Raw genomic sequence first — 61,189 nt, forward strand, 5'->3', positions numbered from 1 at the left:
TACATGAACCAAGATGACAAAAAGTGAAACTGGTGAATACCAAAGTTTACTGCCCAAAGACCAATAGCCAAGAAAGGCAACCCAGACGCATTTATTAAACAGATGTCAATACCAAAGTACATCATAAAAGATCTCTATCAGTTGTCGATACCAATATAAGGGGTGTCAATGGATTGGATCCGGGTAGACTGGAGGTCTCAATCCAAACCCAGTTAAGATCCGAATCCCTTGATAATATCAGTAAACACCAAGGCGATAATCAAATTTATAGACGTTAGAAAAGCACCACCATGTAGGAACCAAGAAAACAAATTCAAGAAATAAGTTTCCTTCATATATAATGCTTCGGTTACCAACACTAATAACCCAAGTCTTCGTGGGTCTCAGTCTAAACCATGAGTCTCAATGGAAAGACGCATCTAACTAGCAGGAAACAAAACTTCCTGTGGTTATTGACTCTATGGTGTGCCTTCCTCAACAAGACTCATAAAACTTATAACACAAAAAAAGAAAGCAGGAACAGAGAAAGAGAGAAATTCAACCTGCAAACCTGCGCGAGACGAGCGAGAAACGGGCTTCTTCTTCTCCTTATCCTTGTTTGCGGCAGAGTTCTTGCCCGTCAAAAGCCCTTTCGCTCCTTTCCCAGACATTTTTCCCTAAACCTTCAGAGAAACACAACAATAAGAAAAAAAAAGTCACATTTCTAGCCTCAAAAAGAGAGAGAGAGCGAGATTCTCTTCCCCTCCCCACCCCAAAACCAAATGCCCCAGGACGGGAAGCAGGAAAACCCCAGAACCCAAAAGCCCTAAACTCCACCACCACGAGCGAAAAGGACCATTTGTTTCCTCCAATGGAGAAATGAACGACTCCAAAGCACCACGAAGAAGCCCACGAACAGAAGGGAGAAGGAAGACCTAACTAAACCCCGAAAAACTGCAGAGAAATCCTCAACGGAGGATCATCCAATCGAAGACGAGAAGAAAACCAGAGAGAGAGGGGGGGGAGACTTACCCTACGGATCTCCGAAAAGGGACAGAGGCGAGATCTCGGAAGAGAGAGAGAGAGGGAATTGAGGGGTTGGGGTATTTACTGTAAGGAGGCTGGGGGGCTCATAAGTAGACCGACTGGCTTCCTCTCTTGTTATTTTACCGTTTTACCCCAGAATTGGCGGGCTTGCTCATTCTCTTGTACCAAGTTGTGGAAAATTGGTCGTGAATCGGCTTTTCAAAATTCATAAAATCGGTGGAAACATATCTGATCGTTTTTTGAATCGGTCCGTTTAAAAAGCTGATTTTTTTTGTTTCTTATAAATATCTTTTGAAACATATGTTACGATTCATTCGGAATTTCGGAGTTGAGTAAAAATCAGCTAATTTTTTAGGGCACCTTTGAAAGCGAGAAAGATAGGAAAAGTGATGCAAAATGAAAAATCTGTATGGATTTTCCAACCCTTTAAAACGAGAGACTTTTTAGATGAAAGAGTTTTACACTCTTCACCACTCATCTCACCTCTGAGGTGTCCAGTCACCCATTTCTGACCTCTCTATTCCACTTCACTTTCTCTCATTGCTCGCATCTTTGATGGCCGTTTGGCCAGCTACATTGAAGGCTGTGGTGGTGGGTTTGTGGAGCAGGGGAAAGTGAAGGAAAAAAATAAAAAAGTCACCACCATTCCCTTCTTTCTCTCTCATTTTTTTCACATTTTCTCATGCTACACAAACAAGCAAAAAAATTCTTTTGAAAAACTTCTCATAAGCAAAAACTTGTTTTCTTATGAGAGTTTTTATCACTTCCAAGCGTGTCATTAAGCCCTGGCAATTGGAATGGGAGTTTATGCATGTCATATATATATATATGATCACATTACCTTGGCAGCCCGTGTTTCAATCATCCAATCTTGATATGAAATGATTTGCTTTGATGAATCTTTTTCATTTGTACCATGTGAGATAATGATAAAGACAAGAAAGAGTTCATGAATAAGATTAAAAATCAAGTAGGTTAGGTGGGTCCAACTAAGTAGCCATAGCACATATTATATGTGAACTCCAATATATGCTACTAGGATGGGAGTTTATGCATTAGGTTGAGGAAGTGAGATTGTCTCCTCCCAGACTTTACAAACAAATCCTTAAGATTTTCTCATCCTCGCTCGAGTCTAAATAATGAAGCAATATATATAGATGAACCAACCACAAATAAATAAAAAGAAAATGCAAAAAGAAAAAAAATCTCAAATTATACATTGTGCGCATCTTTCTGTTATCCTAATGTATAGTTTTGCTAAGAAATACAATAGATATACTCAGAGTTCACTTAGATTACACTGAAAAATGAACTAATTACAAATATCACATATACTTCTCCTACCTCAATAGGTATACGCTGTGTACACAGTTACTAAGAAATACAAGGACACAACGGGTACATCTAGAATATATTAACAATACAAAAAAAGAAATAATTATAAATGAAAGACTTATAATTATATTTTCGAATAAAAGATCACACAAATATATTCCATGACAAAATACAAGTATAATTTAACCAAGTCCAAACATTTTAAGATTTTAAAATAAACATCCAAGTAGCCACAAACTTAAATGCTTAAACATGAGCTCACCAAAAAAACACAAAAAAAATAATAAACCATAAATGATTTAAATTATTTAAAAATCTATAAGATAATCAAAAAATAAAACCACAAGTGCATAAACACAATGCCACTAAAGAGCTATAAATAGTGCACAACCACAAATAAAAGGGGTACTATGGGCTAAATAAAACAAGCCACTAAGGGCTAACACATCACACTCACAAATAGGAGCAACCCCAAAATGTGTTTGAAAGTTGCTTATAATCGATGGAGAAATTTGAAAAAGATTGGAGTAAATTTGGCAAAAATGTATGTTCTTAACGATGAAGAGTCGTCCATTGACAAGTCTAACCCAATAAATGACACAAGCATACCTCTTTTTTAACACTCTAAGAGTTGAACCCCAACTCTCTTGAGTAGTAGAGTGGAACCCTGAAGAGCATCTGAGTTGACCCTTAAAGAACTTAATGAAAACATGACTTTTGTGCAAACAGGAGTCAACTCTCAAGGAATAAGAGTTGACTTATTTAATGCAAGAGTCAACTATCAATGTAATGCCTCGAGATTTTCAACCCTTGAAAAATAACATGAAAATTAAAACTTTTCTTTTATCTTTAAAATTGTCAGCGAAAACCTTAAAAACTTGGGTTAAAAACATTGAGCGGGTTACGTTGCACACAAAGATGATTATACTAAATTTAAATGCAGATAATATGACTCATTTAAAATACTTCAATTACAAAAGAATAAAGTATTACAAAATCAATATAATAGTAACATTATCTGAATTCAGTGCCTAAGAAAGAAAAATATTTGTTTGTCGGTGTTGTCGCAGTATCTAGCATCCACTCCGCAACTATTTATCACCTATAACACATAAAAAGGGTTAGACTTATGATAGTTTGGTAAGTCTACATCAATTTAAGGTAATTTAGAATATAGAAACATATATGTGAATCATGTATGTGAAACAAGGCATGAAAATTATTGCAACACGAAGACATCCCTAGAGTTCACCCATCCCAATACTACTCTTATTCAAACACACTTAACTTCAGAGTTTTGATGGGATTCAATGCATCATGTAAGTAAAATGAGGCATGTAACACATGCAAAAGTAGGGTTTTACATGTAAAACAATGCATGTGAATAAAATGTAATGTGCAATGAACAAAAGCAATATTAAAATATAGTTTTTACGTCACACGATACATGTAAATATAATATTAGTTTATATGTAACGAAACATATGCAAGATTATCAAAACATAACTAATCGTACACGAGCACACACCCGACAAGAATATATTTTTAACATAAAAAATTCTAAGCATTTGGTATAGGGACCTACATCGAAAAATCATGTGATGGGGTGAATGAGTGTAGCGTGACTAAACCGAATTGAGGAAGCTAAGGTCACAACCTAGCTCAAACTGGTTAAACAATGAATTGGGTAGCAAGGGAAACCAAGTTAGCAAGGGGAACCAGTTGAGTCAAGGGAATCGGGTGGCTAAGGGGTGAGTCGGGTCGGTTACGGGCTAGCAAAAAATGATGGTGTTGGTGGGGGAACGGCTGCAGGGAGAAGGGAGAGAGGAATAGGAGAGGGGCGAGAGAGGAGCTAAGGGAAGGGAGGTGCTTTATAAAGATGGAGAGGGGTAAAATGGAAAGAGAGGGGAGAACAGGGTATTGCCAAGCAAAACAAGTGTAAAAATCTTTTTTTACACTCGGTAAAACAATGGGAGAAACATATAGGCTGGTTTGGGAGGGGCTTTATGGGTCTTGATTGGATCCTAACTTAATCCAATCCAGATCTAATATGATTTGGATCTAGTTCCTCTAACTAGATCCCATTCTAGTTAGGGAAACTAGGTCCTCTATATATTTATTACTTTCTAAAAACCTTAAAAATGAATATTATAAGAAAGATAAAACGAACATTAAAATTAACATATATATCCATGAGGGGTTGATTGTTGGTCAACACGAGTATGGACGACCATGTCCCTCAGGTCACAGCGATCCCAAATTTTGTTAAAATTACCATAATGCCCCTGAGTCTTGCAAGGTGCATTCTGAACTCATATTAACTTTGATTTTGATGAAATCACTAACGTTCTTTAAGAAATTTTGATGAAGATGCAACCATGCACTAAAAAATCATAAAATAAGTTATTGAAAATGTTTGTTATATTGATATTATAATCAATCAAAAATACCAAAAAATATTGATTATTACATTCAAATAAGAAGAGTTGGCCCTTATAAAGGAAGAGTCGACTCTCGAGGAAGAAGATTCGACTCCAGGGAGTGAAGAGTTGGCTCCAAACTATAATGAGAGGAATCTAACATACTTCTAGTCATTGCAAAAAGGTGTTTTACGTCTCCAATGTCTATCTAATGGGTATTTTTCATCCTTAACTATAAATTGAAGATGGTGAACTGCATTAGAACGGTTAAAATTACATCAATCCTAAGTACATCAAAGATTCAAGCTTTCAACTGCTTCAAGGCTCTCCAACAACAAACTACTTTGATATTCTCTTTGTATGTTGGAAATATTTTAGAGATTTTATTTTGGGTTTCACTCGCTCTTTCTATCATTATATTGTGCTCTTATATTGTGAGAAGAGTCATTTATATCAATCAGTTTCTGTATTTGTAGCTCTAGGCTTGAGCTACGTTGAGCAAAAAAAGCTTACATGTTTGTTTTACAATAAGTGTTCAAACTTTTATACATTTAGTGTTGTGCTTTATCACATTCTCCCTACCTCCCATTATATGTTTTTGTGTGAAGTGAAAATGTTAATCACCCAAATTCTATATACACTTTATACTATATATGTAAATTTAGTGAAATATTTGCAAAGTTATGATAGGTTTTAGTTACAGGTAGTTTACAAAATTGGTTATGTGAACTTCATATGATATATGTGAAATTAGTAAAATATTTGTGAAATTACGAAAGGTTTTAGTTACATAAAGTTCTCTAATTTAGTTATGTGAACTTTGTACTATATATGTATATTTAGTAAAATATTTACGAAGTTACATGTTTTAGTTACAAAAAGTTTGCAGATTTGGTTGTGCAAACTTCGTACTATAAATGTGAATTTAGTAAAATATTTGTAAAGTTTCAACGGGTTTTAGTTATAGAAAGTTTGCATATTTGATTTTGTGAATTTCATACGATATATGCAATTTTAGTTAAATATTTATAAAGTTTTGACATGTCTTTGTTACAGAAAGTTTACAAATTTGGTCATGCAGATTTTATGAGATACGCAAAAAAATGTGTGTCTATCCCTTTTAGTGAGACTTTGTGATACCCAAAGATTGTACCGATATATCGAACAAACTTTAGAAGGTTCCCTTGTACAAAGGGTAAAATGGTTTTAAAAAAGACGGGCATTTGTGATATTAGACATGGCGTAGATTTCAAAAATTATGGGGCATTTCGTAAAACATGTCATTTTTATATACAGTATGACCACTTTTCATGTGATACACTCAGTAATCTATTATTATTATTGATGTATATGGTTAATTCATCTTTCACTTGGCCTAAATAAAAAAGGAAAAATAAAGGTTAATTTTTTTGTTTGAGATCTAGTCTAGGTTGAAATGCCCAAACTAGTTTTCTCAGTCCAGTGCACTTTGGTACCAAACTGATTGGTTTTGTTAGATCCATTAAAGTGATCCATGTCCAATCTTGTTAGTTTTTGCTCTAGCATGTTATCACTCAATGGGACCCAACTGCTACATAAAAGGATACTTGGAATGGGTTTTGTAACAAAGGAAAAGAACAAACCAGATTTCCAATGCATCCACCACAAAACATACTCTAGGGCGTAAACCATTCAAATTCAGGTCCAATGTAGCTAATACAATATCTGACTAATTGGATGTTGACTAAATGCATTCTAATTCAGGTTTGGATTTGGACAGTGAAAACCTCATATCAAATACTTTTTTTTACATATAAAAGGATTTGAAGATCCATCAAAACTGTTTCATTGGATTCAATAGCAAAAATCAAAACCATATTAGTATCCAACTACAATATGATATGGTTTTTGCTTACAAAATATGACTAAACGAAAATGGATTACATCACCAACAGGGGCTTTGCTTGTCTGGTAGGAGCAACTAGTGCATGTCGCCATGTGTTGGGACATTGCAAGTTTAAAACACAATGGTATAGTTGTATAACTAGTAGGGGTCTACCTAACCCCAACTTGCCTTTAAAAAAAAAACATATTACATCAAATATTACATAAAATGTAATCTATTGATATCCCATCCCTAATCTAAAGTATGTTATATTGTTTGACTCACACCTAAATTTTTCAAATAGGAAGCTCAAATTCTTCAGGCCCTTGATTTAAGAGCACCATTGTAATGACCCCAAACTCATCCTAAAAAATATACAATTTTTTAAAAATGAATACATGTTTTTAAATTAATGCAAAAAGACAAACCCATGGATCTGGGGTACATCACAAATTTATATCCACCAACCAAACACCCATAAATCATGAATTAATTTAAATTACAATTTGTTTTAAATCATAATCAAATTAATAAACTCAAACTGTAAGTTCATAAGTTTAAAAAGAGTAATCTATTCCCAATATAGTTAGAATCTCAACTACCAAATCATAAACGTTATGCCTCCAGCCATCCAGTTTCGCCATCACATTACTCAACTAAGCCTAAACATCATCTGAAAAATCTTTTAAAAACATGGGTGAGAACTAAAAGTTCTTAATACAGAATCTCACATAATCCAACAACAAGAAAAGAAGCATACATCATAGCAAGCATGCGATTTAAGAACGCCTTAAAGCACAATTTACCATTAAATTAAGCTTGCAATATAAAGTGATTTAATACAGGTAATCAAAATCACATACTACATAAACCAATGCCTACATGAACCGATGCATATTGTATGAATGAATTTTTATCTCTTTATTAACTATTGCTTTTAAATGCAATTCAATTAAGTTCTCATCTTGAACAAAGACCATAGATACTACAAACGAGTTGAATCTCAAGGTTCAAGGCACTCCCCAGCTGTATTTTAATTATGCAGTTGTATGTTATTAATTGGGTCACACACATGCCCTTTGATCGACGTCAGACATCCCTACCCTAGGCTGGAACATTGGGCATCCTCACCCAATGTCAGAACGACAAAGACATCCTCACCCTAGCCAACCATCGTTAGAGTATCTTCACCAAGAACGACCACCATCAGAGCATCCTCACCCTAGACAATACTACTTGATATACCAAGATGTTGTAGCTCACGGTCTCATATGACTACCATCTAGCTTCCTCGAAATCAATAGAAGGCAACCAAAATATTACATTGTTCAAGTTTCTTATAAGTCTTTAAAGTATCAAAAGTTTTTTCTATAAGAACATACTGAATCCCAATATCCAATAACATGCACCTCCCCATGCATCAGTTCAAGCATACCTATCATCATGCATTATCAATTCAAACATCATCATGCATTACCAATTCAAACATATATATCTTCATGCATTATCAATACAAACATGCATATCCTCATGCATTATCAATTTAAACATGCACATCATCATGCATCAACCGATTGGATCATCACCCTGCTCGGTCATAACAATATAATAGTGTTTCACATATAAAATTAAATCATAAGCATTATAAATCAACATATCAAAACATTTCACAATTATTATCTCAATAATAAGGCACAAACACATAGCCTCAAAAGGCCCACAAGTGATTCAACCATAGTCGTTGCAGAATTTATGTCATTTAAACAAAACACACACTCAAACAACATATAATTCACACCAATACAATATACGAATGCACATTCACATCAAATCCACATAAATGAAACACATATTCACATCTCTGGCTAAACCCAGGTTCATAACATAGTCAACCAAAACAAGATTATTAATTAACAAAAAATAGAAGTTTGTCTACAACCCGTAATTCAAGTTATATAATCATACTCAAAAAATTATCAAATTTACATTTAAAGTCTCAAATTTTCCCCATTTAAGAAAAACATAGATTCATTTGACAAGATCCCATATTTAAATCGTGTTGACAAAAATATAAATTTATATAATTTAAATCCCAGATTTAAATTGTTTAACAAAAATCCAGATTTGTTCAATTTAGACCTCAAATTTAAATTAAACTTGAACTTAATTAAATTCATATTTCACCAATTAAATAAAAGCTCAAATTTTTATTTAATCTAAAACCAGATTTAATTAATAAAAAAAACTCAAATTTTGTTAAATCTAAATCTGAATTTAATTAAACAAGATAAACTCAAATTTAATTAAATCTAATACCAGATTTTATAACTAATTAAAAACTCAAATTTTCTTAAATATAACTCCAGATTTCATAACTAGATAAAAACTCATATTTTTATTATGAAAGGGTCTCTAAATTGTATAGGTTAAAACAATCCCCCACCCCCTTTTTTTATCGGTCCAAACCCAATATGAACCACTCCCAAATTGGTTCTTACTTCAGTCCAAAAAAAATTGAATCCTAAATTATTATCAGTTATTCCTAGTAATAATGTTACAATGTTTTGCACTTGCATAAGAGAGCCGGCAACTAAAGTAAAGTTGACGGTGATTGATCCATTTTAACAAGCTCTTAAATTTCCATTAGGGTCTCACCATTAGAAAAAAATGCTTTTAACTTGATTTTTTTATTTTATTTAAAATGAATCACAAACTGCATGCATCAATGATTCACATACAACCATCCACTTCAAGATAATAGAAACCAGGATTGAAATACAGCTAAGCTACAAATTACAAGATCAAGTGATTTTGTTGCTCCACTATTTCACCCAAGGATTGAAGCAATCAAAATATATGTTGACATCTATGAGAAACTCAAGTAGATTTTGCGAATAGGATTGGACTAAAAGAATCAGAGATTTTGGTAACAAATAGTCAAATCCCATCACTTCATCAAGGGCATTCCAACTTCTTATAGAAAAACAACTGAGTAGCCTGGTTGCCTGAGAATGCTATACTATATTAGATGATCCAGATTCCAAGACAAAAACAAAAATGTGATTAAAAAGAAAGAGTGCAAATTACTGAGGAAGATCATGGAAACAATACTATGAACCTCAAAAGTTGAAGATATAGATGAGTGAATAGAAAATAAATAGGCAACAAAAGTTACAGGATCCATATTAATAATCATCACACAAACATAAAGCTTAATATTCTGGTTGGTAAGAAGAACATGCTATAGAGGTTGAGCTGCCTCAAGATTTGAGTCATGCTTCCAAGTTTATTCTCTTCGAACACTGGTGATTGTCATGATGTCATGAAATTCAACCAGAAAAAGAAAACAAAATCCATTATAGCATGCCATGCAACCTAAACACATAACCTAACCGATTTTAATCTACCCAAGCATGCAACCAAAAACATAGATCCTAAAAGAAAACAAATTATTATTATTTTTTTTCTTAAACTTATGCTTGAATCGACCATGCTCCCTTCCAAGCATATCGAATCTATTGGTCATACATGACCATAGTGGTCATGTTTCACATAGGGTTTCGTGCATTGAGGAGAGAGGTGAGCCCATACTCTCTCTAACACTTGAAAGCGCCTGGTAGAGGGCTTTATCCAAATAAAGCACATTTGAAGGTGCTTTGTTTGGATAAGCTTAAGTGAGAAACTATTTACATCAGTAAGTCCCATATCAGCTGGGTAACGACTACCCAGAAGGGTGAAAAATCATCAGCTTGTATCTCTCTCTTATAAGGGAGAAGGCTTACTCAGAAAGATATACGTAAATCTGAGAGAGCAGACCCCCTCCTGAAGAAGGCTTGTTACAACATTACCTCACTGCTATTTTTCTCTTCATCTGCATGCATTAGGTACTCTAATCCCTTCAATGGTATCAGAGCTTGGTTCTTGTTGCATGCAGAGATTCATCCAGATCGCTTCTGTTGAAACTCAAGTTCGTCGATCACCGCTCGGGGCTATTATTTGTCATTCATCGTTCACGCGAACGCACCAAAAATCAAAACAGGAAAGCGAAAGGAACAATTAGTACCTCTTCTTTGTAAAGGGGCATTTTTTGTTTATAAATCATATTAGAGAGTTCACTAGATTTTGGTGACCTCTGTCACTATATCTAAAAAAAAAGACCTTTAATCAAGTTTGCATCTAAAAAAAAGGCTTTGAATAGAGTCTGCCTATAATATAAAAAAATAGGATTTTTTTTAACCCTTCCTTTTTTTTTTGATTTGGGGAAAACCTCTCTTTGTTTTGAGACTGTATTTTTTTAATAAATAAAAAAAAAATACACAAACCCAAAATTAGGGTTTGCATCCATCCTCAGAAGATCGCCTATTTTTTCAGTGACCCCTAAACCAAAAGAAAAAAAATTAACTATTGCTAAGGAAAAAGAAGAAGGAAAACACAGAGGTTCACAAGTCATCGATGACCCCTGTTATTAAAAAAAAAATCTCATCTCGGCACTAGCCTAAGCGTCGGTGGTCAATCAACGATGCTACTTGATGGGTTTATCAACATTTTTTTTGTCAAAAGGTTTTGCAGAGGGTCAACTGTATTCGACGACCTCTCTCTCTTCACAGAAAAAAGAAAATACAAAACCGAAAAGAAAAAAAATCTCTTTTCAAACAAGGAAAGTTTTTTTTAGAGGGTCTCCAGTATCCAACGACCCCTCTTCACTGAAAAAGAGTTTTGCAGAAGGTCACCGACATCTGGCGACCTCGCTAAAAAATATATATAGATTACCTACATTTGTTCCAGTCATTGGCTCATCAACCACCGCCACCATCATCTTTGGTTTTTTGAAGACCCAACCGGCAAGCCAATCGGGCTGGTTGATCGAAACCCTCATCGTTGTTTAAAAGAAAAATCTCAGAGCTTCATCGAACCTGAAACTTTCTCTCGAAGCTTCTGTTTTTCTCAAAAATTCATATATTTTATATGGTAGCAGGTTATATTACTTAACTTCCCTTGATCTTTTTTGGTAATACCGGTCAAATCCCTGCCAAGGTAATATTATATATCTGCCCTTGATCTTTTTTTATAATACCAGCCAAATCCCTGCTTGGTCAATTTATATTTTAGCCCTTGTTCTTTTACATTATTGCCTATTCTATCTTGTCGTAATAAAGGTACTATTCTGCCCCTATTAACTTTTATATTTGACGTCTGTATCTCTGCTTTATATAAGAGGTCCTTAATGTTTTGATATTTTCCAAAAAGAGACCTGAACTCTGACATATATCCAAAACATGCTTATATTTCTGATTTTTTGCACAAAACCCCCTAGATTTTTTTAAGGTCCTATTTTGAAGGTTCTATTTTTTTTCTGCAGTACTCACCTATAACTTTTCTAAAATTACATAAAAGTGCTTAGAGTTTGCAGTTTGGTTCATTGTTTTTTATTTTAGTTGAAATTAGAAGAAATTGAATTTCTTCCATTTTTTTGTATTTTCATTACAAAATAAGTTTGATGTCATGAATTTGCTGATTGTGAACATGATATTTTATGAGTTCATGGCTAATATTATTTTATTTATCTACTTGTTGAATGTTGGACATATCTTTATCATGCTTTGCCATCATAAAATACTTAAATTAAAAAAAATGACTAGTAGAGTTTGTGCAACCGAACTGGCCAAAACTGATAAACTAAATGGAATCAATTTTCATATTTGGAAGAGGAGGATTCCACTCGTTTTGACCTTAGAAGGCATCGAGAATGCCCTCACTACTGAAATGAGAGACCTGGTAACAAAGCTATCGAAGCAGACAAAATAATTGTTCTCAAATATAAAAGAGATAACATGTTGGCTAGAACCATTATGCTCACCTACATGGATGACGATCTAATTAGGGTGCTCGAAGATTACCCTACAACAAAGTCGATGTTTGATGCTATCTCAAAGAAATATGATATCACCTCTGAAACCCATATTAAATTGCTTTTGGAGCAATATAATTTGTATAGAATGCAAGACAATGACAATGTAGTTTACCACGTGAACAAAATGCTAATAATGGCAACAAATTTGGCAATAGTTGAGAATGTGATTCCTGATCATATGCAGATATCCACCATTCTGCATCGACTCCTATCTTGATGGAAGATAATGCAAACTACTCTTAAATTAAACTTGAACCTGAAAGAGCTTTTTGCTCAACTTAAATTTGGGTAGCAACATATGCAGCAAGACAAGAAAAACAAATTACGCTTCACAAAAGATGCTCCAAACCACAACCATAGCTCTTCTAGACACCCATATTTTAAGAGATTTTTTTTAAAGATAATGGCAAATTTGATAAGAGAAAAGGTCTAATATTTTGCAAGCCACAGACAACTGCCTCCTAGGTAAAGTGCTTCAAGTGTGGAAAACTTGAACATTTCCAGAAAAATTATTGGAGTTGGACGAATAACAACAATAGCAGAAACAAAAAAAAATGGCAAGTAAAAGGAGAGAAGTGATATAATCTGTGTGATATTAGAATGCTCTTATATAGACCAGGCTCTTTCTGGATGGCAGGTCGACTCTTGAGTGACACGTCATATAGCCATGAACAAGAAAGGAATGGTGGACATGATCGAGTATAAATCTAGTGAACATCGGTTGTATATGGGAACAACACTTACTCTGATGCTATGGGTGTTGAAACTTATAGCATTGAAACTTCTAGAAACAATGTTTTGTTGACAAATGTCTTATTTGTACCACTCATGAGACGTAATCTAGTGTTTGTTCCGACCTTGGTTGAAAAGAGTTTTAAAGTTAGATTTTTACCTGGGAAGGTTACTATGAGAAAACTTGGTCGAGTCCTGTTTGATGAGGTCTTTGATAAACAACATGGTCTGATCAAAATTTATGACTCTAACATGATTAAAATTCCTTTGATTTATGCTTATATTGACAATGTCTTTAATGTGGATGTAAATGTTTGGCACCAAAGACTTGGACATATTAATTTAAAGAAAATGAAGAAATTTATTTAATTAAATCTAATACTTGACTTTAATGAATCTTCGTTTCACAGATATGAACCCTATATTTATGAAAAAAATGACAAAAAGACCTTTTCCACATAATGTAATTAAAGCATCTGAATTATTAGAAATCATGCACACTGATATTTGGGGTTCCTTCAAGACTCAAACTTATAAAAAAATACAATATTTTATATATTTTATTGATAACTTTTCAAGATATAGTTATGTATATCTTGTAACTTATAAGTATGAAGCATTAGACAAATTTAAAGAATATTGTCAAGAAGTTGAAAACCAACTTGGTAGAAAGATTAAAGTTTTAAGATCCAATCAAGGAGGTGAATATACATTAAATGATTTTTTTAAATATTGTAAGGCTAATGGTATCTTACCTTAAACTTCAACTTCAGGCACTCCTCAACAAAATGGTGTGGCTAAAAGATTCAATAAGACCCTTCTCGACATGGTTATATGCATGTTATTTGATGCTTTATTACCCAAAGTATTCTTGAGAGAAGCAATACATACAACAATATATGTTTTAAATAGAGTTCATTGTAAAGCTATTGTCTCTACACCTTATGAATCATGGACAAGAAGAAAACCTAACCTAAGTCACCATAGTAGATGAGATTCAGTAGCTCATATAAAGGTTATAGAGCGATCAGGACAAAAACTCGATATCAAATCTATAAGGTGTATTTATATTGGATATCCCAAAGGATTCAAATGTTATAGATTTTACCACCCTAATAAGGGTTTAATCGAAAGTATAGATGCTATATTTTTGAAAGGTCAAAATATATAAGAAATTATTTCTGAAATAAATGGAGATAATCTTCTTGATCTGTATTATGACTCTAATGACTCACAAGAACATTTAAGTAATAATAAACCACTTGTAAGTTCTCTATCTTCTTCTTATCAGTCTCAGGTTGGCCACAAAAGGTCTAGAGTTTCCTCATCTTACTTGAATGACTATTATGTCTACTTGTTGGAGGAACTGTGTTATGCTTTAAACATGGATGACATAGAAGATAACCTGTCATATGATGAGATAATAAAATCACGTGAGTCAATAGATTAGGTAAAAGTCATAGATGAGAAAATTAAGTCCATTGAGAAAAATCAAGTTGAAAAATTGACTGATTTACTTGAGAAAAAAAATCTATTAGATGTAAATAAAATTTAAATAAGAAATTCAAGTCTGATGGTAGTATTGATAAATTTAAAGCGAGGTTAGTAGTTAAAGAATTTTTTTAGAAAGAAGTGTTAGATTATGTTGACACATATTCACCTATTGTAAAATTTGCCTCAATAAGGATAATTCTTGCATTTGTAGCTCACTATGACCTAGATTTACATTAAATGAATGTTAAAATCGCTTTTCTTAATGGTGAGGTCAAGAAAACCATTTTTATAGAAGAACCTGAATGCTATATAATAAAAGGCAAAGCAGATAAAGTATATAGGTTGAAAAAAATCTTATACAGACTCAAGCAATCACTACGTCAATGGTACTTAAAGTTTCATAAGTCAATTATGCCATTAGGGTTTGTGACAAATAAATTTGACCACTATGTTTATGTATAAAAAAGTAAGTATTTTTTATATTCTCTCATTATATGTGGATGACATTATTTTGACTGGAAACGACAACGATATGATTGTCAAAACCAAGTCATAGTTAAATTCTCAATTCGAGATGAAATACATGGGAGAGACATCCTGTGTTCTTGGAATTAAAATCACTCTAGATAGAAATTCTAAACTTTTAAGCTTGAGTCAAGAAAGATATATAAATCATATACTAAAGAAATTTAAAATGAGTGATTGCAAGCGTGTTAGAATATATGTGATAAAATGTATCAAATTGAGTAAGAATAATAGTCCTGGTGATGGACAAGAAAGACTAAATGTCCCTTATGCATAAATTGTTGGAAGCTTGATGTATGTTATGCTATGCACAAGGTCTTATATAAGTTTTATTGTTGGCCTCGTTAGTCTTTACTAAAGTAATCCTAGTTGGCTTCACTAGCAAACAGTAAAAAGAATATTTTGATATTTAAAAGGAACTATAAACTTAAAATTATGTTTTCAAAATGATGGTTTAGAATTAAATCCACTTTTGTCATTTTTTTCTCGGAGAAGAAGCAATTTCCTAGTCATGAAAGAAACAAGACTGCGTCAGGAAGTATAATATATTGCATGCAATGCAGCTGCCACATTTGTCATTTGAATAAGCTATTTAATTAATGATTTGAAGCAGGATATAACCAACAAGTCAATTTAAATTTATTGTGAGAACCATGTTGTCATCTCTCTTATGAAGAGTGGAGCAAACAATTATAAAAGTAAACATATAATGGTAAAATATCATTATATGATTGAAAGGAATGAAATCAAAGTCAGTTATTTACCTACATCTGATATGATTGTTGATTCCTTAACAAAGGGTATATAAAAGGAAATGTTCTCGAAACCTGTATCCTATATGAGATTAAAATATGTCTGATAAGACATATAGCTGAATGAGTAGCTAAAGTATATAACTCATTCTAGGAATATTGATGAAAGTGAAATACTCGAATAGTGGGAGGTAAAATCCTACATCGCGATTAGTTTCACATGGCCAAGTGGGAGATGTTGGTCATACATGACCATAGTAGCCATGTTTCACGCAGGGTTTCATGCATTGAGGAGAAATGTGAGCCCACTCTCTCTCCAACACTTGAAACCATCTGGTAGAGGGCCTTATCCAAATGAAGTACATTTGAACATGCTCCATTTGGATAAGCTTAAGTAAGAAATGGTTTACCAATTTTCTCTCTCCCATATCAGTTATGTAACGGCTACCTAGGAGGCTGAAAAACCACCACCTTCTATCTCTCCCTTATAAGGGAGAGGACTTACTCAAAAAGACATACCCGAATTTGAGAGCAGACCCCCTCTTGAAGAAAAGCCTATTACAACCTTACCTCATTGCTATTTTTTCCTTCGTCTGCACGCATCAGGTACTCCAATCTCTTCAGAATCATGCGAGGGGCCCGTAACTTTGTTGTTGAACGATGGGTAACACTTATTCCTTTCTCCCAAGCTCTGCTCCTTTCTTCAAAAACACAACCATCTTTCCTTTAACATGTTTTTTTCTCTCACTCTTGGTCTTACCTTTCCAAAAATCTGAACAGGGGAGTAGGAGACTCAACCCCTATTTATAACTAAAGGAGTTGAGTTTTCCCACCTCTAATCAAACTCCTAGGTAGCACCCCTCGAAAATTTCTAAAATAAAACAGGACTCTGAGCTAGCTTGTAAAATTAGTATCCTTCTAAAAGTAGTAACCTCTAAGGGTTAGGTTTATTTCTTAAAACACAAAATATGGATTATGGATCCTCTCCTTAGTCCACTATCTAACCTAAGGTCCAATGTGATATTCTAACCCATTTAATTAATTAAACACTATTTATTACTTAATTATTAAAGAATATATATATATATATATAATATTAAATTAGATTAGATGACTTTCTAATTTCTGAAAAATACCAAGTATTACAACCACCCTCTGCTGATTCGAAAACCAAGGGCACCTAATTAGAGGAAGTCCACCCACAAGGGCTCCATGGACCGCCTAGGTGGGTCGGCATAAGGCATTCAATCAGAAGTATTTAGGCTCTGTTTGAGACCCGTTTTTAGAGCGGCAACAGGGGGATTCACAGAATCCCTGTCATCTCCGTCGCTTGGTATCAAGGGGGGATGGATACCAGGGTGGAGTTGGGAGGGGCAATGTTGTCAGTATCGGAATCAAAACTGTATTGTTTGGCCAACGATTCAGGTGAATCGGCCGATTCTCAAGTGAATCGTTTTGAATCGGCCAAAAAATACTTTAAATATATTACGTGTTAAAGCCATTAAAGCAATATTAAAAAAATTAATTGAAAGCTATTTTTTTACATTTATTAAAAAATAGCTGATTCCCATCTCGTATCAATTTTCTGACGATACAATAAGTATCGGCCAGCCGATTCAGGCCGATGCGCACCGATACTGACAACACTGGGAGGAACGACAGCATCAAGAAACGACCGATTTCAAACACATCCTGGTGAGGATGTTGTTGCCAAATCAACATCGCCCTTCCCAACAACGTCTCCCAAACATAGCCTTAAAGAATTTAATAGCTCAGACGCTTGTCTCTCGACACAGGGTCGAAGCAGGATATATTTTTCACAAAAGGAATATAAATTTTTTCACAAACTCCATGACATAAAAATCCAGCTTAAGACATACCAACGGGGGCTCAGCTTGTCTGGTAGGAGCAGTGAGTGCACGTCACCTTGTGTTGGGACATCGCAAGTTCAAATCTCAATGGTATCGTTGTATAACTAGTAGGGGTCTGCCTAACCCAGCTTATGCAAATGATTTGGCAAGTACTTAGATAGTTTGAGACCCTCGTCAATTTACCACAACAAAGACAGGACACAATTTTCGCGTGAATCTCCATAAAGAATACCAAGGACACAGCACAGAGTGAACTGGAGTATTCATGTGACATAGATGCACAATCAACCGTGCCAAACTGGAGTCTCAAGTTCATTCTTGGCCCTTGGACCTAGCTTCAGTTCTAATTCTTTTGTTTTTACTAGTTGAATTTGTTTTTGTTTTTTTTTTAGATGAGAGAAACCACTGAGTTTGTTGGATGTGCCACAATTTGCCGGCCCGAGAAGTGCACGTTTACCATATCCTGTTCCAGTTGTTCCTCATAAAACCCTCTGATGCCTCCCTGCTCACCATGAAAGTCTCCCAATTGCTTCACAGCAGCAAACAAGACCGTTTGGTTCGGGTACCCGACAAAAATTACAACCTAAAACCAGCCTGCATATTGCTTGGATCAGGTTAGATTCAGCCCGAATATTATTTGGGTCGGACACTTTTTATGCCCATACTAAAAAATTCGGGTTCAGAGTGTGTCAGATGCTCGATACAAACTCGATCCATTCACATCCCTACCCTTCTCAACCATGCTCTATTTCAGCAACTCTGAGCTAATTAACCAATACCAACCCAATTCTGTACCATGCATTTTAAAGGAAACTTCTGAAATTATACAGATCTGGGCTGAAACCCAAACCCGCACCTGATAATTTGTTATTTGGGCAGGTTTAGGTACTCCTGACGGGTCGGGTACCCGACCTGTTGACAACCCTAGAGGAGAGTTGGGGATCAACCCAACACAACAGAAGTCACGGAATGTACAAGAAGAACCATACCAGACAATGTTGTCTTACTTTTTAACCTCTCATACAGAGTACGCAAACAATGTCTTTGCTCTATCACTTCACCATGTAAAACAAGGCAAAATTGTAATGTGGAATTTTCTGCCTAACCTCCTGATATGTACGTTTGGTTGCAATAGAATGTGAATTGGAATCTCATGCAAATAAGAAACTGAATGTGATTTGAAATCACATTTGAAGTGACTTTCATGTGACTCCAATTCACATGGTAGAATATGTGATTTGAAATCATATGACTTCAAATCACATGAGATGCAACCAAACATACCCTTAGCAAAGGGGCGAATATTCCTTGGTGTATCAATACATTCCTCTCAGGAATGTCATGCAGCAAGTTTATAGGCACAAAAGACATGCGCATACACAAGGTCATCATATTTCACAACACAGACAAAGTGTGAAATGGATAAAACTGCAATTCACAAAAATAGCAGGACTGATGACAAACATAATTGTTCACGGAAGAAAAAATGAATTTTGACTAAGAAAAAAAATGGAAATATATTTAAATTTTACACTCGTGAACTTTACAGATGATATAAGCACAGCCAAAACCTATGACATGTCATGCAGATTATTAACCAGGAAATTGGTAAAATAAAGACAATTTGAAAAATGCTCGTTTTAACACCAACAAATGGTAGTCTGGGATTCTGCTTGCCAAATTTCATGTGAAATGCGAAAATTTAAGTTTCTCTAAAAGCAGGAGAGAAAAACGTATAACAAGGTGAGTGACATGGGGTATCAATTCCCCTCAAGTTCATGGAATATGGGGTTAGCTTCGAGCTGGTTCAATACTTTCTGAAGAATTTTCTTAAGAGCAGAACCAAATGCCTCTCTGTCCAATTCCTCACTCTTCTTTATGTCAATACTGCCAAATACTTGTTCATAGAGAAGGAGAACTGCCTCATTTGATTCCGTCGAAGGCAAGCCAAACTCCGATCCATCTCTCTGAAGCAATGCTTTAATCTTTCTGATGCTCCCACTGCCTAATTCGCTGGTAATTGGGTTATCATACATGCGCTTGATGACATCACTTAGAAGTTCTTCATTAGCCAAAACCTGGTATTCATCATCAACAAATTTTAGGATCCTTGAAGTTTAAAGCAGTTCCGATTTGGCTAGATTTAAATTTTGGATTGCTCTCAAGCAAACCAACTGAATTTGTGACCGCGGAGATGTTGCTATCCCCTAGTCACTAAACTCAAGTTGGTGCCGGGCCATCTAAAGGATGAGTTAGTAGACATTTTAAATTCTGGTTTCAAAGGAATGGCTACCAGAAGCAAAAGCACAAACTACGAAAGCAAGCAAAATAGGCTAAAAGGTCACCTTTTTTAGCTTTGACCCATTGATAACCTTGATATCTTGGATCACTACAACATGCTTCAGGGTTAGTGCATCAGCAAGGTCTTGAATAACAGCCTGAAGAATGTTTGCAAATTGAGCTTGACCTAGCCACTCGTCTCCCTCAGCACCATGCTTTTTCAGGATGTCATCAAGGAGAGCATCAGATTCTGCGTTAACTGAAGAAAGGAGGATAAACATTTATCATATTGGTCATTATCATACTTAGTACATGTGGATGCGTAAGCAAATGTATGCACCACGAGAGATCAAAGTAAACTTTACCAAGGATATGCACCATGTAGCATACAATTTTGACATTATCACTTACAAGTTCCAGTTAAAAACAAATATAGACAACTGACAACATTGGCCCACATCTTTTCACACACACACACACACACACACACACACACACACACACACACACACACACACACACACACACACATATATATATATAATCCATTAAGATAGGCAACATGTTAAATTCCAAAAAGAGAGAGATAAAAAGTTTTAGCTGATAAACTCAGTGGCCGAGTTATAATGCTTACTCTTTTGTTGGTTCTATTTCATTCTTGTTTATGAGCAATGCTTGTAAATATGAGTATTTTATTCTTGTCTTGTGAATAACCATTTATAAGAGTTCAAAAGTTACACATTCAAGCTAAGAAAGGAAGCCCCCTCTCTCTCTTGAAAATGTCGACTCTTGGTTATTCTTTCCCTTGTCTCTCATATCTTCCTTCTTTATATCTTTATTCCATCATCAAATTTAATTTATTTTCACGGACCCAATTGTGGGTAATCTACAAAGTCAACAGAAAAATGCAACTTGTAAGTGTCAAATGAATTACAGAAAAAAGCATGAAAGCCCTCATTTCGTACAATGCATACCCACCAGCATGAGTTCTTCAAGCGAACTCAAAAGAAGGGAGAACACACTGAGGCCTTCTAGATAAAATCCCCATTGACCAAGGTGAATTAAGGCAGACTAAGGTAGCCTCGGAGAGAAAAAGGCCTTCCAATTTATCTAAATAAAATACAAAAAAGAATGAAAATAAAGCATCATGTAACGGAATTCACGACACAAGTGATCCTATAAGGACACATCTGTAAATCAATGACCAGAACCACCATCATAGTTTCAGCCAGTCACCAGTATTACTCTTTGAAATATCTCAATGAATTTTTTTATCTGGAAACTTGTAGAATAGTGTATTTTCTTGAGAAAATATTATAAGATTTAAAAAAAACAAGAATAGTAAAACATTGAAAAAATTGAAACTCGGAAAAGGCACTGAAGATTAATTTATCAAGAAAATTTATATGATTTTAGTAACATATAGGCAAAATACAAAATGGACAGGTTCCAAAAGGCAACTATCGAATTAATTATGGATGTTGAGAAGTGGAATTGAGATGCTATGGCCTGGACCACAGATAAGATCATGGAGACATGAAATGGAGCGGTTCGAGGCAAACACTTTCAACAAGATTGGCATGTTGATAACAACCTGCAGCATGGAAAATGATTGCATGTTTTTGGCATGTTGAGCCACAGGACGCAAAACCATCTTTGATATTTTGATCTATGGCTTACTTAAGAGTTCGTGATCAAAGAACGGAAACTTGGAACTTCATGGTCAAATGCAATAAAAAGGACAAAATCAATGAACTTGTTTCCAAAATCTGTGAGACAACATGGTTCTCTAACTTACTTTCTGTTATGAAACCTTAAAAACCCAAGGGGTTATTTGAACTGCCATTTCATTTCAGGAACCAAACTGATGCCTGGTTTAACAAGACAATGTTACACTATACAGGGTCCACAGACTATACAAAATTACAAATGTTTTGGATTAAAACAATATCACATGGCAAGCATCAACAAAGAAAAAAGAAATAAGACAGAACCATTCCATGATGCTGCAAACATGAACCAAGTATAATGCAAAAAAAGAGCAACACGAGATCATATATATATTTCAGTTTCACAAAACCACATCCATTAGTTCAACCACTTTATTTTTTCTGAAATGTGTATCCAGAATTTCTTTAATATTGACCGACCTGATGGTGGAGGAATTCCCATTTCTACCCCCATTTGAATGAGAGCGTTTCGCACTTCACTTTTACGAAGCTTTCCAATATCACTTGTATCCAAATCTGTGAACAAATTTTCTGCTAACATGGCAAAATCATCTTCATCCTCCAAAAGAATTCGAAGGATGCTTCCATCCAGAACAGATACAACAAGAGGATCATCTACAGAAACATAAATATCAAACAATGAGGAGGTTAGTTCGCAGTCGGAAGAAAACACATAAACAATAGGCCACAATGAAACATTTCAGAGAAAATAAAAGGCTGTGATCTTCCATGTAAGAAGGTCCAATAGAATTCTAACTTGAAGAACTGGAATATGGCTGGAAGTGGAAGCATTAATATGTATGGCTTACCACTGGAATTCAGAGAAATACTTCACTTAATCATTACAACCAGAACACAGAATTGCTTCTGGATTAAAATTCAGGTGTAAAATGGAGTTAACTGGTTAAGATAGCAATGCCAGAAATTCAGTCATTTACAAATAAAACTGCAAACTAATTTCATCAGTATCTATTTTACTCGTTTGCTTTATTGTTTACCTGTTCTTTTGGTGAAACATTATAGAAGATTCACAGCCAATGGGTTTGGCATAGTGGGATGGGGCCTAGGCCGCTAGGCGGGCGGTCTAGGTTCAATTCCCATGGGTGTCATCCCCTGCACAAGCCGAAGCTTGGCGACTCCCTGGGGGCGAGGGATTAGGGGGTGCACAACAAGCCGATCTAGCTCGAGTTCAACTCGTTTAAGCTCGGCTCGAGCTCGTCCGTGAACATAAATGAGAAGAGCTTGAACACAAGTCCAAGCTCGGTGTGCATAAACGAGACGAGCTTGATCAAGCTGCTGAACTCAGTTAGGCTCGAAAAGCTCGTGTAAAATGTATATATATGACATGTTTGCAAAATAAAATAAAAAAGTCATTGTTACCTTAATGGGTAGGGTGTGATGAGTTTGAATATCATGCCCTACGTTTTTTCGTTGTACGATAATCTGGAGGATGTTTAGTATTTGCAGTGATGTTAAAAGCGTGCCTCGAGACACAAAAGACACACCTTAAGGCGAGGCGCTGCCTTTGGTGCCTCGAGGCACACTAAAAACACGTAAATGCCAAGAGGTGTGCCTCAGAATGAGGCATGTGCCTCATTGATGTTGGGTCAAAGCCCCCATTTGACCCAAATTAGGGGAGGCCCTGATTACTCCCTCTCTCATTGTCTCTCCCTCTCGTCTTTGTCTCTCTCTACCGAAAGAAGGATGAAGAAGGAGGAGATATTCTCATCTCTCTCTATTATTCTTATTCCCCTGTTCTTCTTGAACAAGCGGGCATGTTAATCAGAAAATTACTTTGTTGTTGTTAATTAATTATATATATACATAGATTTAATAATTCATTGATTTGTTGATTATTTGTGCTTTATATGAGCGACATGCTATTTGTATTATGTAATTGTGTTTACTATGTATAACAGTGTGTAGTGTATAGCATTATGTTGTCCTTTATACAAATATGTATAGTGGTTCTTGCTAGTTATTGTGATTTTCTTGAAGATTGTTTATTAAAATATCAAAATTTTTATTAACAGTACATAAATGATGCATCTTTATTTTTGTTTTTTGCTAGTTTTTTAATATTTTTTGTTAAGCATACGCCTTAAGCCTAGCTTCATAAGCGGGTCTTAAGCCTTGCTATGCCTCAATGATATTCACAACATTGAGTATTTGTAAATTTTTCTGGGTCACAATAAACAAAATAGATGATCTAGTGTAGTGGTGGGTCATTTGTGCAACGTTTAAGAAGGTCGAATCACAGCTTCTCAAAAACCCTTACCGTATACAACTTTTTGGAATACCGTTTAAGCTCCGCTCGGCTCCAGCTTGGAACTGAGTTAAGTCTGGACAATGTCGTTCAAGCTGGGCTCCGGGTTCGAGCCAAGCTTGAACAAAGGCATTTTGAAGCGAGCAGAGATCGAACAGCCCAGGCTCGGCTAGAACTCGGCTCATGTGCACCCCTACGAGGGATAAGCCTTCTGAGTTTTACACTACCAGGACAGCGACAGTAAGCATGGCAGGCAGAGCCAGGGCGACTGGGCCTATGATCCTGGGGCGGTTTCTCCAAGTAAAAAAAAACATTATAGAATATTCACTTGTCATTTCTTGTATGCCCACAATTTCTTGACACTTTAAACAGAAACATAATTGTGATCGTCAAGAGGTACAAAATTCTTGCACCCGTTGATGAAAATCCTGCAATCTTTGCTACGAATCGATAGATTTTTCTACATTTCGTCAATAAGAAAGCAATTAAATTATGCCATGAACGACTGCAGACTGATATGAAGAAGTCATCTTAACTAATTAGATAAAGAAAAAGAAAAGTTCAAGAACGAAACATCTGCTTAATATAAAAGGAATCTGATCATAAATTGGACATAATGAACACGAAACCTAATGAAATCAGTAAAATCACACACAGAAAGGACCTAATTCCACAAATGCATACTAGATGAACCGTAAAAGAAAGGGAAAACAGCAACAGGATAAAATGATAAAAGGAAAAGTAACAAATAACAACTTCACAAGAAGATCAAGAAACCCTAAACCAAATTCTCCATCGATAAACGAAAAAAACGAACAATCAAGATCATACGATCGATCGATCGACGGATGCCAGTACCTCCGAGATCGTCGGCGAGGGCGGTGAGGTACTTCCGGAGCGTCTCGGAAGCCGATTCCCGGTCGAAACTGAGCGATCGGAAGCTGGATTCGTCGGAACCGAGTCGAAGGAGGGCGGCAGACTTTAGATTCTCCGGCAAGGGGAGGCCGAAGAGGAGGGACGACGCGGCGGATTCCGCCTCGGAGAGGAGGCGACCTCCGTCTATCGTGGTGAAGTCACCGTCGCCGGAGGAAGAGAAGAATGGATCGGCCGAAACGGTGGCGTCTCGGAGGAGAGAACCGTCGAGAACGGTGAGGCCTCCGACGTCGGCCATCGGAGGGTGCGAAAGGGAAGACGAAGACGCAGAAGAGAGAGAGAGAGTTTGAATTCCTCTCCTTCTACTGACCGTCAATTATTACTGAATTACGAAAGTACCCTTATCCTGACTATCGTTCCTCGAAGAAATGGTATTGACTCGTAACAATTAGTAAAGTTAGTGGTAAATGTCAAAGAATGGGGTTCCGTGTACAACCTTTAGACTTCAGGGGGCTTCGTTGAATTAAAAAAAAAGAGTGAGGGAATTTCGGTAAATCAAATTTAAATTTCCAGGTGTTGGAATTTCAACTGTGAACTTTTTCTTTTAGTGAAGCTTGAACATACATGCAGGTTTTTCATGGTCTTCAAAAATCAACGGCTGACAATGTATTAAAATTTCATGACTTAAAAAATATGATTCAAAACATGATTCTTATCAAATAAACTGTGCTAAGTACATGAATATAGTCTGATCGAGAACATGCAACCTACAACTATGATTTCTAGTAAGTGGCAGTAGATGCTCCGGGAGCACCTTAACATTAATATATATATTATATAAACGCCTCTAGATCAAGGTTGTTAAATGCGGCGAAGCGAGGCGTTGAGCCTGCGCTTGGCCTCTGAGGCGTACGCCTCTCACAACTGGAATGGAAGTGAAGCGGTGGGAGGGCACCCACCCAGCTGGTACGGAAGTGAGGGATATGTCGGTCGTCCGGTGGTCGGAAAAGATTGAGCAGCAGCTGCAGCACAGCAACTCCGGTGGTCGGTGGTCACAAATGGTCGGAGGTTGATGAGGGGCGCATCACAGCAATGCCTCAGTACTTTGAGCGTGCGCCTCGCCTTTGAGGCGTACGCTTCAGGTACTGAGGCGTACGCCTCTCACAACACTGCTCTAGATTTTCATGGCACATGTTGCTTTGATCGAACCAGACTGAGATGGATTCAACATATCCAAAATGGTGGGGACAAGCTTTTAAATGATGTTTTTCAATAAAAATTATGGAAAACATGATTTTTTGAGCTGAAAAAGTATCACACATTGTAGGCTGTTAGGGATGTCAACGGGTAGGATGAAATTCGACATCCGGCCTGAATCTGAATCCAATTAATCAGATTCGGTACCCAAATCCGGATCCGATTAGAAATTGATTTCAGGTTTGGTGTTGAGTTTTTCATTGAAACCAGACATGAATATTCCGACTAAAACCCGAACTCAATTAAGTATAAATATTGAGTTTTAAGTTACTCGGATCCAGATTTGATTTTAACTTTTTAGGTATCCAACATTCATATGCTTTAATGGTAAAGGACACATTGGATGGTCATGTTATAGATAGCAGTTGCATTTCATGTTTCCTTAAGAAGGTGCTGACCCTTTCATCCCAGGTTCGACTCCCACCGGGTGTGCAGCTGCCTTTTACCAATACTCGCTTCAACTGAAAACTTCATCATAAAAAATGTATAGCAGTTGCATGTCAAATGACTTCGTTGCTTAAAAGTCTCTTTGTTTGCAGATGATTTCTGTGGTTCATCATAGAAATCTAGACCCATTTCTAAAAATGGACCAGTTCTTCAGTATGAAAAATATAAGCCTGAACTTGTTTGGACCCGACCCAAACTCCAACACGATTTCTTCTCAAAACCTTTTCATAACCGACACAATCAGGAACCCGTTTTGGACTGAGCACAGATCCCATCATTTGACATAGGATGGGTTCCATCCTACATTCAATCCTAGCCATCCAATCAATGGCTAGGATTGGTCCACATTTTCACTTTGATGTGGACCGATCCTAGCCATCCAGATGTTTCAGCTGGAGGACTAGGATCGACATAGGATGGGACCCATCCTATGCCAAAGGATTGGATCTTTTTGTTTTGGACTTGACCCATCACCCATCGTAGGAAAAGCTAGTAGTTCACATTTTTAGTCAAAATGCAAAACACTGGCATTAGTTCACATTCTTTCTCGAAACAGAACTAATCCTAGCCATGAGTATGGATTCTATAATTTGACAGAGTCCATCTTACATTGAATCCTAACCATCAATCCTAGCCATCTAACCAATGGTTAGGATTGGTCAATATTTTCACTTAAATGTGGACTGATGCTAACTTTCTGGTTGCATCAACTGGATGAATATATAAGATCAACATTGGGTCCTTTTTTTGTTTAAAGGCAAGTTGGGGTTAGGCAGAACCCTACCAGTTATACAATTATAACATTGGGTTTTGAACCTGCAAAGTCCCAACACAAGGTGACGTGCACTAACTGGTGCTACCAGACAAGCGGATCAACAAGGTCTAAAACCCACCGATCCAATATCTTGAACTCTGAGAAACACTTGTTTGGTATTTTAAACAAATATGCTTGTATACAATTGAGGGCTATTGCTTGGTGCAATAGTAAAGTACCCGGACTACTAGTGAGAGATCATGGGTTCGAATCCCAGTGTGACCCCTTCTTGCAGAAGATAGAAGGTTAGGTATGGTGCTGTTCATGCAACGACTTCAAATTGAAAATTTATAGAATTTTTTAATAAATAATTTAAAAAATATTGCAAAAAATATTACAAGGACCAAATATACATTAGAGATTTAACATACACAACTCAACAATCATTCTAGACAAATAAAATAAAGCAAACTGATAATTTAAATTTAATTTAATTTAATTAAATAGTTTACAATTAGGGTTCACATGTTTCCTCGAAACAAAAAACTCTCTAAACCAATCATAACCTGGTCCACCATATTATAACCCTTACTCTCTCCAACAAGCTGATCCCTCCAGTACCTCATTACTTAAAAAAGATTTTTAAAAATGGTTAAGAACTAAAGTTCTCATACGAGATTCTCTCAAAATTTAAAAGTAAAGAAATTAACACAAATAAAATTAAATATAAATTTAAGAGGGCTCAACAAACATTACATATTTAGAACAGACTTGCAATATAAGCACTTCAATTCAAACAAACAATAATTTTATGTTAAATTACACATTTAGGGATGCATGAATCAATGTAACATGCATGAATAACTTTTTAAGTTCAACTATCAGCATTGCTTTTGCATGCATATCCTCTACTTAATGCACATAATTTAATTGTTACTTTCTTAAAACGCGCAGATACTCATAATGGATAAAATTTTTAAGTTTTCAATGGTATCTTAACATACAATTTTTATTTTATTTACTGGATTTTACACATTTCTCGATCAATGTCAGAAATCATCACCATCAATCGAAATATTATGAATCATCACATAATGTCAGGACGACAAGAAAATCAACATCTATTGATGTCACTTTCTTGGTATACCAATAACTACAACTGAGCCTAACAATACTACTCTCAGGCAAAATGATGAAAGTTTCCTACAATCATGATAAAAAACACAAAACATACATCAGGTTCTTGGGACAAACAATGCATACGATGTTTAATATCCTCATGGTCTCTCATGATCGCTATCAAAGGTTCTCACCCTTTTAAAGAGACAAAAAAAAATTATTACAATATTTGGTTTTTTTTATGATTATTAATCAATTAAGAGTTCTTTAAACAAAAACAATTATGCAAATTATCATGCAATAACAAATTCAGGCCCTTGTCCTGCCAATTCAACAATGTAATTAATTCAAAAGCATTACACAAATAGTTTTTCAATGCAGTTTATAATTTACTACTGTATGAATAATATATGCTCTTAGCCTTCAAAGGCCCATCTATGATTCACACAACCACTAGATAAATTAAATATCATTGCAAATCTTACCGTAACAACAATCTTTCATAGACAAAAATAATTTAATATTCATTGTTCACAAGATATAATACCAAAGTATATTCATTGCTAGTGGACAAATGCAAACTTTATAAATCACAATCATATCATATTGGCCTAGAATCCAAACTTTTTGAGACCCATCAAATTCAACACTCATTTGGTTCTATGACCGACTAAATTTTATTCTTTCAAAAGAAAACAGATTATTGGACAACATAAATAAAATTTTAGTTTTCCAAACCTCCTTTTAAATCTGATTTCTATCTATTTTACAAAATGATTTACTCGAATTTAAGAAAGCAAATTTCATACATAAAACTCTAATCAGATTTGTAAAGTATGATAATCAAAACACCGAAATCAGATTTGAAAAACATAGTAAATCACATAACTGAATTTGTGTACCCAACCTAGATTAAAATATAAAATTTAATTATGATATGCATAACCAAATCATTGGACAAACAATCACACGACTAAAAGCTTTAGAAAACATTAACTGCAACTCTTATATATATATATATATATATATATATATATATATGCTGATCGACCCATCTTAATATAAAACTGGGTTGGGACAGATCGACAGACTCATTCAAGAGTCTACTGCCAACATAACAGTTAAATCTGAAATCCTATTCAACACATGTATAAAGAAAATCAGATTCGAAAGCATAAGGTCAGATTCGAAACAAACTGACTTTTATCTTAGGTCCAAGAAATCTGAAATACGCAATTAATTGATTTACACTTATACAACTTCGATTAGACCACAAATTTGAGTGTGGTATAACCTTGCATGATATTAAAATATCAACTAAGAAAAGAATCAGATGTTACCGAATACTGCACAAAAAAAAAACAAATCTATACACGACACATGTATTAAAAGTACCCAACAATTTATAGGAACCAAAATTTGACCATGCACAACTCTAAACATACAAGAAAAATTCTGAATATACCCAACAATATACGAAAGCTTCTCTCTCACGGTTCAGCCTCCACTCATTTTCTCTCAAAAATGATATTGAGAAGGAGGGCTGAGATGAGTTACTTAAAGCAAAAGGGACTCCTCTGAGAAAGGGACGTCCCTGCATAAAATAGAAAGTCTTTTATTTTTCAAGGGAAATAAAAGTTCTTCCACTATGAAACTCTAGAATATATATAATTTTTTTAAAGACTTATCTATCCCACTACAAATGGATCTTGGATCTTGGTCCAAAAGATTCAAGATCCATATCCATATCCAGATCCATCTAACATCATATGGATCTTGGATATCAGCCCAAAGGGCCCAAGATCCAATATTAAGATCCATATCACGGCAGCCACATATATATAATATATTAAATCAATTTAAATAATTAAAATACATTTATTTAATAAAAATTACATTTATTAAAATTTTAAAATTAAGCAAAATTTGTGAGATATTATAGTCCACCCCTCCCAAGCACCCGGGACCGCATTGGGTATGGCCTTTTATGCTTGCATATCGTTATTCAAGCTTAGAATTACCAATGTCTTTGAATCTTAATGAAATAGATACAAATGGTTCGGATCCATATCCAAACCCAACTAGAGTTCAAGCCAATACAGAACATGGTTGGAGGCTTATTAGACAAGGATCAATCGACATTAATTCTGCCTGGTAGGTGGGCCTTGGCTACACTTAATATATAGAGACCTCGACTTGGACCAGCCTACACAAGATCCAAAAGAATTTAAAGGATGCCTCAATGATGGACCTGGTCCCCAGCCCACCTGGTCCATTCCACTGACTTCCAGTCACAGCAAGCTTATGTTTCTTATCTACCCCAAGTATAGGCCAATGGTTCTCCAAGCAACTGCCAATACGATTGGAGATGCCTATTCACACCAATCACCATGGTTTCAGTTTTCCAAACCCAACCAGTGGACAAGATATGCCCCAAGGGGGTTTGGTATAGTGAGGTAGGGCCTTGGCCGCTGGATGGGCAGTCAAAGTTTCATTCCCATGGGTGTCTACCCTCCGCGCAAGCCAACACCCAGCATAGGCCCCGGAGGCGGGGGTCTTAGCCTTGGAGTTTTACGCCGCCAGCGCGATGACCGTTAGTATGGCAGGCTGAGCCAGCACAACCAGGGCGCCTTGTGCGTGTGCTTGAGAAATAGTTTGTTTGTCACAGGGAGTACATGTATAACGTCCCAGGCCCACTGGCCAACAGGGCTTGGGAGAAACTGGTGGCATTGGTGTGCCAAACAACCTGCAGGACACTGTGAGCTGGGTCCAATTAGATACATGTTCGCGCGCGTAAGAACTAACCGGATCCGATACAACGAACGAACCCAGCTTCAGTTTGGGTTTGGGAATTCCCAACCTAGGCACAGACCCGGCTCAGTTACGTACCTAAGTTGGTTGGATGTAAGTCACTTAGGGTGCCCAACCCAGCCCTCCCATGTCTTAGCATCCCGCAGTGCTTGATCATGCCTGGCACTTCACTGTAGCTGATCCAATCCATTATTCATTCAGGGCCACAATTCTATACTTATATCACGTGATATCCACTATGATTGAAGATCTGAATCATTTTTACTCTTTAACTCAATGTACCTAAGAAATGTTAACCCCAATATGTTCAATGTGAAATCTGTATTCATGGCGACTCCACGGGGACCATCTTTCAGCCTCAATTGTCTGATTGTGATGGATATGGACCTGACCAAGATTGTTCAATTGGGCTACTGGTTTAGGCTGACAAGATCTATGTCCGATTAAACTTTACCTATATTGGACTATACGAAACCGCGTCGGTGCCGTCAAGATTGCCTAAATGTGAGCAAAGATTCAGATCCACATGCATCGATCCAGGTCCAACTAGTTTAAAGCCATATTCAGGTTGATCTGGAGTTCTCCCAAACCACAAAATACGGAGGGACATCATTTCAGCTGCAGCCCGAGTTTCTCAAATGGATCTCTTTTTTCTTTTATTGAACTGTACTAAAGTTTCTCAAATGAATCTCTTAAGTGCGTTTGATTGCTCGGATCTCAATCTCGGACTAGAGATATAAGTATCTCTGTTTGATCTTCCCTCAAAAATGAGCCAAAGTGCCCCAAGGGGGGTTGGTGTAGTGGGGTGGGGCCTTGGCTGCTAGAAGGCAGTCAAGGTTCGATTCTCATGGGCGTCACCCCTCTGCGTGAGCCAATGCGTAGCATAGGCCCCGGGGGCAGGGGTCCTAGCCTTGAAATTTTATGCTGCCGGCAAGATGACCGTAGGTATGGCAGGCTGAGCCAGCGCAACCAGGTCTTCGTGCCAGGTGCAGTTTCTTCAGGTTATAAATTAAAAAAAAGAACCAGAAGTGCCCGAATTTGAACTAAAATGTGAATCTCAAATCCTTGCTTTTAAGGGAATCTTAGATTCAGTGTTTGTTTATCTTCGTTCTTGACATGAGCCTCATGCTAGGATTCAACTCACGCTTATGAGATCCAATGAAGTTTTTTAGAAGATTCCAATAAAACTTACAAACAAATCAGACATAGCCCCCAAAGGGGTTTGGTGCAGTGGATGCATTCTAGGCCGTTAGGTAATTAGTCTAGGTTCAAATCCTATGGGCATCATCCCTTGCACAAAACCTAAACGTGTCAAATTCATTCATTTCTTTCTTTTTAAAGCCGAATTCATTTTTTTCCTTTCCATTCAGCCGGATTTTCCTCTGTTTCATATATCTTATAAAGATTCCACCTTCCTTCCAAACAAATAGATTTTTTTTTTGTTTTTGAAATGGTTTCTTTTTTCACATCTCTTTCTTTCTCTCGGTTTTCTTTCTTTTCTTTTCCCTTTGAACTTTCTTTAGGTTTATTTTAGTTATAATAAGTGATGGCATTCTTCCTAAATAGAAGACTCAGGTGATAAATAAGAGAATACTAAAGATTTAAGACAATTTCCTGGGCGCAAAGGGTAAGCCCACAAAGTTATATGCTTTGCGGACAAATGATCGTAAACACGACAAGCAAAGCCAGCACAGCTATAGGTCTCTGATCCTGGAGGTGGTTTCTTTGTATATATATATATATATATATATATATATATATATATATATATATATATATATATATATATATATATATATATATATATATATATTGCGCCATAGTTTTCATTTTAAGTAATTTTAGCGACACGATGAATTTTCAATGAAATAGTTTATTTACAATGGAATTGTATAAAAAGTCGACAGATCTCAAATAATGCACACAATGGGATTTTTCCTTATTAGGCCTGGTCAGAATAGGATTTATAGCTATATAAACCATTGAGGATATTTTCAAATATTCCACAGGACATGCTCTTATTGGCAATTTATTAAATCCATTTAGTTGTGAGTGTGGTACTGCTGCTTTTCCATTGGAATGCAAACACATTGATACTTGTTACTGGATCGAGCTAACACAAGCTGGTCTAGGATTGATTTCATGGGGGGGTTGCTTGTTAAATGACTGGGCCCAAGCCTTAGGGTTAGGGTTTAATGGAGCCAAGTAGGCCTTACACATTTTGGGGCTAGGTTTAATGTCACCAAGTTGGATGTTGGTAAGGTCCAAGCTGGATCATCATGGACTTGTCATGTTTAATGTGAGGTCTGAATTTTGATGGGATTTTCATGAACACGTTTCACATGATGATGCCCTAAAGTCAAGAGTGCCAGCCCTAAACCTACTCTGAGCCTGTAATATTTGACATGATGCTCCACTGTGGTACCATAATACAACACCAAAAGTGTTCCTCATGAACTCTGCCACATTTTCACATGGTGCTCAAACGTACCCTTTGGACCCAAAATCAATCATCCCACTGGCTCAACTAACAGGTCCAATCAGGCAATCCTGACCAACCAATCTGATAGGCCCACTGGGCCCAGCCCTTTATCACATCAGGTCGTACTGGGTCAAATACTATTCCTTAATCAAACCCATGTTTTAAGATGGAGCCGTTGGTCCGTACTGTGACAGAGAAGCCTCATTGGCATCAACTAAGATTGCAAGGGGAACACCTTAAAGTGTTTGTATAAAAACTACAAATACAGTGATGTACTACTACAGGCCAAAGACAACTCAGAAATATTAGCAAAGAAGGCATAAATCTGTACACTTTCACATTTGGCTTTTATTCAAAGAATAGTATGAATCAATGTTCAGTATCGGTGCATATCGGCCTGTATCATATCATTACGATACTGGCCTGAATCGGCTATTTTTTAATAAATGTAAAAAATTGCTTAAAAGTAATTGTTTATTAACATTATTTTAATGGTTTTAACATGTGTCACATTCTGATTGACACGTAATATGTTTTAATTATTTTTTCCCTTATTCAGGACGATACACTTGAGTATCGGAATTGATCACAGTCGATACACCTGAATTCGTTGGTCAAACGATACAGGTCCGATTCCGATACTTTCAACATTGGTATGAATTCATTTCTTTTATTTGCTTTTCTTCATTCTTGTGTATGGTGCTCTCACTTCAGTTTGGACCCAAAAGGACTAGTGGGTAGGCTTTAGGGATGATTCTTTTGGGCATTTCCAGGACGAACAGAGATATCCCATTGGTCTGGGACTCGGGGGATGTAAATGGGTGGACTCGGTTCCGATCTAGGCATTACCAAGTCCGACCAAATCGAATCTAGATTTTGGATTCAGAATCAGATGATGATCAACTAAAACAGAATCTCGATCCGAGTAGCCCAAAGTCTAACATTTACATACATTCAGATTATGATTTTGCTTAGATTGGGATTCAAATTCAGATACAAGATTCGGTACCAAGTTTGGATCTGATCATTAATCCAATTTGGCTTTAGCTACCAAATACGACCAAACCAATTAGGTTATGGTCAGATATCGGACCTGAATCTAAACTAGTGCAAGTCATATTGTGTTGGGACGTTGCAAGTTCGAATCTCAATGGTTTCTCTGTATAGTTGATAGGGGTATGCTTATTCCCATCTTGCCTATAAAAAAAAAAAACTATTCTTGGTGGATAAGGGAAAATTTCTTATGAAATTTTACACCGCAAACGCCGAAACCAAAGCAGTGGTATCTTCTAGTTGTCAGAAAAAAAAAATGCATGATTAAAAACTTTTGTCATGTTGGCTTTCCTACACAAGTGTAATGCACCTAGAATAAGTTCCAAAACTAACATGTTTTTATTATCAATTAATACAGATCTATAATTTTATGTACGTATGTTCATCCATCCTGCACCAGCTCTTTTATTTTAAAGTCTAGCTGCCCCCGCCAGTTACTATTCAATGTACCACTGGGTTTGAACCTGCAACGTCCCACCATAAGGAGACATGCACTGACAGCTCCTACCAACACCCAGGTGGTATCCCATGCGGTAAGCGGGGTCCTGTGTCAAGCTAAAGGCCCAGGATCGAATCCCTCTGCCACATGGGGCGGCTGTTGTTCTTGTAGAGGTCCATCAAACCCCAGTTTGCCTTTCAAAAAAAAACTTAATTGGCCATTAAACAATTGTCAATTTCTTGAGAAATTAAAATTTTGAATTTCTCCGTCTTCCATTTGCAAAAATATAGGCAAAAATCAATTTAAAAGGTTAATATATATATATGTAAGCGGAAAGGAATGAGACTTTACAAATATTTAAAAAATACAAAAAAAAAATCTCAAGATTTTGCTAAATATCATGATCTTCCAAAATATTAAAGTATTTTTTGTACATTTCAAACTCCTATGCTGCCCCCTTGCCCACCAAGGAGCCTGCTGCTTCGACTTTAAAGCAAGAGAGACACACTTTTAACTCTTGATGTCCTTCAACTTGAATGCCTTAATTAAGCTGACCCACCTAACCAAGTGTGTCAAGATTGTAGAACCCTTTAGGCAAATATCACATGCTTTTTATAAAAAATCTGCAATATTTTGTTGCTATGCTATAGATCTGGTGGGTTTCGATCCAGGTATCCCTTGTCTTGGACTCGATCCAGAGCTACTGCACCCTGCTATCGTATTCTAACTACTCAATTACCATTTGTAGTCTGTATATTTTATGTATTTCTTAGCTTACTATGTGACTTTTTTTATATTTTTTATGATGAAGTTCTCTGCCAAAATGGGTAATCTTCAGGTAGAGTCACTGACACCCAATCCCTTATAGAGCTCATCGGTAAAAGGCACCACCACACAGCAGTGGGAGTTGAACCTGGAATGAAGCAGACAGCACCTTCTCCCCAGCTCCGCTACCATTTGCAACGCCCCCTGGTGGGTGTACCATACGACTTTTTATATGAGATCATGTGATTTTTATTGTTGGCATTATTAGTTTTATTATTGTTGTTAGGGGTGGCAATCGGGTCGGGTTGGCGGGTTGGCGGGTCAGCATACCTCAACCCGAACCCGACCCGTTTATTAAACGGGTTGGCTGTGGCAAACACGAACCCGACCCGTTTAATAAACGGGTAACCCGACACGACCCGCCAACCCATTTAATAAATGGGTTGGGTCGGGTAAACGGGTTTTCAGGTTCGCGGGTCAGGTTGGCGGGTCAACGGATCGGGTTGGCAGGTAGGCAGGTTGGCGGGTCGGGTTGACGGATTGACGGGTCGGTTGGCGGGTTGACGGGTCGGGCAGACTGGTTGACCCACCCGCCTAACCCGTTTATTAAACGAGTCAGCCGGGTTGGCATACCCCCAACCCGAACCCGACCTGTTTAATAAACGGGTTACGCGGGTCAACCCGTTTATTAAATGGGTTGGCTTAAGCCCAACCCGAACCCGCCTAAGAGACGGGTTGGCGGGTCGTGTCAGAAATTGCCACCCCTAATTGTTGTCCTGTAATGAAGCTTTGCTCAACTAGGGGCTCCCACGTCCAATAAAGAACAAGTTTAGTTTCATAACTGTTTTTTTTTTTATTGTTGCAAGCATTTTTAATACAGTCCTAAAGTTTATAATAAAACCCTCATGGTTGGATACAATAAATAAATGTTAAGATTCTCGGGTTGGGATGACAGTGGATGGTAAAAAACGAGGATTTGTCCCAGCCCGCTAGGTTTGAACAGGGGATGGACATAAAATGGAGAATGGACCGAGGATGAAGGTGAAATTCAAAAGCCATATCGACATGGAGGCAGGGATGGACTTACTCTTGCCTCCACCCCCACTCCATCTCCGGTCTTCGTTAATGAAATTATTAATAAATCTTTATATATTATAAAACTTATATATTTATATATATATATATAGTGATTGGTAGCTGCTCAAACGTTAGGTGCTAAATGAGTTTTCGGTCTTTTTTTTATTTTATTTATAATTCAGACACATGGGTGGGTTTTTATAAGGTTTACAAAATAAAAGGTCTAATTTCATCGAAAACACATGATCCAATGGATTCCTGCTAAATCAACAATGCCCAACACATTTGTGGGGTCAAAACTGCAAAAAAACACCAAAATGACAGAAAAACCCATTTAGCTAGTATCATTTAACACCTACCATGGGAGTAGCTAAAAAATTTTCTTATATATATTCTAACCCTAAACCCTTTTTCTTTTTATTTTCTTTTTATTTTCTTTTTAATCCTCTTAAAATAGAAAATAAAGTTATTTTGAGACAGGGACGGAAACGAGGACAAGGATGAGGCTGTGGATTTTGAAACGGGGATGGAGGGCAAAACTTTGAGATGGGGGCGGGGGTGGAGGGGCCAAGGTAAGCCCTAAAAGTTTTATGCGACCGTGAGTAAGGCAGGCAGAGCCAGATCCACTAGGTCTATGATCTTGGGGCGGTTTCTCCAAGTAAAAAAAATGTTAACATTCGACTACATTTAGTTTATGACCAAGTCATATTGATTTTTTTATGTGATTAGGTACCCACTCAGGACATGGCATTGGATAGAAATGATTGGAGAAGAAGGATTCACGTGGAGGACCCAGAATGATTTTCTTTTCTTTTTTGGTTCATATCGCCGACCCTAATTGTTTTGCGATGAAGGCGTAGTTGTTGTTGTTGTATTAGGTACCCACACAAAATAAGCCGACTCGAAGAGTTTACCAACTATGATTTCATTTAAATGTGATTAAAGATGAAATTAATTATAATTAGGGCAAAGCAAACCTTTTGAAAGACAGAAGGACCGAGAAGGCCCATTCTATTATAATGTAGCATGGGCAAACACCTGGAACATGTGCAATTGTTGCCCGTTAAGAAAGCATGACACTGACCTCTTGATAGGCTTTGTGGGACATTCATCCTCATTTGATGTTTAGCATGAAATGACCAACCATGCATGTCATGTACGAAGAGTTAAAGGACACTGCCCAAGCACTCTTTACACATGAAAAAAAAAAAATCGAATCCTGATGAATCGGTCGACTTTTTACCATTAGATGACATGTGTTATTAAAAATTAAAAAATACTAATTTTTTTAAACCCCTTTAAAAAAATGAAAGGGCCTAAAATATGTGAATTGAAAACATGTGAAGTATGATCCGAGATTTTCATGATTTTTTTTTCACAAATTTTCACCAAACAAATATGATCTAGATGCTTGGTTATATAAAAACAGACCCTTTGGATCATTGGATCACGATGCACATTGGAAGAATATTTTAAGGCTTGAAAATCAATGGCTCTAATTTTTCGTAAATGTATAAGCATCCAAATATCACATATTTTCATCGAAAATACATAATACAACAGTCGATTCTTAACAAATGGACCATGCCGCACGGTTGGATTTGCAAAAGAAGCGTCAAAATGCCCAGTTCACACTCCAAATCACATAACATATTCTAGTGACCCAAAAATTAAATAGATGAATTGGATCGACCCCTTTTGGATCATCTTTGGGCTGATGCAATCTGAATCAGCGGATTCAGATGGATCCAGACCGATTTTAACAACACTGGCCACCATGGATGATGGGTTGTGAAGTGTTGGACATTTCTGTTTGAATGCTTAATGGATTCGATCTAGATCCTGATCTTTGGTCCGACAAAACTGTATCAGACTCAGACCCAAAATCCAAATGGGTCTGAGTCTGATCCAGGACCTAGAGTACTGCTCACCATTGACTTGAAGGCTTGGGCTCATCGTGGGTGTTGATAGGCTGAGGAAAACGCCAAGCACCCCCACGTCGCATCGACCATGGCGTCTACCTGTATGTGTTGAATTAGCATTCCGGTTTTAATTTTTCAAAGCACACGCTAACATGAAGCACATCTGATTTGTTTTATAGTCACAAATATTGGCCATGTTTCAAAATTTTTGTGAGATTTTTGAAACCGATATATATATATTTTTTAAAAATGTGACATTTTCAAAATATTACTTATTTTGAAAATATCATGTTTTTATTGTGTAGTGTTATCACATTATTGAATGTGATACATATATATGTTTGTTATGTTTTTATTGTTCTTTCTTATATTTTTTAGATCTTTTATTATATATTATTACTTTCTCAAGAAAAGTAAAATTTTTAATTTGCCATGAAATTTTATTTGCTAGCTAAGAAAATCTCGATAAAAGAATTTGTGTGACTTAATTTTTTGGATCTGACATAATTCAAACCCAAACCCTGAGTGATTGTTACTTAGGCAGGTTCAGCTTGTTTGATGCACCATCCCCCGACTGAAATCGGACAACACGATCAGTTGGGACGGTGTATGAAACAATTATTGGACATGGCGGCATGTCCACTGCATCGAAGGAACGGTATTTAATCGCTCCACCCATATTACGAAAAGAACAAAGACGGAAGAAACAAAAAGGTTAAAAAAAACAGTCGGGTCATTCACCCCGAACGTTTCTCTCTCGTTGCCTCTATCCCTTGACCCCGAATCTCTCCTCTCGCTCTTACTACCTCCAGACCCGAAACTCTACTGCCGTTGAGTGACGACCACCATCCATCCTGCAAGTGATGACCACCATCCCTCCAACGTCCTTTTGGTGAACAAGCAAGGCCTCTTCCAGTGTCGACCATCGCCCCTCCGACGAACACAAAACCTGAAACACATATATGTTTTTACACAAGTTTTATAATGTTTTAGTATTTGGATCCAATACAATATCCATATCAGAGTTAAAATCCTTAATAACTATGCTAAATTATGAATATTCATGGTCAAATTGGGTCGTACGATCCAAAATGAAGTTTTCCGGCTCATTATCAATGCGTGTTCAAGTTGTTCGCACAACATAAATCAAACAGACGTAAGTAACACAGCCTCAATAGAGGCTCCAAACAAACGTTGGATGCTGTACAATTGTTATATAACAAACAAAACATGTGTTTTGTTCATTCATTTCATCCAATCCTGAATGAGCCATCAAACAAGCCCTAAATGACATAAGTAGGGTTCGGGCTCCCATTTTAATTACTTTGACATAACCCATATCCGAACCCAAACCAGATTCATGTCATTTGATGGATTCCTAGTTTAACCTAATGGATCATATTCAGTCCATTGACAGCCCTAGTAAACGTATAATTTGCCGTTACGTTTAAGTAATAATGAGACTATTTAAATCCTTTTAGAAGAAGAAGCTCCATCAGGATTAAGGATTTCAATGGCTCGACTTCGAATTTGGACCACAATCACAAACATCATCGATATTTTGTAACTGCCATAATTTTATCACGATATTTTTAAAGGACAATACCAGACCCAAAAAAAAAACAGTTTTTGCCTAGTTTTTTTATATTATTGATATTTTCATTTTTTATGTTTTGTACGTTTTATATACTCAATTTCCAACATCACGAAATTTTCCTTTGATGATAACTTCTCCACAACAAGAATTGTGACTATGATTTGGAAATGGGAAATCAACTCTGCTAGGCATCATTTGAAAGACAAGCCACATATCTAAGAAATGCCCTAAAAAAATCCCATACTGCACAATGCCACATGCCAAACACATGAGTTCATCCAACTCAAGATCTTCATTAGCAAAAGTTCAAAACTTGAAAAAAAAACCTTTCTTTTTTTTTATACACACAACGAAATCACCGAGTAACAGACTGAACCCACTCGCCAACCTAGACAGAGTTCGGGCAACCAAACCCTTATAGGCCGGAGTCGCTATTCGCTGACCAGGCTGGGTCTGGCAATAAGCTGACGAACCTAAACTCGAGCCCAGCTTAACCACCACCCTGTCACAGGCAAGGTCACTTCATTTGGACCTAGGAGGCCAAGCCTGAACTTGGTTGAAGCCCACCTACTACATTCTTATGATTCGAACACGAGTTGCCTTCGTGTCGTCTTAGGCTTGCTCCCGATCAAAAAAACAAGCTCTCTAATGGTTTCAGCGACAAGATCCTTGAAGATCATCCGTTCAATGTCCAGCACGGACTCCCCAACCTCCGCCGGGCACTCTGCCCACCCGTCGCCGGCCCCGGCGCTCACCAGGTCCTTCCGGATCACTCCGCTCACCACCTCGAACACATCCTCCGCCGCCACGGCCCGTCGGATCCCGCGGAACTCCGCCCATACCTGGCAGACCAGCCGCTTCCCCGCTACGAACGCCTCCGCCGCTTTCGCCGGCGGCTGCTGCCGCCTCCGCTGCAGGATCTCCATCACCGTCTCGAAGACCAGCCGCCGGTGGATGCGCAGGCGGTCCGAGTGGCCGGGCATCCGGCGTGACTCGAGGAGCGAGAACACGGCAGAGGCCGCCCCCGAGCTCTTCCCGATCGCCTGGGTGTTCTGGAGGAGGCTCGACGCGAGGACGATGTCCGATACGTACCGGAACTCGTCCGATTCGGCATCGTCGATCTCGTCGTCGTCGAAGCCCAACGCCAATAGCGATTCCTTCGATCGCAGATCGAATCCTTCATCGTTCTCGAAGGGTTGATCCTCTGAGAAAATCCAAACGAAAAAAAAAACCCGGAGAAATCGTCAGGAAATTTCTAGAATTCGAGATTTCGAAGGGAAAACGAGAAAACGTTAGTTTTTTCGGAAAATTTACCTGTAAAGATGATGGATCTCTTCATGACGGGAGAGGGAGAGTTGTCCTCGGTGTGGAAGGAGACGTCGAGGACGGAGACGGGGCTCGGTTGCTCCGTCGCTTCGGCGATGCTCTGGAGGAGCTTGTCGCACCGGTCGAGAAGGACCCTTCCCTCGCTGTATGCATCCTTCCTCAGAGAAGACGACGATCTCTGCGCCTGAAAATTTCCAGAAATAGTTAATTTTCGGATTTCCGGAGTTCCGAGAGATCGCTCAGAAAATATGAATTTGCGTATCATCTTCAATCACCGAAACAGGGAAATCGGGGATTAGCTTAGAGATTTAAGCGTTCCCGCGCCATTTTCGATCTCAAAATTCAAAATTTCATATCCGAATTCTAATTTTTGGTGGCACTCGGCACAAGTTCCTTGAAGAAATTTCGCGGATTTCATTCACAAAATCTGGAACCTTGCGCCTTAGACTATCCGATTTTTGGTTTTTCATGCGGTTTGGAACTTGTACAGGGAGAGGCCCCGAAATCTTCGGTCTGCAAATCGCGATATTTTGTAATTTTGAATTAGTGATTAATACGTCGGATTGAAGAAATTTCTCGCACTTTTCTTGCCCTCAAAATTCGGAAATCCAGATCCGGTTCTTGTGTTCAGGGCGGTAGAAACGAAGAAATATAAAAATTAGATTTTCTGAAATTATTTAAGAAAATCGGATCAAATATTCCAAAGATACCGAAAAAATGCGACCCGGAACTCTCGATCGGCTGTCCAAACGGAGAACGGGCAGAAGAATTTGAGAACCGGAATTCTAGGAAGTCAGGTTTTGGTTTCTAAGAGATCTACCTCAGAGTCGACGGCGGAAGAGGTGCTCCTGCTGCTCTCCGAGATGGTAGACGTCTCGTCTTCCTTGGCCTGAATTTCTGAAGGAAAGCATTCCCGATCGATCCGCTTCCTGTTCCTAGGCGACCTGGCTCCGCCGGACTCTGCGGCCGCCCGCCTCCCGGCAACCGCCCTTGGCGGCGACGGCATTTGCCTGGGAGAACTCTTGTCGGAGTCCCTCCCCCGGCCGGGGCTCTTCGGCAGCACCACCGGTGGAGTTCGAACCTTTCGCAGGGCCCGATCACACGCGGGTGCCGGGTTCGGATGGCTCTTCCTCGGCTTCGCCGGCGGAAGGACCTCCATTGCCGTCTGCCGCTTCACCTGCTGCGGCATCCGGCCGTTGCCCCCCTTAAGCTTCACCGGGATCTCTAATCTGCCGCTCCGGTGCAGCGGAGGTGGCGATGAAGGCGTCGAAGGCCGGACGTAGCTAAGCGGCTTCATGACGACGATCGGCGACTCTGCAGCAACCGGTTTCCGGTGTTCAAAGATGAAATTCCGGCATCCCCGGCCCAGGTCGGCGTCGGATTTTGCAGAGTGCAGCAGCCCCTTGAGTTGTAGGGCCTCCAGTATCTGCTTCAGCGTCTCGAGATCCTTCCCGGGCTCGTCGATTCCTCTCATCTTCAGCCTCCGCTCAATCTCTCCGTAGAGGTTCGCGGTGCGACGCCCGTCGGGGAAGATCTCCGCCGATTCAAAGCCCTTGCTCTTCTGGAACCGCCACGGCTCTCTCGCCGGAGGAGAGGAGCCCTTCCAGCCGGAGAGCTCCCCGCGCTGCTCCGTGTTGTTCTGGTGCTGTTGTCGCCTCTGTTGCTCCTCTACCTCGGCCCTCCATCCGAACGGAAGGAGCTCCCTCGAGGCTCGCGACTCAGAGGCCGAGCGGCGTAGCTCTGCCCGGTTGTAGGCATCCGGGACGCCAGAGGCGGCGGAGTCCGGGAGCGCGTCGAGGCCCATAAGTCGCGCGATGACGCTCGGCGACCTCCGCTGCCGCTCGCTTTCCTCAGACTCATCGCCGGAGCAATCCGGCCGGACGATGCTGGTGCGGATCTCCCGGGGGAAGATGCTGCCGGAGGGCCTCAAGGCCATCGCCCGGCTGTCAAGCGACAGCCGGGGGGCCTCACGGATGTGCCAAGACGACCTGAACCCGTCCTTGATGTCCAGGAGCTTCGGGTTCTCCGGCGTCGTCTCCACCTTGGCCGGCTTCTCCGGCGACTTGGCGGCGTCGCGGAAGACGGAGTCGCGGACAACGTCCCTTATGCCGAGCGGGGTTTTCGGCTGCTCGCGGCACACCACCACTGGTGCTCGAGCGTTCTCCGGCGTGAAAGCCGGCGACTGGCTGCGGGGAGGCACCACCGTCTTCTCTCCCTGCATTTTCTTAACGAACAAAAAAGCAAGACAACCAATGAGAACCGAACATCTGGATGAGAGAGAGAGAGGGAGATAGAGAGAGAGAGACACGCACCCGAGGGGAACCAGAGGAAGAGGTGGCGGTCGGCGAAGGAGCAGGCGGGTCGAATATGGGCGGCGACTGCCCGACGGAGGGGAGGCGCTTGGGGGAGACGCGCTTCCCGGCGAGGAATTGGTTCCGATCGAAGATTTGGAGGAAACCGGCCATACAACCCATCTGCTTCTCCACGTTCGGATCGTCCGACGCATGGAATGCTCCTCGAACCATCATTTTTCTCCCTTCTTCCCTTATTTTCCGGCGAGTCCTCCGGCGACCTCTCAGGCGATACCCATCTGAATCAAAAGACTAATCCACAGAGAGAGAGAGAGAGAGAGAGAGAGAGAGAGAGAGAGAGAGAGAGTTTCTTCTTCTTCCAGTTTCCTTTGTTTTATAACTGCCTTTCTCAAGGCTCTGCTGAGTTGGGTTGCTGCGATTGGCTTCTGTGGGGGAGATTTTAAAGCCCAATGGGAGTTCAAAAAGGGAGGAGGGATTCTTCCTATTTTCACGTGTGTTGCGAATTGAGCGGTAATGACTGAGGAGCATGTGTATCAATTTCTCCATTTGTTTTTTAATACACCTTATCATCCGGATTAACTTATTGGTGATTACTCTTCGTGTCACAAATTACAGAACCACCCTTTAGATTTTCATCAAGGCCTAGGAGGTCCCCCTCAAGTTTTCAGGTTTCAGGCCCGACACCGTACTCTCCGTCTGCAATGGAAGGCTTCGTGGGGGATAAGGAAGGAGTCTAGCAGGCTCGCAGTCGTTTTCATCCACTCCTTAACTCACACGTTTAGTGGATTGTAGATGATCTCTCTAGGCTCATTGCTTACTCGATCCGAACGAGCGACAGCAAAGCTACTGAAATAGAAGTGTATTTGTTTCTGTCGTATGACTCATCTTCGTAATGTTACCGATAAATTTTGGTGAATCGTGGACCGTCAATTTTTTGAAGTTTTTCAAGAAACTGTTTTTGCGTCACTAAAATACCTTTTCCTCACATGATCAGTTGCCGGCCCGAGGTGGAGTCAAGGTGGTCATTTTGGGGAAAGCGATGGGCATTCCTGGAAAGTTTCAGTAGAAGGAAGTGGGTAAATGTGCACATGTCGTGGCGTTGGTAATTAAATAATTTGTGGGGGGAGTTTCTTCGGAAAGAAAATGTTGGTGGTGGTGTGAGAGGATAATGGTAATTACACGGTTCACGGGAGAGTGGGGGAAGCGGGCTTTAACTGCAGTGATACCGCTGCCCGTGAGCTCAGGAGTAACTGGACCAAGTTTGGATGTGCCCGATCCGTTCAAGATCTTTGGTGATCCGAACCTACTCCTTGGCATCGAATGGCTTGGTGGGTCTGAGCTGAGTCGGTCAATGGGATTCTCAGCGAGTCCAGTTGGGTCGTTGCTCTCACCCTGCTATGGTTTCTGAGTAATGTTTTGGATAATATTTATGGGTCTGAATCTGTATCCCCACCTCCATGGTGTACATGGATCAAACCATGGATGCAATGCGTCTGGCTTGATTGCTTTAGTACTTCCGATTTTCAAAATTTGGAATTGGTTGAAATACGGAAACTGGGTTTGGATTGCAGTCTGGTTCTGATCCTGTCCAATCTAAAATCATAAGCTTGAATTGCCTCAACGGGTCCGGTTTGGTTTTGTTGGTTCGGATTCAAACAGATCTATTCCAAGTCAAGGATTGGTCAGTTTGTTTTGAAAGGCTTTACGCGAACAAGTTGGAGTTTAAGTATAGGATCCTGGATCCATACTTTTGCTTTAGAAAACAAGTGGACAAGAAAATGGCTTAGTAAGATCAAGATCTTTGACCCGGACACAATTTGATTTACTTCCAAGGCCAGGCAATGGTGTAGCTCACTTTGAGTTCTCCAAAGACTGAGACATGGAACATGACTGGTGGAACTGCACGATCCAGATGCATTAGGATAAACCCCAATCGTGTGATGGACCCTCTAGGTAAGACACGGGTCCGGCCCAATTAAAGTGTGATCATGCTTCAGTTACTTCTGCTTATGGGGTCAACCAAAATTGACTTAGCCAACTTGGTGAGCTGGTTACAGCTCACGCACTCAGAGCCTGCATTGACCCTGATTGCCTTGCCTGAGTATGGTCAGTGAACTTATGAATCTTTTCCAAAAAAGAGTTGGTCAATGGTTCAGACCTGAGGGGGATCCTGTGGGTCTGATAGAAGATCCGACTTTGGGTTGCTGGTACCCAGTCTCTGTCCTGTCCTGACCGGACACTGATAGGACTAGATCCCGGTATGGGTCTGGATAGAAAGAACCAGACCAGACCAGACGGAATATCTAATTTTAATATATTTGACAAGCAAAAATTATAGATCATGATTGGATCTCTCATGTCGAACTCAGGTCTGATTTATAAAATTCCAAACGAGAGCCGGGTCCATCTGTGTCGTGTTAGGTCCAGGTGCTAATGCCGCTGGGACAGTATCGGGCCTTATCAGGTAAGATCCGGCACATCAGTTGGGTCTAAATTAGGGATGTCAATGGGTTGGATGTAACCCCACATCCAACTCGAATCCAAATCCGATTAGTCGGGTTCCGTAGCCAAATCTTGATCCGATTAATAATCGGATACGAGTTTGGTATTAAGTTTTGCATCCAAACCTGAACTAGAATCTTATTAAAAAACCGAAACAATCAAAATGTACAAACCGGGTTTTAAGCTAGTTGGATCTTGGTTTGGTTTTAACCTTTTCCATCTGAATCTGAATCCAATTAGGTCAAACCCGATAATGGGTAATGCCTATATCCTACCCAAGTCCGATCCATTCACATCCCTAGCCTAAATGATGATAATGTCGCTCCCATTGATTGATGATGGACACCTGGAGATGACAAAAATATCCTAGATAATTATAGTTATTTAGTATGAGTATAAAAGCTAGGATGGTAATTTTGGCAGACGAGAGGAGGAAATATAGGATGGCGATTGTGAATCACATACAAGGACGTCAATATTGTAGTTCCTGTGAGCAAGATCCTTTCGGATCTGGGTAGAATCTAGTTGCATATATGGATCCAGGCAATGCACATCCTATTCAAATGCGGATATGACAACTGCATGTGAAATTTGTAAGAAACAAGTTTTTTCTTGGTTTTTGCTCAGACAATGTCTAGGATCCAAACCCAAATCCGAATCGGAGAAAAAAAAAACACAGGACTAACCTGATTAAGACTTCAATTTTAAGGAGATGGCATCTAAAACACAGTTGGACCCAGTCCTGATAACCCAAAGTTCGAAATCCAATAAATCTCATAGAGCATTGCAAACATGCCCTAGGTCTTGTGATCCAACCACATATAGGTTCGGTTTACAACTTACAAGCAACCACATAGAACTCACCGAGCAGCCCTATTTGGATGGGGTGGGTCTGCTTTTTGGGTCCTCTTGGTTCAGAGTCATGCTTGGGTCAAGTACTGTACCGCACTGAATTCTGCAATGGGGAAGGAGATGGAGTTACAAATATCGATGGCTTAAAAAAAATGCGTGAAATTGCTTAGCCGATAAAAACATAAGTATTGGTAAATGTTGCTAGAAATTAATTTTTTATTTAAAAATTGGTTTTAATTTTTAATTGATTTTTTCCAATATTTTGCCAAAAATATGAGAAAGATAAAAAATTTCAATTCTCTCACAAGATAAAGGATGTCATATTTACCGTTTTAAACGTTTTGTTATTATGATCACATCATAATAATACAATTTCTCCCTTCCCTTGTCTTCTCCTTGAATTATTTGATGTTTTATGTTTCGAGTTTCCCTGCCAAAATTGACCCTTAAATCTTTAGCTTTTTAGAAGATGGATAATGGATGTGTCCTTTTTCACATTTTCTGCTGTTGGCCCATAATGGTTGATGCAGACAGTCATTGGTTCTACGTTTTATATTTCTGAGTTTAGGAATGTGAAATTTGAACACAATTATCAATTTTTTTTAAATTTTGAATAATAAATTTCAAATAAATTGCAATTTTAAAAGATATGAGAAAGATAATGTATCTAAGTTATATAAAGATAGTCTGTTTTGATAAGATTTTGATGATATAGAAACTAGTAGGGGTCAAAAACATCTATTTCACTCGATCCAACACTATGGATGTGTTAAACATAGTTTGTTTACTAGGAATCAAACTTCAGACATATTTTTGTAGAAATAAAATCATGATTTTTTAAGTTGTAAAATCTTGAAAATGTGTAAGACATTGATTTTTGACACATTTAAAAATCATTCTCAAACATTTGAATGATGTGAACCAAAACTTGTTTTTCATTAAACAAACCATGTAGATCAAATCAATAGGATTGGATTATATATATATATATATATCAAATTCAAGATTTTTCAAAAAATATCTTGCACTGTCTGTCACTATGGTCAGTCTAAATGATCTCCTAACCTGCAGCCCAAATGTGGTATTGGTACAATAGTGACAAAAGTTAAAAATGGCAAAAATATAGGCAGCCAAAATCTTGACAATAAAAAAATAATATCTTTTCTAATTTATAACTCGAAGAAAGCACACCGAACATGAAGACTTAGTTGTGCTGGCTCAACCTGCCATAACGATGGTCATTACGTCGTGCTAGGATCCCTGCCTCCAGGCCTATGCTATGCATTGACTTGCGCAGAAGGGCAACGACGCCCATGAGAATCGAACCTTGACCGCCCTTCTTGCAGCCAAGGTCCCACCCCACTACACCAACCCCCCTTGGGCCAACAAAAAATAAAAACTTTATTATTAGAAATAAAAAATAAATTTTATAAGAAAGTATAAATATTTTTTTTTAAATAAAAACCACATGGTTTTTTCATGATAAATAAACGATAAAAACATAAATATCGTATTTAAAACGTCGTATTTATGCTTTTGACAAAAAACCTCACGGAAAATTACCGTTCTTAACTTTTGGGTTATTTTATCATTATCAAGAGATTTGTCACTATGATTGATACTCTCTCTCTCTCTCTCTACATTCAAGAAATCAGGCATTGGAGTATGATGTAAGAGTAATCATTCAATCACACGGCCTTGACTATCAACTGCCTCCTTCTACGGCCTTTGATTTGGTTGTTACCGTTATGCCGTCCCCTTCAACTCCGTACCAACTCAGCCCCCCATCGCCTTCGCTAAAACGTTAAACACCCCGGAATGCATCCAACTGTTTTAGTTCCGTTTCAATGTGACACTTACGAATAGGCCATCCTTCCTTTTTTTTTTATGGAATGGGGCCGCCCTCCTGCGAGGTAAACCCCAAGTGAAGTCACCGACACCCGAGTTCTTAAGGAGCACACCAGCTAAAAGCACCTGCACACCCGGTGAGAGTCGAACCTGAGATGAAAGGGTCAGCACCTTCTCCTCAGGCCTCCCTATTTTATAAATGGGTGCCAATAAAAAATGAAAGTCTACCTAGCAATAGAATTTATAGTTCAATGTGTCAAGTGAGCCTTGAAAAGATTTTGTTTTAAAAATAATTTTACAAAGGATATTTCAAGAAAAGGGTTGCTTAGCACCATATTAATAAATATGATGCACCAAAAACTATGATGTATTGATGTGTGCCAACATGGATTATCGTACACAGCATATTGAATTCACATGTCCAAACCAATGTTATTAGTATCGGTGCCCATCGGCCGATACGGCAGAATTTCGAAAGCTGCAGGGCCGATTCAACTAATTTTTGATAAATGTAAAAAAATACCCAAAAATATTTTTTTAATAATTTTAATAATTTCAACACGTGTCTCATAATGATTGACATGTAATAATTTATTGTTATTTTTGAGCTGATACGTAGTCGATTCATCTGAGTATCGTATCCGATACAGCTGAATCGGCAGCACAACCATTCAGGGCCGATACCGATACTGACAAGATTGGTCCAAACTCCCCCAGGGATAACCATTCTGCCAATAAAATCTGACCTATATATCTTGTTTACTTCTTTTATCTCATGTTTTTTTTTTAATAAAATTAAATCACTTTTAAGTTCTTGTAATGTTGTTTTGCTCACAAGGGCCTTGCTCATATGGTAGGGGTGAGTTGTGAATGTCATCAAGTAGATTGGACATCACAAGTTTGAAACCCATGTGTGGCATCCCGAAAGGTCGAATCTGAGTGTACTCTCTTGTGAGCAGGGGGAGACTTCAAGGGGTTTTACCAACCAGTGGCCAGCCTTCTTGCTCATCTCCTCTGTTTTTCAAATGAAAAATACCATCCCCTTTCTATGTATTGATAACAAGGAGAGACACATTGGCTTTTGACCTTGCGGTAAAGAAGGTGCACCCCAAGTGTCAAATTCACACCTAGGTGATGCAGGTCTAACTCATTGGTTTTACTTGGAGTTTCCAAAAAAAAAACATTTACTATTTTTTTAAAGGCAAGTTGCGGTTAGGCAGACCCCCACCAGTTATTATTCAAAGTACCACTGGGGTTTCAACCAACAACATCCTACCACCAGGAGACATGCACTGATAGCTCCTACCAACCACGTGGAACCCGGTTGCTAAAAAAAAAACTTTTACTATTGCTTCTTGCCCATTTCCTCTATTTTTCAAATGAAAAATTTCATCTTTTTTTTTTATCGATAACAAGGAAAAATTCATTGGCTTTTCATTTTCAAGTATGATGTTTTTCACATATAATATACGTTATCTCCCACATAGTCATGTGATTTCTATCATCATATGAGTCACTATACTTTTCACATTTGGGATGGGTTTAGCTATGACATTTTTTCTCGAATGCATTAATTTCATATAACCATATATGCTTTTTATCATGTTATAGATTAACTACTAACCTTTAATGTGCAATTTCATATTTAAACGAATACATTATATTGAAATCTCATTGTTTTAGTTAATCATGAGGTTCTTATCATAGGACATCATTATGTTCACGTACACACTAATTGAATAGTATGGATTTTCAATAATATTTTTTTCTTGAATAAATCAATCAATTCCTCCCACAATCATTTTGTTTTTCATGAATCATGATACTTTTCATATATGGTATGAGTTTAACCATGACATTTTCATGCACTAATTTTATATAACCATATAAGTTTCTCATCATGTCATAGTTTAAATCATAGTCATTAATATGCAATTTTATATTTAAACCAATACATCATATTGGGGTCTCACGACTATATCACAAGACATCAGCATGTTCACATACATACTAGTAGAGTACTAGTGGATGTGCATCTAATGACTTTTTTTTTCTTAGGTAAATTAATCAATTTTCATACTTGATTTTTCTTAATGAACTTGATTATTTCTGTCAAGGGCCTATTTCTGCGACACGATGATCCTTCTTTACCACCACAAACCTTTTGATCGCTCACTTGCCACTTGTAAAAGCTTAGATAACTGAGAGTGCAAGAGAGCGAAAGAAGAGAGAGAGAGAAACTGCAATCACTCAGAATTAATCACAATAAGGGTGAACAAAAGAAAGCTCAACACATTTGCATTCATTCACAATTTTGCCTGCAGGCGATGAGGAAGAACCGTCATGCCACACTGACTTATTGAAAAAATAGGTTCGTGACAAATTGACATCAGAGCAGAAAGTTTCACGGAGACCTTGTTGTTCATTGTGTATGACACTGAAGAGGACATAGATGATTTATCTTGGTTACACAAATTTGCGCAACTGAAGTATTGTCGACCAAACATAGAATTAAGATGTTGGTAGTATGATATGAAATATCTTGACCATGGTAAGTAGAAGTGTAAGGTTGTTGTTTAATTGACTAAAGAAACATAGATAAGCCAAAGATTTTTACCAGTTGTGCGTTAGGCTCGCAGGTGAAGCGTGACGTTTGCCTTGTGCATGTAGAGAATATACATTAGATTCGGCTGGATGGATTTAAGACTCAATTAAACTTGTATATTCTCTCTAAAGATTGTAGGTTAGCGGAGTGCACATCTTGAGAAAAATGCTCATTATTTTGGTCTCTTGACTTAGCAATTTCTCTGTAGGTTGTGTCAGAGAAAGTTGTTGTTCGTGGCTCATTAGTTTGATTCTTTGAGGAACGTTTTGCTGACTTCGGGAGAGAGTTATAACATGCTAGCTCTGGATGAACGTTGCAGCGTTAGGTTATTGTGCCATTGTGAAGACGAGTGCCATAAAGATGCTTTGAATGATCACTTTGGGGTAATACGCAAGTAGGCGTCCCTCACTTGAGAACTAGTTTGGACCGTTAGAAAATCGCAAATTGGTGCCTTAAGGGAGTTGATATCCCTGCGGCACATGATGGTGATCGTTCTTCTCTACGAAGACTACGAAGAGCTTGGAATTGCCCTTGCAGGGTCGGAAGGCACCCCAACCATGAGCATAAAGACAATAAGTTTGTCGTGAAGGTGAAGATGACCCACTTGTGTATGTGACTGCACTGGGGTCTCTCGAGCAAAGAATGCTTGATGTTGGTGAAGCAGAAGACCACTATCTAAGTGATCAGAGGTGCGTTAAGAAATGTGACTTGGCATGTTAAAGATTGCGGTGATGATGGATGAAAACCAGAATAATTTGAGTAGGGTGGAGAAAATAAGTAAACCAAAGATAAGTATAAAGAAAAACTGACATATCAGTTAAGACTGTGTTCTTACCTGTACCGACATTGTCGAGGAATGCAATGGTTTGGGTGGAGGAGAATGTCCCAGACCGAGCTTTCAGAATGGGCATGCACAGTGCAGAGCTCTACCGAGTGAAAGATGCATAGAGTGTAGAAACACGTATGTGTTGGCTTGATCGGTGATGTGCGGTGGTAGCAAGGCACATGGTAGAGAATGATATCATCGTTAGTGCATCACTGTGTGGTGGCACAGACGTGAAACGTTGTTTGGTTAAGCAATGTCAGTGGATCAGAGGATGTTGCTTTTGGCAGATTCAATTAAGGACCTCTCGGCTTGCAAAAGCTTCTCACATGTAGTGATTGAATGCACAAGGGTGCATGTGGGTTAAGATTAATTCTCTCATGAATCACATCAGGTGATTCTAACCAAGTATGGTCACTCGGAGCTAGGTGAGTAAATGCCTAGGCACCGATGAATGATTTTGGGTGGTGCTCTTCGCTATGATATTCAATCATCAACTGATCTTCAGACAGAGGGCCGCAAGGTCTTGTTCCTTCAGTGACGAGGTTTTACTGTAGCGTGCACATGATATGAGACGATTATGCACTAAGTGACGTGGACTAGATGAAATTCGCATTTGAAAATGTTCTTGATCACCTTCCGCTAGGCAACTGCGCACGAGGTGGTGTGTATGGCCAATGAAATGATTTAGCACATAAAAATGTATAGGTACGCAACCTTTGGTCGTTAGGTTGGCCAGATTGGGCAGTTTGGTGCATCACGCGTTTGTGAAACATTCTAGGTCCGTGACAATTTAGTTGCAAGTGAGCGACTTGAAGACTTGCGGTAGTGATGAAGGATCGTCACGCCACACTGGTTTATTGAAGAAATAGGCTCGTGACAGTTTTGTTCATGACTTTTATCCAGTCTGTTGATTTCAGTGATTTTATTGCTTTAGAGGATCAATACCAAGATCCAACAATCTAGACTCATTTGAGGGAAATATTGTGGAAGGGCTCTGTAACTTGATCATAGTTGGCCTTTTCAACCTCAAGCCAAACCAGGTGATCCATGTTTTACATGCTAAAAACCATTGTAGGGGAAAATTGGGACTCAGCTAAGATAAAATTTGGCATCTCATTGTTTTTATTTGAACTAGTTACAGGCAATAGCGTATGTGTGTCCGAATCAAATATATTCCTAACTCAGCTCGAGGTTATCTTGATCAAATTTTTAAGCCATTTTGGTTGGATTAGGGCTATATATACCCTTGTCGCAAGGTTGAAGGCAATGAGAAACTGCCCCATCGGTCAAGGACAAGTACTCGTAGAGTTTTACATAAAGTTTTACACCAAGAAGACTGAAACAGGACAAAGCTCAACTTAGCTCCATTGTGCCTGTACTGGGATACCTGAACCGTAATGGTGGTTTCTCCTAAGGATGAAATGGGTTGAATCCAGGATGGACCTTTTGCAATTTTTGGCAGTTCTGGATCCAACTCTCTATGTATTTAGCTGGTCCGAATCTGATCCGTTTGCATCATTGATTTCTCAGTATCAGGAGGGTTAAAAAGGGGGGGCTAAAGTAGAGGCTCTGTAAGTAGAGCTGCAAATGGGTCGGATTTAGGAAGTCAAATTTGCAAAATTTAGCTGTCCCATATTCGAATCCGTCTGAATTCTCAATATATTTTGAGATCCAAGATCCAAAACCCGATCCATTTTGCAACCCTATCTGTAAGGCCAAATAAGATCCAGAGCCCCACACCTTTACAGCCCTTAAATGCCTTACCTCCCCAATTCCCCACAAAGGATTCTTCCTTATGATAGTACTGAGGTTAATTATTAATTAATTATGAGGTTTAGATATGGACAAGTGATTGATGAAGCCATAAATTAATGAGTGAACGCAGAGTGGGAATGAAAGGGAAAGCAATGGGGCATGATACTGGTATTTGTTCCTATCTGTTCTCTTGTACAAATAATTAAGTGGGTGGGAGCCATTATTGGCCTAAGCTGTCTCTTAGTGGGCGCCCCTCCTTGGTGCAGGTCATCTTCTTGTGCATATGTCCAGTATGTGTGTGTCCTCCCATGAGTCATGTGCTAGAGGGGAGCATCACAATGAGCCCTCACACACATTGAGTTCCCTCCTTTTCAAGCACTTGGGGCCCACCTTGTAGACTCCAATGCCAGTCTCACTTCACACACACACACACACACACACAGTTTAAGCTCCCCTGGTTTGGTGCTCATACTTGATTGAGGAGTTGGTGACTCGGAATTAGGGATGGCAGTGGGGCGGGGACAAGGTCTCCACCCCCGCCCCGCCTCAAGATTTTATCCTCCACCCCCGCCTCCATCCCCGGCGGGGAATGGATTTTATCCTCCATCTCCCCCTTCATCCCCGTTTCATGTCCTCCATCCCCGGTTCAAACGGGGATGAGGCAGGGCGGGGATATTGCAGGGAAAAGTGGTTGGGGGCGGGGATGAGGCTGGGATTGTGGCGGGGACGGGACGGGGCGGGGCAGGGAAAAGTGCATGTCCATCCCCGCCTCCACCCCCGGATGGGGATGGATTTTAACCTTCGTCCCTGCCTCCATACCTGTTTCATGCCCTTCATCCCTGGTCCAAACGGGGTGAGGCGGGGCCCCACTTTCCCCTGATCCACTGCCATCCCTACTTGGAATAAGGAGTGGAGCCAGAAATCCAAGTTAGGGTATATATATAAAGAGAGAGAGAGAGAAAAGGAAGGGCACAACATTCGGGTCACAGTGAGCACTGCCCATCCTGACTCAAACCCTCTTATTGGAGATTTCCAGATCAGGGTGGGCACTTGCCCACCCTGGCCAGTATGTAGCTCTGCCCCTGCTTGGAGTTGGATCTGGCCTGGGTGCTGGTTTGGTTCTAAAAATAGTAAGAATGTGTGGTGGGGTTGGGGATTGTGTGAGTCTGTGTGTGTGCGTGGGCGTTCGCTCTGCATGTGTATGTGTGCATATGCACATGTATGTTAGGTTTATATGGCCCACTGACTGACTAATGGACCTGATATAAGCCGGTTTGAATCAAAAGAGTCGGCTAGCCATTGGATATGTTATTGAAATTATGGTACCCCTCTCTCTCTCTCTCATTGGATATGATATTGAAATTATGGTACCTCTCTGTCTCTCATGTGAGAAATGGCCCCTTCATGCCTTCACACCATGAATGAGCTAGTCGGTTTACTCTCTCTCTCTCTCTCTCATGTGTGAGAGATGGCCACTTCATATTTTCACACCACGAACATGAATGAGTGGGGTTGAGTCAATCTAGTCAGCCTAGTTTAGATAAGCATATGATCTCTCTCTAATATGAGAGGAATGGCCACCTCATGCCATCATTAAACAATTTTTTTTATTTTTACTCAAGAGAAACTGCCCCAGGTGTAGAGACCTAGCTGGACTGACTCAGCCTGTCATACTTATGGTCGCTGTCCTGGCAGCTACCAGAGTAAAACTCCGGGAGCTTACGCCTTGACCCCAAGGAGTCGCCAAGCTTTGGCTTACACAGAGGGTGATACCCATGGGATTTGAACCTAGACTGTCAGTCAAACAGCTTAGGCCCCATCCCACTAAGCCAAACCCCTTGGGTCTTATCATTAGACATTTATGAACAGGCATTTCATTGAAACAGAAAAAGTGCAAAGAGATTTGGAAAATTATATACAATATGGAATGATCACAGATGGGGGTGGGTGTGGCTCAAGGAAGGAAGATCTAAAAAGAAGGAAAGCAAGTTAACTCTTACCAATAACTTTGTATATTCTATAGGCATTTATTCTTACATTCCTTTGTAATCATCTAGGGTTAAGGTTAGTACAATGATTATTAGGGTTAGGGTTTCTTTCAATATAGGCGTTTAGGATTTATTTCCTACGGTTCATAGGGTCATTTCCCTTTGTGCAGACCTTTTAAGGTGTCACTGGCTGGCATGCACGTTCCTTTTCTCTATAGGCAAGAATGGAATCTGACTAATTTCACCTATTTGGCTCGTTGGGCTAACCCTTTACCTTGGTGTCTATGTTGTTAATTCATTAACTGCTTAAAGGTTGAGGCTTATACTTTATAGCTCATTAGGGATCTTAGGCTCCATGTGAAGTTGGTCATATTAAATTAAATGGTTGAAAGAAGGAATTGTATTGTTTTTGTCTTTACTAGGGTTTCTTAATAAGAGCTAGGAATTAAATGCCTATGGTATAAGATTTGTGAGTTTGAATAAACTCTATTATAGGAAGAAACTAGTAATAAATCACAAAGAATCAATTCTCTAGGGCTCCCAAATATTAGGGTTAGGGTTAGGGTTAGGGAGATAGGTTTACAATCATTGAGGCCTATTAACTGAGATTTGAGCCTAAAGCCTCAAGTGCTCAATTGGAGGCTAGATTTAGGGTCATGGGTGGGGAGGACAAGGGAAGGGGGGGAGGGGGGCGAAGGCGGCATGACCCATCACAATTAGCAAGGTGCCACCCCCCATGTGACCTGTCTTTGATAAGAGGGCTATGGGGGACCCCATCACCAAGCCCTTACATGTGAGGAATACATCACATTCTGCCCCTTGTGTCTTGTGTAAGTACTAGAGAAAGTGGACGGGCCAAACTTACCAAAATGTGCTGGGCTTGTTGGTCAAGGACAATTAATGAAGAATCCCCATTCCCCAAACTTCCCTGACTTTGCTGATTTTGACCGGCACAGTTCATATCGAGCCAAATCTCTCCATTGTGCTTGAGTAAGGCTAGCACGTGGTGTGTGGAGAGAGAGAGAGAGAGAGAGAGAGAGAGAGAGAGAGAGGTGTCCCCTAGCAACACTTTTTAGGTAGGAAGCACCAAAAACAACTATTTCTTATGCAATAGCAAAACAATTTATTTAAGGGGTATATATATTTTGCCATTCCGACCTATCGAACTTTACCTCCTCACTTGGGTTGAATACCACTCCGTTTGTCATATTGATTTCTCTCCCTATATCTTTCAAGATGGCATCATTGCCCCTAAGTTAGGGTTTTCAAACAACTCCCCATACTTTTATTTTACTCACCGAAACAAGCAAAACCTTGGGTGGGTCTCCACGATCACCCTACCTTACGTGGCTCACCACTAAAAGCTACGGACACAGCCATGCGACAGTGGGGTTTGATCCGATGCCTTTATTTCAGCATCCTCACAGTCACACTGCTGGCCACGCGGGCGACCACCATACTTATGACACAGCAAAAAGGATATGGTACATGCCATTCTTGAGTAATTTCTCAAAAAAAAAAAAAAAACAAGGGAAAGTCATTTAGACTATGTCACAGAGATACGTGTATGACCTGCCATGAGACTCGAGTTTGATATGTGAGTTCAAAAGTTTTTGAAAAATAGGACACAGACAGATTTTTTTTTTAATTAATCGAAAACTTTTTAATATTTTAGTATACAAAAAAGTTTTTACATTGAAATGTTATTACAAATATGAAAGATAATGACTTTACGTGTTAGAGTTATGTCATCGTGTCATCGCATATCCAACTCGTGTCACTCATGATACCTTCTAAATGGTGTGTGGCCGTGACACAGAATTTAGTGTCTCTGTGACATAGATGTATACTGACAAGGCTATGCCAAGTCTTGCACCCATTCTAGCAAGACAAACCATATTGATTTGCCAATTTATCACCTTCACTCGTTCTTAGTGGCTACGGGCTTTGTAAACCGATGTATTATTTTTATCCACTCGACCTAGTTTCCAAGGATAATCTTCTTTAGTTACATTTTCACATGTTTCTTTATGCTAAGCTTGTTTACTTGATTTGTTAATTTATTTACCAGGTCATAAATGAATATGACCTGTTGAGTCATCAAGTTGAATTATCTAGCTTTTGTTTGCAGACTGGATGAGAGTCTCTAGTCATGAAATTTTAAAGTTGGGCAATCAAGGACCTGACAAACTTGTTCTTGCCATTAATTAAACCTGTAATCAAACTAAGAGTAGGCAAAAAGAACTAATCTATGCAGGGAATTTTTTTCACAGATGCAATTTTTTTTCTTTTCTCTGTTATAGGCAAGTTGACAGATGCTGATCCTCTACGTACCATTAACCAAATGATTAATGAAATAAATGTTGTTATCAATGGATGCATTCCTAGAAAATGTTGGGCAACCAATTCCAATTCAGGTTTGATCCAGTGTATCCACTCATTTTCAGGCACCCAACTAGCAGTTCCTCTCTCTCTCTCTCTCTCTCTCTCTCTCTCTCTCTCTCTCTCTCTCTCTCCCTCCCTCTCTCTCTCTCTATATATATATATATGAGAGAGAGAGAGAGAGGAATGAAAACCTACCCAATGAAAAATCCTCATAAACCTATCCAATGGACGTTTTATTAGATTTTTGGTGTTTGTGATTTATATGCTTGTTTTTATAAGAATCAGTTCTTAGAGCATTTGATACCGATGATATATATATGGTCTTGAATCTTGAACCCATTGAATTGGATCCATGTGACCCTGAATCGACCAAGTTTCTGGTCTGATCAATTCGTATTAGACCCGTACCATCAAAATGGTTTTGATGTTGAACGGATATCCTACCCTAGGCAGGCCATTGCCGGCCCCAGAAGCAACCATGATGGACATAACATGCCCATATCTCCCAAAGGCCCATAAACAAACAGCCCCCCCCCCCCCCCCCCCTGGATTTTCTAATCTTTCCTTTTTATATCTGTTACCACTTTGTTTTGATCATTGTACCACATGCAACTCTGCCACCACATACGTCATACACTACTTCTACCTCTCTCCTTTTATGTCCAAGGAAAGGCTGTCCCTTTCTGTTTTAGAGTTCCAATGGCACCTAATCAATTAATATTCAGTGGGAAAACTGGGTGCATGTGGGTGGGGAAGGGGGGTGGGTTCAGTTTTGAATGCACAGCCTTCCATGCATGTGAGAGAAAGAGAGAGACAGAGAAGGACAGCCCTAAACGTTTAGATTCCAACCTTGGTGTGTGTGATCTACCCCATGTTCCCCACTGAGACCCTCTGCAGCCTACATTCCTCTCACTCCAACTCTCATGCTTTCACATTCTCCATTGTACTGCAGAACCACCATCCCTCAACTGCCCTTGGTCTTCCACCATTGTACCTAGCCTACCCTTTGTGTCTAGGTCAAACCATTTTGGTTGGTCTTGTGGGTGAGGTCTTGGCTTTCACCTTCCCCTTGTTGGCTCACGTGAGGAGACCATAAGGGGGCGTTTGATGTGCTGTCCACATGTGTCCTCGGGATGCCCAGCGCCTGCCCCTCATGCATGTCTGTGCCCACACAAACACGGGATGTGTGGATGCCCGCTTGGTGCATCCCACGGACACAATAACGGTATCCACCGCTGTTCCGTCCCCCCCACAGAACAGCTGATGACAGACAGGTATGGACGCTAAAAAAATATTGACAATGTGTCCTGTCCTGTCCTCTGCTGTCTGCAATTCAAACACCTCCACAGGTTATTTGACCAACTTGGTTCTTTAAACTAGAGAAAAAATATCCAGCATGGATCCGCGTCTTTAATCAGTTTTATTTGGCTCCAGAGTTTGGGGTTTGGATCCTCCATTCTCCTGGGGTTTGGATCCTCCATTCTCCTGGGGTTTTTCCACTTCGGCAAGGGTTCTTCGTCATTAAAAAAAAAGATAAAGCTTCTCCTAGAGCCCAAAAACAAACATGGTTCGTAAATTGAAAAAGGTGTGCGTCCTTTGGCACAAGGCTGAAGCATCATACCACCGAGGTGGTATCCCATGTGATAAGTGGGGTCCTGTGTCAAGCTGGAGGCCCTGGATCGAATCCCTCTGCCACATGGGCGGCTCTTGTTATGGTAGGGTCCGCCTAACCCCAACTTGCCTTTCAAAAAAACAAAAAAGGCTGAAGCATCAGGCTTCTTGGTGGGTCAAGGTAATGGCCTATGGATTTGAATCACTTGGAGGCTGGGCGATATGGCAGGGCGTCATTCTCTTCAAGGGCCCACCACTTGAACTGGAGTTTTGTCTGATTAAATAAAATAAAATTAAAAAAGTAATTCAGAGACTTGAACTTAGGGATGTCAATGAATTGGATTTTACGGGATATCCGACCGAATCCAACTCCATTT

At 38.9% G+C, this 61,189-nt stretch overlaps 3 protein-coding genes across 3 annotated transcripts in view; all 3 read right to left on the reverse strand.

The window, feature by feature from the left end:
- LOC149830590 (putative histone H2A variant 3) overlaps window positions 1-1,086 on the reverse strand; it is a 7,079-nt gene extending 5,993 nt beyond the window's left edge. Inside the window, exons 1-2 of the mRNA XM_090015874.1 lie at window positions 1,012-1,086; window positions 543-662 (exon numbers count right to left, since the gene is read on the reverse strand). Coding sequence (XP_089872000.1) covers window positions 543-650 — 108 coding nt within the window. The 5' untranslated portion in view covers window positions 651-662; window positions 1,012-1,086. The remainder of the gene's footprint in view (window positions 1-542; window positions 663-1,011) is intronic.
- Window positions 1,087-19,421: 18,335 nt separating this feature from the next.
- LOC149830591 (uncharacterized) lies at window positions 19,422-25,412 on the reverse strand. The gene is made up of 4 exons (XM_090015872.1): window positions 25,065-25,412; window positions 22,361-22,555; window positions 20,276-20,469; window positions 19,422-20,008 (listed from the first exon to the last, which is right to left on the reverse strand). Exons 1-4 carry the CDS (start codon window positions 25,375-25,377, stop codon window positions 19,691-19,693), a joined length of 1,020 nt encoding a protein of 339 aa, XP_089871998.1. The 5' UTR covers window positions 25,378-25,412; the 3' UTR covers window positions 19,422-19,690.
- A 15,667-nt stretch (window positions 25,413-41,079) lies between these two features.
- Window positions 41,080-44,840, reverse strand: LOC149830592 (protein LONGIFOLIA 1-like). Its single transcript, XM_090015873.1, has 4 exons — window positions 44,441-44,840; window positions 42,949-44,343; window positions 42,117-42,312; window positions 41,080-42,006 (listed from the first exon to the last, which is right to left on the reverse strand). The coding sequence occupies exons 1-4, from the start codon at window positions 44,654-44,656 to the stop codon at window positions 41,381-41,383; spliced, it is 2,433 nt and encodes an 810-aa protein (XP_089871999.1). The 5' UTR covers window positions 44,657-44,840; the 3' UTR covers window positions 41,080-41,380.
- Window positions 44,841-61,189: the final 16,349 nt, after the last annotated feature.

The sequence above is a fragment of the Nuphar pumila genome, chromosome 8 (genome assembly GCF_984573655.1).
Source record: "Nuphar pumila chromosome 8, dmNupPumi1.hap1.1, whole genome shotgun sequence".
NCBI classification, from domain to species: Eukaryota; Viridiplantae; Streptophyta; class Magnoliopsida; order Nymphaeales; family Nymphaeaceae; genus Nuphar; species Nuphar pumila.

What these genes read in the sequence shown, in the direction of transcription:
- LOC149830591 (XM_090015872.1), bottom strand. Translation starts at nt 25,377, where the DNA reads ATGGCCGACGTCGGAGGCCTCACCGTTCTCGACGGTTCTCTCCTCCGA. An exon ending in CCTCGCCGACGATCTCGGAG is followed by an intron (nt 22,556 to 25,064) that starts GTACTGGCATCC and finishes ATGTTTCTGTAG; the next exon opens with ATGATCCTCTTGTTGTATCT. An exon ending in ATGGGTCAAAGCTAAAAAAG is followed by an intron (nt 20,009 to 20,275) that starts GTGACCTTTTAG and finishes GATGAATACCAG; the next exon opens with GTTTTGGCTAATGAAGAACT.
- LOC149830592 (XM_090015873.1), bottom strand. Translation starts at nt 44,656, where the DNA reads ATGATGGTTCGAGGAGCATTCCATGCGTCGGACGATCCGAACGTGGAG. An exon ending in CTTCCTCTGGTTCCCCTCGG is followed by an intron (nt 44,344 to 44,440) that starts GTGCGTGTCTCT and finishes AAGAAAATGCAG; the next exon opens with GGAGAGAAGACGGTGGTGCC. An exon ending in GAGATCCATCATCTTTACAG is followed by an intron (nt 42,007 to 42,116) that starts GTAAATTTTCCG and finishes GGATTTTCTCAG; the next exon opens with AGGATCAACCCTTCGAGAAC.